At 43.3% G+C, this 71,804-nt stretch overlaps 2 protein-coding genes and 2 pseudogenes across 2 annotated transcripts; 1 reads left to right on the top strand and 3 right to left on the bottom strand.

The window, feature by feature from the left end:
• Positions 1 to 4,060: 4,060 nt before the first annotated feature.
• LOC132513735 (protein SSX1-like) lies at positions 4,061 to 16,780 on the bottom strand. Its single transcript, XM_060138292.1, has 6 exons — positions 16,762 to 16,780; positions 10,517 to 10,669; positions 9,957 to 10,071; positions 9,505 to 9,600; positions 5,042 to 5,146; positions 4,061 to 4,580 (listed from the first exon to the last, which is right to left on the bottom strand). Exons 2-5 carry the CDS (start codon positions 10,583 to 10,585, stop codon positions 5,046 to 5,048), a joined length of 381 nt encoding a protein of 126 aa, XP_059994275.1. The 5' UTR covers positions 10,586 to 10,669; positions 16,762 to 16,780; the 3' UTR covers positions 4,061 to 4,580; positions 5,042 to 5,045.
• Positions 16,781 to 21,563: 4,783 nt separating this feature from the next.
• LOC132513743 (retinol dehydrogenase 12-like) lies at positions 21,564 to 22,511 on the bottom strand (annotated as a pseudogene).
• Positions 22,512 to 31,297: 8,786 nt separating this feature from the next.
• Positions 31,298 to 34,212, bottom strand: LOC132512945 (mitochondrial outer membrane protein SLC25A46-like). Its single transcript, XM_060137026.1, has one exon. The coding sequence runs from the start codon at positions 34,120 to 34,122 to the stop codon at positions 32,866 to 32,868; it is 1,257 nt and encodes a 418-aa protein (XP_059993009.1). The 5' UTR covers positions 34,123 to 34,212; the 3' UTR covers positions 31,298 to 32,865.
• Positions 34,213 to 58,605: 24,393 nt separating this feature from the next.
• Positions 58,606 to 59,062, top strand: LOC132513599 (SUZ domain-containing protein 1-like; annotated as a pseudogene).
• The last annotated feature ends 12,742 nt before the right edge of the window (positions 59,063 to 71,804 follow it).

Here is a 71,804-nt window from a genome sequence, read left to right on the forward strand (position 1 = left end):
CCCCCAGTCAGGTCTATGCCAGGGGAGCAGGAAGCCTTCAGGTCAGCACCTTTCAGGGGACCCTGTATTAGAGGGACATCATGAGGCTTCCTTGAACCTTCCCTGCAGGACCCAGAGCAGCAAGTCACCTGGTGGACACACACTGGGACCCTGGAGAAGGACTTTCCACAGGTTGTGACTCATGGTCAAGAAAATATTTTATGGATCCTGAATAGAATTGCACATTTTATTTATTAATTTTAATAAATTTATTTATTTTTGGCTGTGTTGGGTCTTCGCTGCTGTGCGCGGGATTTCTCTAGTTGCAGCAAGCAGGGGCTACTCTTCATTGCGGTGTGCGGGCTTCTCATTGTGGTGGCTTCTCTTCTTGCAGAGCACGGGCTCTAGTTGCGTGCAGGCTTCAGTACTTGTGGTGCATAGGCTCAGTAGTTTGGCTTGCAGGCTCTAGAGCGCAGGCTCAGTAGTTGTGGCGCACGGGCTTAGTTCCTCCGAGGCATGTGGGATCTTCCCGGACCAGGGCTCGAATCCATGTCCCCTGCACTGCCAGGCGGATTCTTAACCACTGCGCCACCAAGGAAGCCCAGAATTGCACATTTTAAATGAATTAGAATGAAATAACATAGCACATCATAAAACAGAATAGAAAATATTGGAGAGTATCACATGTATAAGGGTCAGTATTGTTCTGTGAAGCATTTGTTTTAGAGTCACTTGTAAAGTGTGTTCTTTACTGTGGGTCTTGGTGAATAAAGCTCAGAACTGTTTTCTTGTGATGGACGTACTGTTCTCTCTCACATGTCCTTGCATTTTCCCAGTTCTCTACTATGAATAGGATTTTTTTTTGACTGTGCTGTGCAGCTTGTGGGATCTTAGTTCCCCAACCAGGGATTGAACCTAGGCCCTCAGCAGTGAAAGCACGGAGTCCTAACCACTGGACCATCAGGGAATTCCCAGGATTTTGCTTTAGAACCAGTTTTTAAAATTATTGAAAGAGAAACAAAACAGAGACTGGAAATTTAATAAAAAAGTCATTTTGGACCCTCATCATAAGAGCACGTGCATCCACACTGGGCCCCAGGCTTGATGCGGGGAGGAGGCTGATTGGGGGTGTCCTTGGGGGCCACATACAGGCTGACTTCTGGGGTCGGGCAAAACCATGGTCTCCCTGCATCTCAAAATTTGGATCTGTCACATGGAGGAGGAGAAGGAGGAGGAGAAGGAAGAGGAGAAGGAAGAGGAGGAGGAGGCAGAGGGGGAGGAGGGGGAGGAGGAGGAGGAGGAGGGGGAGGAGGAGGGGAAGGAGGAGGGGAGGAGGGGAAGGAGGAGGAGGAGAGGAGGAGGAGGGGAGGAGGAAGGGAGGGGGAGGAGGAGGGGAGGAGGGGAGGAGGGGGAGGAGGGGGAGGAGGGGAGGGGGAGGAGGGGGAGGAGGAGAGGAAGGGAAGAGGGGAGGGATGAAGGAAGGGAGGAAGGAAGGAAGGAAGGAAAGAGCTGTATCTACCCAGGGAACCTAAGGGAAAATGCTCCTTGTCATGACTCCAGAGTGCTTTCAAGCCATCCTTCCCTGTACCCATCTCCTGTGCAGAGGAATCCAGCTCGTGGATCCCATCTTCCTTGGGAGAAAGAAAAATCCAATCCTTCTGTATCTCTTTTGGATGTCCTCTTCCGTATTTGCACAGAGAATAAGGTACACAATGTCTACTAGCAGAATATTAAATTTGAGTAAAGAAGAACAGCACTGGGGTAAAATAGAATTTGTTTCCTCTGAGGCACAGGCAGAGTGACCTCACTGACCTGGGCAGCACCCACCTTTCCCTGCAGCGCCAGGCAGGGTGTCCTCACAGTTCTGGGGAACCTCTGACCCCAGCCAGCTGACTCCTTATGCCCTCCTTCCTGGCACCCTCTCCCGCCGATGGCTGTGATAACCCCCACTTGGTCCTGGGTCTCCCTTGCCTCTCTGCCAGCCCCTCTTCCACCTCTAGGGTTCCTTGTCTTGGAAAAATGACTCCACATTCTCCACCCTGAGATTTGGGGCAGAACTCAGAGCTCATTCAAATCTCTCCACTCCCCAAATACATACCTATCTTCCTTAGTGTCTCTGAAGTCATGGTGAGTTCCAAACTCAGCTCTTCCTGCACATGCCAGCTGTAGGTACTCTGGCAAGAAACTGGACGTCTGTCTGTGTCTCCATCTCTCATTACAATCTCTCTCTCTAGCTGTATATAACATCTATAGTATCATAATGATGATAGTGTCTGTGCTCAGAGGTTGGTTGTGGAGATAAACAGGAGAATCCATACGAGATGCTTAGTATCAGCCCAGGCACTTTGCAAACATAAGATGAACAGTAATTGTACTTTCTATGGTTATTATGGAAGGTGGGCTGAGAGGGGAAGACTCCAGCGGACCACACCTCCCTCATTCCTGCAGATGTTGTTCCTGGCCTGGGATGCAGACTCCAGGGCCTGGGACCTGTCCACACAAAGGTATGACCCTAAGTGTCAAGACATTATTATTCTTGGAGGAGTAGGTGGGGACTCAGGTAAACTGGGATGCCCTCACCATGCAGCCCCCAGGAGCTGGCTCTGCAGGGAGGGTCACCCCTGTGAGGAAGGCTGTGCCTCAGAACATGCTGGTCAGGGAGGGTTTATGTGGGTGTCCACATCTGTCCATACCCAGGGCCACGCCTCCTTTTCCACTTGTCTATCACAGTCGATGCCAACTCCCAGGTCTAGAGCTCCACAGAGTGGTGATTCTCTGAGGCTCTTCTCAGTCTCCCAGAGCAAGGTCCTCTTGGGCAGGGTCCCCCATCCCCGAGGTCTTTAGGAGACCCAGACCCAGGCCCGGCCCCAGGGCTGCTGTGTGGACAGCAACCTGTGACCCTGCAGCTATCACAGAGTGTTTGTGGGAGGGGGTAGACCCAATTCTGGCCCAGCAACCATGGCTCCAACCTGAGTCACAGTGACCAGAGTCCAAGGAGAGATTTGATTCTTGCCCTTCTCCAGGAGCCCATTATCTGCTGGCTTACGGTTCCTCCCGCCTTTGATTCAAATCTGTTGGGGTGAGGGGATGGGTCCAGTGGTGGGATGAAGGCGGAGGTAGGGGAGATGGAGGCCTCAGCAGAAGAGTGGAGACCTTCCAAGGCTGGATGAGAGCCAGGAGGCTGAGGTGATGGGCAGTGGATGGTCAAAATGGTGCAACACTGCCTCCATCTGGGGCTGGTGTTTGATGTCCCATGTAAGTCACCTTGGATCTCTGTTGGTAGCCTTAATGTCCCCCAACACACACAATGGTTTGTTCTAAAATAGACTCCTCTCTTCCCTTCCCCAGAGCCGACTGTTCCAGCTCTGTGGCCTGCAACGGTTCGTTTGGGACAGGACTATCCCATTCTCAACACTTGACCCCTATCCCAGCTCCCAAGCCCTTGGTTGTGAGATGGGCAATTTCATGCCTTTGTCCAGTGGACTTTTCCATCTGTTGCTCCCCTGAATCATGACTAAGTGGACTCTTCCATTCCTGTCCACCACGGTCCTCACAATGGACCTCTCCTTCCCTATTCCTCCATGTTCCCCAGTTGACAGTTTCATCTCTGTCTCCTCCCACATACTCCCAAGTGGATCCCAGCCCCATGACCCTGAAGATCTTAGAAAGAGCAAAGGCCAAGGTGTCCAACCACCTGCAGAATCCTGCTCCAGGACTGGGGTGTACAGCATCCATCAGAATAAAAACTAGCAACATCCCCCACTAGACTATCACCTCCACATGGGCAGGGACAGTTGTTTATCTTGCTCCCAGACATCTCTCCAGCACCTAGAATGGCCCTTATTACACAGTACAAACCCATTAGGTGTTGGATGAATGAACCCTTTGACACAGCAATTCCACTTCTTTTTTTTTTTTTTTTTAACATCTTTATTGGAGTATAATTGCAATTCCACTTCTAAGAACGTGTCCTAAAGAAACACTCACACAGGTGCACAGGGTTGTGTGCACAAGAATGGGAGCAAACAACTGGGAAAAACTTGTAAATATTTATTAATTGTCAGTGACTGATGCAGGGTAAATGAATAATGGAGGTTTGTAGCATGGAGCACATGCTGAACAGGAAACAGAGTGAGACAGACTTGTCCACGACACGCTGCTAGTGGGGAAAAGCAGGTCAGAGATGCTCATAGTTGTACCGTGTGTGTGTGTGTGTGTGTGTGTGTGTGTGTGTGTGTAAATGCAGAGAAAAACATCTGGAATCAAACACCCAGAACTGGTCTCAGTAGTTGCATCTGGAGAGAGGGAGGCTAGTGCCATTTTGTACAAAGAATACTTGACAATACTTGTTTTCCTAAGGTAGATGCATGGATACAAAGAGAGAAATACACATTAGGTATATGTCTTGCTCATCAACGCAACTCTAACATCTAGCAACATTTGGCACATAGTAAGAAAATTCATGTTTAACTTTTCACTGTTGTGAACTCTTTCTTTCACTTGCTATACAGCTGATGGCTAGGAGTTCACAGCCATGCCCATGTTCATGAAAGGCCACCAGGTTCTGCTTCTTATCATGGGCACTTGTCACATCCCTGAGGCTGAGGCATGGAAAGAGAAGGAAAATAAGTGGCGATGAGCTCCCATTGACTGAAAAATCACTACTTAACTCTGACCTGCATAGCCCTGTGCACTCCGATTCCACCTTGCCTTGTGGTCTATGTGCTCCTCCTGCTGCTCCTAAAGGCCAAACTTCTGCTCAGGCTACAGCAACTCCCTCATCTGTCCTATGAGTTTCTAGGCTAGAGGAAGGTGTGGCCTACACGCCAGTAGATGACCTGGGGTTTGGGAGCCCACAGCATCCTGGGGAGGGAAGATCTCTGGATATACAGAGCAGGGAGTAGAAAAAGCACAGGAAGCCTCCTCATTTAGCCTCAGAGCTGCATCCCAAGGGACAGGGAGAAAGGAATGATTTGGGAACAAGCAACAAGATGGGGTACAAGTACCATAAGAGAACAGTGCATTTTGCGGGGATGTGGGGATGGACTGAAAGGTCACTTACAGAGTTAGTCATCTTCTTCGGAATCACTGATCTCTTTATAGACCACCAAGTTCTTTCTTTCCCGCAGTCTGTGGGTCCAGACATTAATCTCCCTTCTCCTGTGTCCTGTGATGGAAAAGAGTTTGTAAATGGGGGTTGGGTGGGTTAGGGAGTGTTGGGCCCTGTTTTGTCAGATAAGGAAATGCCTCCTCCCTCCCAAGTGACCATAGGCCTTTTACATAGTCTTTTCCCCACACCTTCTGGCTCAGAGAGGCTGAGATACTAAACCTGCACCAATACACACCAAACGCCAGTTAGAGTTTTAGCTTCTGGCTTCTTCCATTGTCAGATTTAGATTCCCAACCTCTTTACTCACCAGAACATTTATTCCGACCTTCCTTCATTCAGCACGTATTTGTTAAGGGCATATTGTATGCCAGGCATTGAGCTGAAGGTGGGGATAAAACTCCGAGTAAGATATGTTCCCAGGTTATCACGGACGGAATAATGACCTGAGCACCTTTCATGGCATCAGGGCTTGTAGACTCAATTGAACATTTTTTTTTTGGCTGCTCTGTGCGCGGCATGCAGGATCTCCACCAGGGATGGAAACCGTGCCCCCTGCAGTGCAAGCGTGGAGTCTTAACCACAGGACTGCCAGGGAAGTTCCTTGAATTGAACACCTTTGAATAACCTGTGAACTCTGATTCTTTATTTCCGTTTTATGGACTAGGAACTGGAGCTCAGAGAATTTGCCCTGAATTACACAGCTTTCATATCGATGAAACTCAAGTCTGTGACTCTGGAAGTCAGTTTTTTTTGGTCTTGTTTTGTTTATTTATTTATTTAAAATGTTGAGCCTTCTTTTTAAATTTATTTATTTTTATTTTTGGCTGTGTTGGGTCTTTGTTTCTGTGCGAGGGCTTTCTCTAGTTGTGGCAAGCGGGGGGCCACTCTTCATCGCGGTGCACAGGCCTCTCACTGTCGTGGCCTCTCTCGTTGCGGAGCACAGGCTCCAGACGCGCAGGCTCAGTAGTTGTGGCTCACGGGCCTAGTTGCTCTGCGGCATGTGGGATCCTCCCAGACCAGGGCTCGAACCCGTGTCCCCTGCATTAGCAGGCAGACTCCCAACCACTGTGCCACCAGGGAAGCCCCGTTTTGTTTATTTTTAATTTCTGGCTGTGCCATGCAGCTTGTGGGATCTTAGTTCCCTGACCAGGGATCGAACCTGGGTCCCGGCAGTGAAAGCACCAAGTCCTAACCATTGGACCACCAGGAAATTCCCTGGAAGTCAGTTCTAATGTTTCAGCTGGAGCTGGGTGAGCTCCTCAGCCCAGCCTGGCCCCAGGCCTGTCCAGGATCCATCTCCCACACCTAGCCCATGCACTTGAACATGGCCAGGGAAGCCAGAGGAGTTGTTCCCAAAGAGTTTCCTCTTACCTGATGTTTTCTTACTCTGCTGACCAGAGGTATTTGCTTTTCCCGAGGGGCACAGCTGTTCCTGAGCCTACTCTGAGCCTGATGTTACTGGTACTAACTTCGAAGGATTTTTTTTCTTTTTGGACTTCTTGGGCATCACCTTCTAAATGTGAAGGTCACATACAAAGAGTATCAATGGCATTTCTCGAGTGCTTTAGAGCTTACAAAGTGTCTTTGTGCGCAGTACCTTAATTAAAGTTCTCAACAAGTCTGGGAGATCATTATATTACCTGTACCTAAATTACAAGAAACCTGGGAAGTTAGAAGGAAAAGGAATGGTCTACATGAAGGATGTTTCCAAGACTAGAATGCTTGTCTTCACACTCTTTCCAGACTGACACTCTCGCCAAGAGGAGTCTCCATGTGAGCAGGAGTGTGGTACATGGAAGATTTGGGGAAGCAGAGCACTCTTAACAATCCACGAGGTCTGTAAAGGTGAGGAGGGGCTTCTATAAAATATAAGGGATCGAATATAAGCTAGTAGACAGCTGCTGGGAGAGTAAATGGAACAATGTACAGAAGGGACAAAACACTGCTAGCAAATGGTGTGGGGGGATGAATATAGGGAAGGGAGAAGAAAGGAATGGTTCACGGAAATTCATGTAGACAGCCAAGAAAGTGGTGCCAGATGTGACATCCTGTCCTACCCTGGCAAGAACATTTCAATTGGAATTAAGCGAGGTGGTTCCTCTACCAATTCTACTGGTGTCAGGGTGTGTCACTGACCAACAACCTCAAGCTAACCTTCATTCAGCTCCTTTGTTTATGAAACAGTGAGCAATAACAGTATAACCAGCTCCCTCATTTATGAATCAGTGAACAATAACTGTAAAACAAGCTAAATGAAAGAACTTTCTGAGCTTACAAATGCTGTTTAAACGTGGTAATAATAAAAATGAATATTTTCTTTTATGATCCTTCTTTGAATTCTCTCCTCAACCGTGTCCACACTGGCAACGCACCCGCCAGATCCCTTTACCCTCTAAACTAGAGTTTAATCTGCAATTGTGGAAGAACTTATTCAAGAACCCTCTAAGGGTCCCCCTGGGCTGGGACTGAGGCTTCAGAGATGCCTCAGGTGCAGACAAGGCCCCTAAGGAGCTCACAGAAGGGAGGGGCCAACAGTCCAGGCGATTCCCAAGCAATGTGAAAGGGGCCCTTTGACTGAGCAGATGGGAGCTGGTACTTCCTGTTGTGAGACTGGGCATCTAAACAGAAGCATCAGCAGCATCTGCGAGTTTAGCCCTAGAGGAAACGCCTGAGCTTCAGAAACATATGAAAAGTTCACGAATTTGGAAATGGTTTGGGGCTTTGGGTTAGACTACTACCACTGCCACTGTGGTCTCAAGCAAATTATTTAACATCTCTATACCACAATACCCGCATGTTTGTTATTATTATTTAATAATAATAATATCCTCATTATTATTTGGGGATAATAATAGTAGCAATGTCATAGAGGTTTTCTTAGGGACTAAATTAATCCATGTGAATTGCCTAAAATAAGTCTGGCATCACTATGAAAACAAAAGAAGTATCAGCTATCACAACTGTTGTTAATTACTATTAAGCTCTCAATACTACATCAGGCATTGTGATAAAGAGATCAGGAAAGGGAGGCAGTGAGGGCCAGGTCATTTTCAATATTTTCCCACTTTTACCAATATTCACATCCATGGAGAGATAAACGGTCTCTGGTCCTCTGGATTTGGGAGGCAGTCACCTTCAGGTGTTTTCTCTCTCGCATGTTGGAAGCCTCCTGAGCAGGTTCATCTAAAAGAAGGTGACAGGGGCTTCCCTGGTGGCGCAGTGGTTGAGAGTCCGCCTGCTGATGCAGGGGACACGGGTTCGTGCCCCAGTCCGGGAAGATCCCACATGCCGTGGAGCAGCTGGGCCCGTGAGCCATGGCCGCTGGGCCTGCGCATCCAGAGCCTGTGCTCCGCAGTGGGAGAGGCCACAACAGTGAGAGGTCCGCGTACAGCAAAAAAAAAAAAAATTAAAAAAAAAATAACAATAAAAGAAGGCGACAAATCAGAATTTTTCTTTGTTGGTAAATATTCCCAAACTGCAGAGAGACTCCTGTAGTATCAGAATTCTGCAGCAGAGGGTTATGAGTCCACTCACTGTCAAGGAGTTACTTTGAGACAAGCCTCTGAATTATAAAGGTTTATACATTTATTTGCAGCATCAATTCATAATTTTCCTTCTGATGATTTATAAAAAGCGAACTAAACCCCATCACTGCCTCATCCTATTCACTACATATTTCTTACTTGTTTCCCCAAAGAATTAAATAGACTGGTCTTTAACCAAAAATCACTGTATACTTAAAATGGTGAATTTTATAGTATGCCTCAATGAAACTGTTAAGTGTATGATGAACCATGGATGATTTAATCCAGCGGTTCTGGGATGTTTCCAGTATAAGAACACCTCTTAAATGTCAAGAACTTTGTAGATACTCAAGCACTGGATTTTCAGTCCTCTCGCAGTAATTTTGGGAGCTTGTGGAATCTGTCCTGTTTAGCTGGAGAGTCAAAGGTCTATTGGAGACACTTTGAACATTCTGACCCTGTCTTCTTACAACTGTGCTGTCAGAGCAAAAGAGCAAGTGAACGCATCCTATCCCCTTTTTAAGTGAGTACATACACTGCTGAAATTCACAAAGATATCTAGAATCTGTCACTTTTTTAACCCTACGTTGCCTCTGCTCACTGACAAGTAGGAAAGGTCAATGTGCAGAGGACTGCTCTCTCAGACTCTCTCTCAAACTCAACACATAGAATCAGGTTCAATTAGGAGTGAGACAACTATTTGGTTTTGGTAAAAAACACAGAGAAATAGCCATATGTCATTACATAATGTTAATCACTTTCTCTCTTAAGATAGTTATCCAATACCTATGCTCTATTATTTTAGAAGTTTTGGGTAGATTTACACTTTAAATTTTCCCCATCTGGACCCCAAAGTAGACAGGCTTCAGGAGACCCTTTTCTGTCACTTACGCAGATTCCTGGGGTTCTGATCTTTAGAATCATGCCCGTTGGATTTTGTGGCTCGTTTTTTAGGACACATGAAAGTTGGTAGGGTAGTCTTGAGACCTAGAATGATGCAAAATATTTGTTTCTTAACAGGCAACCTGAGAGGAGGGTAGAATGCTGTGACACAGCACCAACAGTAAAGCTAATCAGCTGAGGGAGGGGGGTTCTGAATCAGGGCCAGTGGGAGAGAAGTGCACAGGATCCAGGACAGATCATCTCTGTGGCCACTCCCAGTCCACAGCCTTGCACAGGACATATCAGTAAAAGAGAAGAATGCCTGGAAGCTGCCCTGGGATTTCTTCCCACACAAAAGGACAAATGTGGGACACTTGCCACAGCCTAAGAAGAAGCCATGGCATGTAAAGAGGGATGGTCATTTGTTCCCAGCCTTGTCTGGACGCAGAACTTCCTGTTACCTAGATCAGTCATGATGTCATAGTTTCTCTTCATATACACATAGGTGATTTTCTCTGAGTAACCCAGATCTGCCCATTCTTTCTTAGAGAAGTATTTGGAAATATCCTTGAAAGCCTAGAAAAGAAAGAAGAATAAATCCTAGCAATGACTCAGCTAAACATGTCTGACACTCAGCCAGGAACTCTTCCTTGGCTGCAGGACCTCCATGTTAGATCTGTAAACTGGAGATAATAATCCTTCCTGGCTGATGTCATGGCTAACTGACAGAACATGGGTAACGTTGCCTAGGTTCTCACCTGGCATGCAGTAGGCGCTTAAGGCTGGTGGCATCCTCTCCTCTCACCTTCTGGAATAGACTGAGAGTCAACCAATCCAGTACAAGGTCACAGATCTTGTACCCAGGGATGCTAGGCAAGGACAGAGTGAGGGTGGGAAGCTCTGGATGTCCTCGTGACATGCTGCTCCTTGTTCCCAGTGCCTCTGACCTCCTCTCCTCAGAAATCTAGCCACCCTACACTGTCCCCTGGTCCACTCCTCTGCCCCCTCCAGATCACCTCACCTTGGAGTTTTTCTCTGATTTCTGGCTATCTTCCCTGGGGCTCTTTTCAAAGGACCTGCCTCTGTTCATGGTCCTGGGATTGGTCTGATCTCGAGGAACACATCCTGGATCTGTCCAGCCACAAGGCCAAAAGTTCTGTTGGGAGAGAAAGTGCTGAGGGAAGGCCACACTCAGTTAGTCACCTGTAATTAAGGTTCTACTTTTCTCCATCCTTGGCTTATCTGTCCCTGAGTAAGGACATGGGGGTGGGGAAATAAGATGAGAATAGGGGGCTGGAGGTCTCTGGGAGAAGGACTGATTAGGGATGACATGTTTTCTGTGGGCATGATTAAAGCAGCATTGAGTCTTTGAGGGGGGTTACCGTTGTTAGTAGTTTTCCTGGAGTTTGGCTTATCCTGAAGGAAAGATATGAAGACCCTTGTTGGGGAAGCAGTGAAGTGAATGTATAGTTTTACTGAGGGGGGATGTTTTGAGGCAAAGCGAGGGAGGTAAGTCCCGGAGATCATATGGTGTCTCTGACTGAAGGGTTTCAGTTTTCAGGCAGAGGGATGTGGGGTTTTGCTCTGTTGAAAAGAAATGAAGATCCCTAACATGAGTGAATTTAAAGGTTATTACTAAGGCCAAATCAATAAAGTCAGAAATGAAAAAGGAGAAGTTATAACCAACACCACAGAAATACAAAGGATCATAAGAAATTACTATAAAAACTATACACCAATAAAATGGACAACCTAGAAGAAACAGACAAATTCCTAGAAATGTACAATCTCCCAAGATGGAACCAGGAAGAAATAGAAAATATGAACAGACCAAATACCAGTAATGAAATTGAATTAGTAATTAAAAACTCCCAAAAGACAAAAGTCCAGGGCCAGATGGCTTCACACATGAATTCTACCAAACATTTAGAGAAGAATTAACATCTATCCTTCTCAAGCTATTCCAAAAAATTGTAGAGGAAGGAATACTTCTGAACTCATCCTATGAGGCCAGCATCACCCTGATACCAAAACTAAAAAAAGATATCACAAAAAAAGAAAATTAGAGGCCAATATCAGTGATTACTATAGATGCAAAAACGCTCAACAAAATATTAGCAAACCGAATCCAACAATACATTAAAAGGATCAAACATCATAACCAAGTGGGATTTATCCCAGGGATGCAAGGATGGTTCAATATCTGAAAATCAATCCATGTGATATACCACATTAACAAATTGAAAAATAAAAATCATAAGATCATCTCAATAGATTGATGCAGAAAAAGCTTTTAACAAAATTCAACATCCAATTATTATAAAAACTCTATACACACTTTATAAAAAAAAGTGGGTATAGAGGAAACATACCTCAACATAATAAAGGCCATATATAATAAGCCCATAGCTAACATCATACTCAACAGTGAAAAGCTAGACATTTCTCCAAAGAAGACATACAGATGGCCAAAAAGCACATGAAAAGATGCTCAACATCATTAATTATTAGAGAAATGCAAATCAAAACTACAATGAGGTATCACCTCACACAGGTCAGAATGGCCATCATCAAAAAATCTACAAACAATAAATGCTGGAGAGGGTGTGGAGAAAAGGGAATATTGGTGGAAATGTAAATTGGTACAGCTACTATGCAGAACAGTATGGAGGTTCCTTAAAAAACTAAAAATAGAGTTACCATATGATCCAGAAATCCCACTCCTGAGTATATACCTGGAGAAAACCATAATTCAAAAAGATACATGCACCCCGATGTTCATAGAAGCACTATTTACAATAGCCAAGACATGGAAGCAACCTAAATGTCCATCGACAGAGGAATGGATAAAGAAGATGTGGTACATATATACAATGGAATATTACTCAGCCATAAAAAAGAACAAAATATGACATTTGCAGCAACATGGATGGAACTAGAGATTGTCATACTGAGTGAAGTAAGTCAGACAGAGAAGGACAAATATTGTATGATATAGCTTATATGTGGAATCTAAAAAAATGGTACAAAGGAATTTATATATAAAACAGAAATAGTCACAGATGTAGAAAACAATTTTATGGTTACCAGGGATAAAGTGGGGAGGGATAAATTGGGAGACTGAGATTGACATAAACACACTACTCTATGTAAAATAGATAACTAATAAAGACCTACTATATAGCACAGGGAACTCTACTCAATACTCTGTAATGATCTATATGGGAAAATAGTCTAAAAAAAGAGTTGATATATGTATATGTATATACACATACACTTTGATGTACAGCAGAAAGTAACACAACATTGTAAATCAACTATACTCAAGAAAAGTTTAAAAAAACAGTGAAAAGCTGAAAGCATTTCCTCTAAGATCAGGATTGTGACAAGGATGCCCACTCTTGCTACTTTTATTCAACACGGTATTTGAAGTCCTAGCCACAGCAATGAGATAAGAAAAAGAAATAAAAGGAATCCAAATCAGAAAGAAAGAAGTAAAACTGTCACTATTTGCAGATGACATGATACTACACATAGAAAATCCTAAAGATGCCACCAAAATAACGACTAGAGCTCATCAATGAATTCATTAAGTTGAAGGCCACAAAATCAATATACAGAAATTTGTTGCATTTCTATACAATAAAAATGAACTATCAGTGGGGACTTCCCTGGTGGTCCAGTGGTTAAGTGTCCACCTTCCAATGCAGGGGATGTGGGTTCGATCCCTGGTCAGGGAACTAAGATCCCACATACCGCAGGGCAACTAAGCCCGGGTGCCACAACTACTGAGCCTGCGTGCCACAACAAGAGAGCCTTGTGCTGCAACTACAGAGCCCACATGCCCTGGAGCCTGTGCTCCACAACTACAGAGCCCATGGGCTCACAACTAGAGAGCCTGCACATTGCAACTACTGAGCCCGTGTGCCCTGGAGCCTGCATGCCACAACTAGAGAAGCCCATGCACTGCAACTACTGAGCCCACACGCCCCAACTAGAGAGCCGGTGCACTGCAACTACTGCGCCCACATGCTCTGGAGCCTGCACACCACAACTAGGGAGAAGCACGTGCGCTGCAACAAAGAGCCCACGTGCCACAACGAAAAATCCCACGTGCGGCAACTAAGACCCAATGCAGCCAAAAATAAATAAATAAATAAATAAAAATTTTAAAAAAACAATGAAAGAAAGAGAAATTAAGGAAATAATACCATTTACATTTGCATCAGAAAGGATAAAATACCTAGGAACAAATATAACTAAACAGGTAGAAGACTTGTACTTGGAAAACTATAAGGCACTGGTGAAAGAAACCAAAGACTACACAAACAGATGGAAAGAATCTTGTATTGGATGAATTAATATTGTTAAAATGACCATACTACCAAAGGCAATCTACAGATTTGATGCAATCCCTATCAAAATACCAATGGCATTTTTCAAAGAACTTGAACAAATTAATTAATTAATCATTTATTTATTTATTTTTGCTGCACCACATGGCATGCAGGATCTCAGTTCCCTGACCAGGGATTGAGCCTACGCCCCTGCAGTGAAAGCACAGAATCTTAACCACTGGACCACCAGGGAAGTCCTTAGAACAAATAATTAAAAATTTTTATGGAAACCCAAAAGACCCCAAATAGCCAAAATATTCTTGAGAAAGAAGAACAAAGCTGGAGGTATCACACTCCCAAATTAGTAGCTGGAGGTATCTTCAGACTATACTACAAAGCTAAAGTAATCAAAACAGTATGGTACTGGCACAAAAACAAACACATAGATCAATGGAACAGAATAGAAAGCCCAAAAATAAACCCACACACATATGGTCAATTAATCTATGACAAAGGAGATAAAAATATACAAGGGGGGAAAGACAGCCTCTTCAATAAGTGGTGCTAGGAAAATTGGAAAGCTACATGTAAAAGAATGAAATTAGAACATTTTCTCACACCATATACAAAAATAAATTCAAAATGGATTAAAGACCTAAATGTTAGACCAGAAACCATAAAACTCATAGAAGAAAACACTATGACATAAATTGTAGCAATATTTATTTGGACCTGTCTCCTACAGCAAAGGAAACAAAAACAAAAATTAAAAAATGGGATCTAGGACTTCCCTGGTGGCACAGTGGTTAAGAATCTGACTGCCAATGCAGGGGACATGGGTTCGAGCCCTGGTCCAGGAAGATCCCACATGCTGTGGAGCAACTAAGCCTGTGCACCACAGCTACTGAGCCCATGCTCTAGAGTCCATGACCACAACTACTGAGCCCGTGTGCCACAACTACTGAAGCCTGCACACCTAGAGCCCATGGTCTGCAACAAAGAGAAGCCAACACAATGAAAAGCCTTGAGGCCCTGCTCACCTCAACTAGAGAAAGCCCACATGCAGCAACGAAGACCCAAAGCAGCCAAAAATAAAAATAAATAAATAAATTTATTTAAAAAAATGGGACCTAGTTAAACTTAAAAGCCTTTGAGCAGCAAAGGAAACCACTGACAAAACAAAAAGACAACCTACTGAAAGAGAGAAAATATTTGCAAATGATATGACTGATAATGGGTTAATATCCAAATTACATAAAGAGCTTATACAACTCAATATATTAAAAAACCCAAACAACCCTATTTAAAAATGGGCAGAAGAACTGAATAGACATTTTTCTGAAGAAGACATACAGATGGCCAACAAGCCCATGTAAAGATGCTCAATATCGCTAATCATTAGAGAAATACAAATCAAAACCACAAAGAGATATTGCCTCACACCTGCCACAGTGACTACCATCAAAAAGACCACAAACAACAAACACTGGGGAGGATGTGGAGAAAAGGGTACCCTTGTACATTGTTGGTGGGAATGTAAATTGGTACAGCCACTGTGGGAAACAGTATGGAGGTACATCAAAAAACTAAAAATAGAACTACAATATGACCCAGCAATTCCACTCCTGGGCATATATCAAAAAAAAAAACCCAAAAACTTTCATTTGAAAAGACACATGCACCCCAATATGCATAGCAGCATTATTTACACAGCCAAGATATGGAAAGCAATCTAAGTGTCCATCAACAGAAAATGGATAAAGCTGTGGTATATTTAGACAATGGAATACTACTCAGCCATAAAAAAGAATAAAATTTTCTCATTGGCAACAACATGTATGGACCTGGAGTATACTATACTTAGTGAAATAAGTCAGACAGAAGAAGACAAATACTGTATGTTATCACTTATATGCAGAATTAAAAAAATAAAACAAATGAATATAACAAAAAAGAAACAGACTGATATGGAGATATCTGATATCTGATATCTCCACAGATATGGAGAACAAACTAGTGGTTACCAGTGAGGAGAGGGAAGAGGGGAGGGGAAAAACAGGGGTAGGTGATTAAGAGATAAAAACTGCTATGTAGGGCCTCCTTGGTGGGGCAGTGGTTGAGAGTCCGCCTGCCGATGCAGGGGACACGGGTGCATGCCCCAGTCCGGGAAGATCCCACATGCCGCGGAGCGGCTGGGCCCGTGAGCCATGGCCGCTGAGCCTGCGCGTCGGGAGCCTGTGCTCCGCAACGGGAGACGCCACAACAGTGAGAGGCCCGCGTAGTGCAAAAAAAAAAAAAAAAAAAAGGAGTATAATCAATTAAAATATTGAATCATTATGTTATATGCCTGAAATTAATATAATATTGTAAATCAACTATACCTTGATTTTAAAACGGCTATTACTACGTTATTTGAAAATTATTAGAGTGAAGAGAGCTGGAATTTCTGAGATTGTAGGACCACCCATCACTCAGGCTGAGAATGTAGGAAGTTTCAATGAAGCAGTCTGGCGCACCCCAAACTGATGGCATTGGGAGTCTCTGGGGGGGGGAGGGTCTTAGGCTAAGAACATTGCTTCTTTATCCCAGAGAAGGCGATAAAAGAGTCCCTTAGGCAAAGGCTATTATCTCTGGTTGAGGAAATGTAGGGGCGTCTGGCTGATTTGGGGGTTTCTGGGGCTGAGGGGTGTTTTGCTTCCCTCAGGAAGAGCAATTAGGGAGTCTCACAGACTGAAGACAGTTTTAGTTTTATGTCTGCCTGACGGGGATTACCCCAAAAGGCTTTAAGTTGTCTCTCAGTCCTAACGATCTTGAGGATGTTGGGAGGTACAGAAAATACCCAACCACATTAATTACCAGCAGGAGCTCTTGGTTTTTCTACTTGCTCCCCCCCTTAACCTGTCTAGGGTGGCCCTCAGAGAGAACTTACCTCGGAGGTGAAGCGGCAGTGAAGCATTGCTCGACAATGAGATGAAATCCCAGAATTCAACTGCCCAAGAACAATCAACTAATCAGAGCCGTTAATGAACGTGATCTGGCCAATCAGAGATCAGGAAAGTAGGTGGAGCAAGTGAGGCGGTAGTGGGATTTGTCAGTCCAGGCTCCTCGCCTTTTCGAAGTTGGCGGAGATTTCGAATTTCCTGCTTGAAGCAAGATTGCTTCCCACCAGAATTGGCCACTCGAGGTTCCGTAGGCCTGTGAGCACGCATGCTCAGATGTTACTTTTGCATTCAGCTTATATTTTTCTACCCTCTGCTGTTTAATTTTAATAAATGGTATATCTGAGGCAGGCTGCCATCTCAAATCCTTCCCATCAGTCTCCAATTTCCTCAGATATGGGGTCTTTCCTAGGGCCTCCTAGGACCTCTCTAATAACTTAAAAATTTTAAACTTAAAGAAAAAAAACCTGTTTTCGATATGTGCGTTTTCGATATGTGTGTTTTCGATATGTGCTTTTTCTGGAAGACCCGATAACCAGAAACATGCTTTATCCCTTAATACTAATATTTACAATAATAGTATCAAAAAGAATACCCATGTAATTGGGGCTTGCTGTGTCCCTCAGGGGGCCCAGAAGTCACTTTTTTCTAGGAAGTCTTTCCTACACCCACCCCCAATAGGTCCCCAATAGTGCCTCCAATAGGTCCCCAATATCCCCTGGGCTTTCCATCACAGCCCTGATCTAAGTTCCTCCTCCTTCTTAGGGCAAGGAGGACAGGGCAATGACCCATGTGCCAAGCACAAAGCCATTTATGTGCATCATCCCATTTAATTTTCACAACTGCTCCTTAAGTTAAGTACTGTTATCATCCCCTGTGTGCAGATGCTGAGACTGAGGTGCTGAGAGTTAAGCAACCTGGTCAAGGTCACAGGATCAGTAGGTAGCAGAACTGGAGTTCACCCCCGAGTTGAATTGAGTCCAAAGTCTGTGCTTTTACTTACTCTTCTATATTGCCTCAAATATTTGTTGGTTGGTTGAATGAATGAATGAATCTTAAAATTACAAAGGACCTTTAACATAATTTACTTAATCTTCTATAATCACACATAATTTTATGTGGCTGCTGTAACAAATTATCAGAAACTTTGTGGCATAAAACAATAGAAATGTATGTACGCATTATTTTTTTGGTTTTTAAAAACATCTTTATTGGAGTATAATTGCTTTACAACGTTGTGCTTATTTCTGCTGTATAACAAAGTGAGTTAGCTATATGTACGCCTATATCCCCATATCCCCTCCCTCTTGAGCCTCCCTCCCACCCTCCCTATCCCACCCCTTTAGGTGGTCACAAAGCACCGAGCTGATCTCCCTGTGCTATACGGCTGCTTCCCACTACCTATCTATTTTACATTTGGTAGTGTATGTATGTCAATGCTACTCTCTCACTTCGTCCCAGCTTACCCTTCCCCCTCCCCGTGTCCTCAAGTCCATTCTATAGCAGGTCTGCATCTTTATTCCCTTCCTGCCCCTAGGTTCTTCATGACCATTAAAAAAATTTTTTTTTAGATTCCATATATATGTGTTAGCATATGGTATTTATTTTTCTCTTTCTGACTTACTTTGCTCTGTATGACAGGCTCTAGGTCCATCCACCTCACTACAGATAACTCAATTTCATTTCTTTTTATGGCTGAGTAATATTCCATTGTATATATGTGCCACATATTTATCCATTCATCTGTTGATGGACACAGGTTGTTTCCATGTATGTATGTTTTTGAATGTTTCAGTGAAATATTCTGACCTTTATTTCTCACAGTTCTGGAGGCCAGAAGTCTGAAATTAGTTTTTCTGGGCTGAAATCAAGGAGTCAGCTGGGCTGCACTCCTTCCAGAGGCTCTAGGAAAGAATCTTCTTGTTGCCTCTTCCAGCTTCTGGTGGCTGCCAGCATTCTTTGGCTTGTGGCTGCATCATTCTAATCTCTGCCTCCATGTTTATATTGCCTTCTTCCCTGGTCTGTGCCAAATCTCCCTCTGCTTTCCCCTGATAAGGACACTTATGATACATTTAGGGCCCACCCAGATAATCCAGGATAATCTCCCTATCTCAAGATCATTAATGTAATCACATCTGCAAAGTCTTTTCTATTGTTGTTGAAAGGTAATACTCATAGGTTCCAGGAATTAGGATGTGGCTATCTTTTGGGGGGGCCTGCTATTAAGTCTCCTCTCGGGTCCCCAAGGATTCATGTCCATCCCACATGCAAAATACATGCACTCCATCCCCAAGTCCCCAAATTCTCAATCCATCACAGTATCAGCTCAAGTCTAAAATCTCATCTAAATATCATCAGCTCAAGAGTACCAAATATCATCTTCTAAAATAGATATGGGTGGTACTCTGGGTACATCCATCCTGGGGCAAAATTCCTCTTTGGACTTGGACACCAGAAAACAAATTAACTGTTCCTAAAATACAGTGGTGGGACAGGCATAGAATAGTAGCTATAGACATTATCATTTCAAATAAGAGAAATGGAAGCAAGAAGGAGTCATTGGTCCTAAGCAATTTTGAAATCTAGCAGGGAAAATTCCATTGGGTTTCAAGGCCTGGGAATAATCCTCTGTGACTTGAGGCTCTGTCCTATGGACCTACAGCTCTGCCCTCAGAGTCATTCTTCCTTTCTCTTGAAGTGTGGCATATGTTTGTAATTGAGTAGTTTTATCAGCCTTTTTGATGCCTGTAGAATTTTGGGAGTCTGGCAGTCTTTCCTTCATTTTTTCTTGCCTCTGTTTCGTTAAGTTCAATCTGTCCATGTTTCTGAAGATATAACATAAAAAATTGTGTGGGTCTCCCACGTATGTCCAGAGATTCACACCATTAGACCAGATGGTCCTCCATATATCTTTCCTAGATTATCCTAGCTCTATTCCTGGGTATGGCTGAGATGGTTGAAGAGATTCACGAGTCACACATCTAAATCTCTGCAGTACTAGCAAACACAGCCACACTCTTGACTTTCTCTCCAGAGTGCACCTTTCTGAGAATGAATCTATTAATTTAATGTCTTTTGCAATCTAGATAGACTGAGAATTCCCCAATTATCAAATCCTAGATCCCTTTTGCTTAACCATTTTTCCCTCAATTTACCTCATTCCTTTGACATTTTACTATATGCAGCAAGAATAAATCAGACCACACCTTCAACACTTTGCTTGGAAATCTCCTCAGCTAAATATCCAAGTTCATTTCTTACAAGCTCTGATTTCCACACAACTGTAGGACACAGCTCACTAAGTTTTCTGCCAGTGTAACAAGGATTGTATTTCCTTAAGTTTCTAATAACATGTTCCTCATTTGCTTCTGAGCCCTTATCAACAGCACCTTTAATGTTCATATTTCTACGATTTTGCTTATGACAATATATGTATTCTCTAAGATGATGTAGGTTTTCTCTTCCATGCTCCTCACTTCCTTCTGAGATCTCACCAGAATCACCTTCAAAGTTGTTATTTCTACTGACAGTCTTTTCAATTCAATGTAGGACATTTCTATTAAGCTTCTCAACATTCTTCTAGCTTCTACCCATTAGCCAATTCCAAAGCCACTTTCATATTTTTAGGTATTTGTTACAGCAGCATTCCACTTTTAGGTAGCAAAATCAGGTATTAGTTTCTTGTGGCTGCTGTAACAAGTGACCACAAACTTGGTGACATAAAACAATAGAGCTTTATTTTCCCACAGTCTGGAGGTCATAAACCTGAAATCAGCATCACTGGCCTAAATCAAGGGTGTCAGAAGGGCTGTACTCTATCTACAGGTTCTAGGGAGAATTCATTTTTTGCCTCTTTCAGCTTCTGATTACTCACATCATTCCTTGGCTTCAGGTGGCATTATTCCAGTCTTGAAGGCCAGCATCCTCAGATCTCTCTCTATTCCATTATCACATTGCCTTCTCCTCTGTGTATCTCTTCAAATCTCTCTCCACCTTTCTTCCTTCCTTCCTTCCTTCCCTCCCTTCCTTCCTCCCTTCCTCCCTCCCTCCCTCCCTTCATTCCTTCCACGTTCAGTTTTTATTTTCTCTAAAAATTGAGGTAAAGGGAACTCTTTAGAAAAAGAAACAATCTGCATGATTGAAAATGGAGGTCCTAACTTACACAGTGTTATATGTCAATTATATCTCAATAAGGCTGGCAATATTTTTAACCTTAAAAAAAGAACTGGAAAAAGAATATGGGAAGGTCCAGCTTCATACAGTGGCTTCAGCATGCTCAGAGGAAGGAACTAAAGTTGGCCAAGGTTAGCCAAGATTTTCCTGAGTTGTCTAGACTCAAGAGATGCGACTAGTATTCCAAAGAGAAAACAGATCAGTCAAAAGTTTGAGTCTTACAGTCCCTGAAAATATGTAACCCTGATGCTCCTGTCGCCTCAGCTGAAAATGTTCGCTGGCATTTCTGGTATTGATGAAGAAATTGCCCCCAATTTCCCAGGCTCTTCTGCCTTCCCCATGCCCACCTGGGATCTTCCCAGTCCTCCTGCCCCAAGAGAGCACTCTATTCATGAAATTATTGGAGAAGAATCCTCTGCAGTTGTGAGCATCTCATGCTGTGAGCCAGCTTCACAAGAGCGTTGGGTGTGCCAAGGTAAGGGTCAAGAGAATCAGAACAGGGCAGGGTTTGCAACAGCAGTAAACCAGAAGGAAAATCCTTCAGGATGGTCCTTCTCCTTGGTCCCCTTTCATTATGGCATGGACTTGGCCTGATAAGGCTGTGGCTCTTCCACCAGCTCTACTCCCACTGGATATCTAGAAGCTCACAGCTGACGTTCCACAGGCACTCAGCCATTTTGTTACTTCAGGCCCTTGGAGATACGCAGGTCCTCTTGCCGTCATTGAAGTACTTGGCACTCAGGGGCTCCAGGCCCTCAGTTATGGCACAGTGCAGTCTGGTCTGCGCCCCCTTCTCCCACACCAATTTGAAAAAGAGGGAGAAGAGCTGCCAGAGCAGGCACAGCAAGAAAGAGTATTGGACAAGCTCAGAGTGGACCATGCCTGGGTGCACTGCATACAGGGTGGCCCCCATCCGTTGGAGCCTCTTGGCCAGCTCCCAAGTAAAAAGTATATTGGCCATCTTGCTGTGGCAATATGCAAAGCCCCAGCTGTAGCACTTCTCACTCTCAAGGTCCTGGAAGTGAATCTTGCCAGCATGGTGAGCCACCGATGACAGGTTCACCATCTGTGCAAGAGCAGACTCTTTCAGTTGCTCCAGGAGAGAGCAAGTGAGAAGGAAGTGGCCCAGGCAGTTGATTCCCAGGTGGGTTTCAAAGCTGTTAGCTGTCTTGGAATATGGACACATCATCATTCCTGTATTGTTGATCAGAATATGGAGCTGCTTTTGCACTGCCAGAAGGCTTTCAGCAAAAGCTCGGATGGATTTGGTACTGGATAGGTCCAGTTTCCACACCAGCACCTGGGAGTTCTTTGTATTAGCTCAGATTTCACTAGCAGCAGATTCCCACTTCAGTACATCTCAGCAGGCAATGCATACTCCTCTGCGAGTGAGCTCTCTGGCCGTCTCCTTACTGATGCCCATGTTGGCTCCAGTGATCACCACTATCTTCCTGGGAAGCTGCACATTTGTTCTCCAAATCTCACCAGCAAAGAACTTCCTAATGGACAGAGCTATCACATACAGGAAAGAAAGGAGGGAGGTGAGTAGTCCTAAGATAACCAGCATCTTTTCAACTTCTTTAGTTGCTGCTGCTTTAGCAAAAGCAGCTTCGACTCCAATTCTGGCTCCAGCCCCTGGTCTGGCTCCAATTCTTGGCTGCTTCTCTCTGCTTCTCCCTCCCACTCCCTTATCTCCTCTCTCTCCTGGACTCTGGGCATCTCTTATGCATCCCTTATGAAGATACATGTAGTTGCATTTAGGACCCACCCAGATAATCCAGGATAATCTCCACATCTCAACAGCCTTAACTTAATCATATTTGCAAAGAACCATTTTCCAAGTAAGGTAACATTTACTGTGTCCAGGGACTATGACCTACTATCTTTGGGGGCCATTATTCTGCCTACTGCAAGGAGTAAGTCAGATGCCTTGTTCTGAAGTTCTGGGGTCACTGGGTTTGGAAAGGAGTGACTGGAGCTCTTTGAGGCCAAATGGGGTGGAAGACAGTGCAGCCTGGTGGGAGGGATGTGGGCTCTGTAGGCAGACAGACCTGAGTTCACTTCCCTGCCCCAACACCTGATGACTGAGTGACCTTGGGCAAGTCACTCAACCTCCCTGACTTTCCATTTCCTCTTCTGTGAAATGAGGTAATAACTGCACCTCCCTCACAAGGCTGTTGTAACTTGTGCTTGTAAAGCACTTAGCGTAGGGCTAGGCACATAGTGAGTAATCTACGAACATTGACTGTTGTTATTATTGACTGATGAACATGGTGATAATAATACCATGCATGTATTGTGCGCTTACTCTGTTTTGGGTTCACAAGAAACCCAAACGTTCCCAGGAGCATGTGATATAGATGTCACAGATGTAGATTCAAGAGGCCAGAATTTGCCTAAGGTCAGACAGTCAACAAATAGTAGAGGGAGGAATGAAGACCATGTTTGGCTAATCCTTCACCACAATGCTAGTCTCCACCCCATGAGGAGACTGTAAACCCCAGCACCTGCAGAGAGCACGTGTAAATGAGGAATACATCTACAAGTAGGAAAGCCTGTGGCCAGTTGTGTGGAGGGACTTGCCTACTGTCAGGGCTACAGACTATAGTGTGAGAAACCAGGATGGTGGAAGTCTCTGTGCTCAGCACTTTTCCAACAAGGGAACAGGAGAGACTCTGTGCTGGTGGTGGTGACAGACCCCTGTGTGAGGGCAAGGCCTGCACCAGGACCCAGGATGCTGTGGACCTTCTGACTCCAGGATGGATGAATGAAAAGGCCAGCATTATGTGGCTGTGGGAGTTTCCCATATTGTCTAGAATATTGTTCATTGAGCTGAAGATTCTTTTGCTCTATAGTATATTTCCACTTCTCTTTTAAAAGAGTAAACTTTATATTGAAGTATAACATAAAGATGGAATTTTGCACAAATCATAACTATATCACTTGAGAGAAGCGGGGGAACTCAGAATCTGAGAGTTGGTGTTAAAGATAAATCATTGCTGCCGGGTATGAGATCAGAAAAATATATCTGCCAGTTTTATATCTCAACATCTTAGACTTTCTTGCATGTATTTCTGGCATGACTGATTATACAGATTGCTGCTATCTATGACATTTTTTAAAAACAGCTTAATTGAGGTATAATTGACATACAGTAAATTGTACATATTTAAAGTATACAATTTGATAAGTTTATATTATATATAAATATATTCACCATAATCAAGTTAGTAAGCATTCATCACTCTCTCATCCCCACTTGCATACACCTAATCAAGCACTGATTTGCTCTCTGTCACTGAAGATTAATTTGCATTTTATAAGGTTTCATGTAAATAGAAACATACTCTATGTACCCCTGGTTGTCTGTCTTCCTTCACTCAGTATAATTATTTTGAGATTTATCCATGTTGTGTAGTATGGACTCCAATTTGTTTATTCAGTCACCTGTTTTTTAAAATATTTATTTATTTATTTATTTGGTTGCACCAGGTCTTAGTTGCAGCAGGCAGGCTCCTTTGTTGTGGCTCGCTGGCTCCTTAGTTGTGGCATGCGAACTCTTAGTTGCAGCATGCATGTGGGATCTGGTTCCCTGACCAGGGATCACACCCAGGCCCCCTGCATTGGGAGCATGGAGTCTTATCCACTGCACCACCAGGGAAGTCCCTCATTCACCTGTTGATAGACATTAAATTGTTTTCAGTTTTTGACTATTAGAAATAAAATTGCCATGCAAATCTTGTACAAGTCTTCATAGGGACATATATTTTCTTTTCTCCTGGGTGAAAACCTAGAAGTGGAATAGCTGTTAAACCCTCCAACTTTGTTTTTATGGTAGGTGCATTGTTAAATTTTAAAGAAACTACCAAACTGTTTTCCAAATTGGTTGTACCATTTTACGTTCCCATCAGCAGTGTATGGGCATTCCAGCTCTTCCACATCTATGCCAACACCTGCTATGGGCAGTCATTTTAATTTTAGCCATTTTAGTTAAGTGTGTAGTGGTATGTCTTTATGCTTTAAATTTGTATTCCCCTAATGACAATGGTGCTGAGCACCTTTTCATGTATTTGTCATTTGTATATCTTCTGCTCAAATCTTTTGCCCGTTTTTTATTGGGCTATTTTCATATTGATGAGTTTTGTGAGTCTTTTTTATACTTAGATACATGTTTTTGCAAAGACTTTTCCTAGACTGTGGCTTGTTTTTTGTTTTGTTTTTAACTATAACAATTTCTTGAGTACTTTATTTTATTTATTTATTTATTTTTGGCTGTGTTGGGTCTTTGTTGCTGTGCACGGGCTTTCTCTAGTTGCAGTAAGCGGGGGCTACTCTTCATTGTGGTGTGGGCTTCTCATTGCGGTGGCTTCTCTTGTCGCAGAGCATGGGCTCCAGGCACTCGGGCTTCAGTAGCCGTGGCCCGCGGGCTCCACAGCGCAGGCTCAGCAGCTGCGGCACATGGGCTTAGCTGCTCCACAGCATGTGGGATCCTCCTGGACCAGGGCTTGAACCTGTGTCCCCTGCATTGGCAGGCGGATTCTTAACCACTGCGCCACCAGGGAAGCCCTGTGTCTTGTTTTTTAATGATCTTAACTGTGTCCTTTAAAGAATGGATTTTTCAGTTTTGGTAAAATCTAATTTATCAGTTTTTTCTTTTATGAATTGTGTTTTGCTGTCAAAACAAAGAAATATTTGCCTAACAATGTCAAAATTTTTTCCTGTGATTTCTTCTAGAAGTTTTATACTGTTAGGTTATACATGTAGGTCTATGATCCATTTTGAGTTAATTTTTGAATATATTGCAGGGTATGGATCCAAGTACATTCTTTTGCAATGAATATCCAGTTGCTCCAGCACCATTTGTTGAAAAGGCTATCCTTTCTCCACCACAATGCCTTTGTACCTTAAAAAAATCAGTTGTCTATATACATGTGTGGGTTTTTGTCTCGAGTATCTACTGTGCCCTGTGGACTGGTACACTGGTACAACCAATTTGGAAAACAGTTTGGTAGTTTCTTTAAAATCTAACAATGCACTTACCATAAAAACAAAGTTGGAGGGTTTAACAGCTATTCCACTTCTAGGTTTTCACCCAGGAGAAAAGAAAATATATGTCGCTATGAAGACTTGAACGAGATTTGCATGGCAATTTTATTTCACTGCTTCCCAGAAGTGAAACTGATGTGTTAATGGGGCTGTGTAACCTTGGTCCCTACAACAGCAGCCCAAGTCAGCTGGATCCAGTACCCAGTACCCTGGAATGGTTGCAGTGACGCCCAGGCTCAGCATCCCTTCCAGGTGGATGTTGAGATTCATACTGCCTCTGGGTAGCAAAATCCAGATGCTGGTCATCAAATCCTGAATAATTCACCAGGTGTTCTTTCTCTGTCCCAGAAGTTCCCATGGCCCCATTGGCCCTTGTACCCTCATTCCTTTCAATCTGCAGAGCTGCAAAGGAAAGCAGCTTAGGCCATCTGCCAAGAAACCTGGGACACACAATTCTTCCCTTAGGCTTTTGAATCTGCTGGTGCGGCTGGTATGTCCTGGTACCTGGCTACCTGGAGGCAGGGGGTTGGACAAAATCACCTACTGGGGCATAGACAGCACAGAGAGGAGACACTTTCCGTAGCCCAGGTCCAAGGGTGTCAGATGTGGGTCCCTCACTCCTGCCCTGAGGATACCCCAGCTGCTCCTGGGCAGAGATGCAGTTTTTCTGCTTCCTTTAGTCCCTCCCAACCCCCTCCTCAGGCCTGTCCAGTGGGAGGAAGGCATCAGCCCACATTCTGATCATTTTCCTGGGGAGTGTTCTCGGTAGCTTTCGCTGGACATGTGAATTTATTCTGGAGGGGCGATAGTAGGGACTCAGTGGGACAGATGACAGGGCAAGGGCTCCTCCAGAGAGAGGCCAGCGTAGCCCAATCCCTGACTTAGATTCTTATAGATTAGCCTCCAGTTTTGCCTGTGAGTTGAGTGCACATTCCTTGGGCAGAAGACCCTCCATCCCTGCCTCACCAAGTTGCACACTCTGTCATTTTTTTTTTTTCGATACGCGGGCATCTCACTGCTGTGGCCTCTCCCATTGCAGAGCACAGGCTCCGGATGTGCAGGCTCAGCGGCCATGGCTCACGGGCCCAGCCGCTCCGCGGCATGTGGGATCTTCCCTGACCAGGGCACGAACCTGTGTCCCCTGCATCAGCAGGCGGACTCTCAACCACTGCGCCACCAGGGAAGCCCCGCACACTCTGTCTTTTATCTGCTTATCTATTTCTGACTCTTTCTCTCTCACGGCCTCTCAGATTCCTCTCTCCCTCCCTCACACTCTCCCTCTTCTTCTGTTTCTCTCTCCTCTTTACCTCTTGCCTAAAGGTGTTTGTGGCAGCATCTATAGCCAATGTCCAAACCCTAATACAATCACAAACCAGGGCAGTGACGTTGCCTTTTAGTTGTTGTCATATCTTGGGACCCCAGCAGGACCTGGACACCCTGCTGAGGTCACCAGTGTATCATTTACTTCCAGCCTCGAATGAAACAACTCACTGCAAACCACCCCTGGAGATGTGACGTCAACCACCTGGGAGGCAGCGAAGGATGAGGAACTCTCAGCATCACCTTTCCACTTTGGACGAAGCTCCTGAACTGGAAAGGGCCCATCTGCTCAGCCCTCCCCACTCCCCATGCTGCAGGGTTTTGCAATGAAGTTTTTTCTTTCCTGATATCGATAACCTTTCTGCTTTTGCAAAACCAAAAATTTTAAGTTAATTTTGCATAATTAACTAGATTTTAGAGGAGAATTTTAATTCATGTTTCTTAGAAAAATAATTTTCTGTAGCCTTTTATTTCCTATTATTGTAGCAAGTACTCTAGAGATAATAACTAAATATTGGCCACACTGGCATACAGGACAAATTTTACCTTTCATTAAACCTAAATTAAATAAAATAGTGAAACTCCTCAGTCCTTAGGCTGAATAAGCCCGCAACCAAGAGCTCAGATGAATCCTCTTAACCTTCAACACACCATATCCAGGGAATCCAGTAGGCAGGGATATTTGCAATCAGGTCTCTAGAGACATTTACTGCAGAAAGGAACTGGAGCATAGACTCACAGGGAACCCCTCTCCCAGGGCCCAACACTTCACTCTGAGCCTGCACATGAGGTAATGAATGAAATTTGTAACCCAAAGGGAGTGGGGTGGGAACGTGGTGGAAAGAAGGAGGGCATGGGGACTAGGACAGAGCAGGAAGCAATATTTCTCTGAGTATACCTTTTTGCAGAGCTTTGAGTCTTAGAATAGTCACGTTTCACAGACTCTAGAAAAAAATAAGGAAAGTAAGAAAGTGGTTGCAAAATAAATAAATTAAAATAAACTAGGATGAGAGGGGAACCCCAAATGGGATGTAAACAGAAAAAATGGAACCTAACTGTATTACAAATGAATAATATAACCACACCGAAGGGCATGGGGGAGAAAATAACTAACTTAAGTAGCTGTGGGAAACAATATTTATTTTGAAGGCTGAAAGCAAAAAGAACTGTACACAAATGTTGTACTTTAGTTAGTAAATTTGTTTTTGTTTTTGTTTTTTTAGTAAATTTGTTTTTAAACAGGGGTATATTTAGGAATTCTGAAACTACCTTATATGAAGATCTGAGCAAACAAATATATGATAGATAACAAGAGTCATGTTTTCCATTGTCAGAGAAAGGCATTTCAAATATGGGAAAGGGATAAGTTTACAATAACACTGAGGTCTTGGATTGGAATCAGAGATATAAGAATGAATCCAAGGGACAGTCTACAAAACAACCTGTCTATGTTTGACAAAAATGTCAATGTCATAAAAGATGAAGAAATGCTAGATTTCAAAAAGACTGAAAAAAAAAAGACTGAAAGATGTGACAAGTAAATGCAACACACTATCCTGGACTGGATCTGGGAACAGAAAAAAATGTTTTCTTTTGCTAGTAAGGGCATTATTGGGACTATTGGCACATTTTGAAAAAGATTTGCAGATTAGATAATAGTGTTGAATCAATGTTAATTTCCTTGCTTTGTTTTTATACTGTAGTTATACAAAATAATGTCTAGCTTTTTAGGAAAAATACACTAGTATTTAGGGACATTTACTTTCAAATGTTTCAGGAAAAAATATAATTACTATTCTTGCAACACTATCTGTAAGTCTGAAATCATTTCCAGATAAAAAGTTAAAATAAATGCAGATTATTGGACCTCAACCTTACCTACTGGATCAGAAAATCTGGGTCTAGGGCCAAAGAATATGTATGAAGGGTATTACTCACTGTGTCAAAAAATTCTTGAGAAGAGCTTTGATTTTTTTTAACATCTTTATTGGAGTATAATTGTGTTACAATGGTGTGTTAGCTTCTGCTTTATAACAAAGTGAATCAGCTATACATATACATACATCCCCATATCTCCTCCCTCTTGCGTCTCCCTCCCACCCTCCCTATCCCACCTCTCTAGGTGGTCACAAAGCACCGAGCTGATTTCCCTGTGCTATGCGGCTGCTTCCCACTACCTATCTATTTTACATTTGTTGGTGTATATATGTCCATGCCGCTCTCTCACTTCGTCCCAGCTTACACTTCCCCCTCTCCGTGTCCTCAAGTTCATTGTCTACGTCTGTGTCTTTATTCCTGTTCTGCTCCTAGGTTCTTCAGAACCGTTTTTTTATTTGTTTGTTTTTTTTAGATTCCATATATATATGTGTTAGCATACGGTATTTGTTTTTCTCTTTCTGACTTACTTCACGCTCTATGTCAGACTCTAGGTCCATCCACCTCACTACAAATAGCTCAATTTCGTTTCTTTTTATGGCTGAGTAATATTCCATTGTATATATGTGCCACATCTTCTTTATCCATTCATCTGTCAATGGACACTTAGGTTCTTCCGTGTCCTGGATATTGTAAATAGAGCTGCAATGAACATTGTGGTACATGACTCTTTTTGAATTATGGTTTTCTCAGGGTATATGCCCAGTAGTGGGATTGCTGGGTCGTATGGTAGTTCTAATTTTAGTTTTTTAAGGAACCTCCATACTGTTCTCCATAGTGTCTGTAACAATTTACATTCCCACCAGCAGTGCAAGAGGGTTCCCTTTTCTCCACACCCTCTCCAGCATTTATTGTTTCTAGATTTTTTGATGATGGCCATTCTGACCGGTGTGAGATGATATCTCATTGTAGTTTTGATTTGCATTTCTCTAATGATTAGTGATGTTGAGCATCCTTTCATGTGTTTGTTGGCAGTCTGTATATCTTCTTTGGAGAAACGTCTATTTAGGTCTTCTGCCCATTTTTGGATTGGGTTGTTTGTTATTTTGTTACTAAGCTGCATGAGCTGCTTGTAAATTTTGGAGATTAATCCTTTGTCAGTTGCTTCATTTGCAAATATTTTTTTCCATTCTCAGGGTTGCCTTTTCGTACTGTTTATGGTTACCTTTGCTGTGCAAAATCTTTTAAGTTTCATTAGGTCTCAGTTGTTTATTTTTGTTTTTATTTCCATTTCTCTAGGAGGTGGGTCAAACAGGATCTTGCTGTGACTTATGTCATAGAGTGTTCTGCCTATGTTTTCCTCTAAGAGTTTATCACGTCTGGCCTTACATTTAGGTCTTTAAACCATTTTGAGTTTATTTTTGTGTATGGTGTTAGGGAGTGTTCTAATTTCATTGTTTTACATGTAGCTGTCCAGTTTTCCTAGCACCACTTATTAAAGAGGCTGTCTTTTCTCCATTGTATATTCTTGCCTCCTTTATCAAAAATAAGGTGACCATAGGTGCGTGGGTTTATCTCTAGGCTTTCAGTCCTGTTCCATTGATTTATATTTATTTTTTTGTGTCAGTACCATACTATCTTGATTATTGTAGCTTTGTAGTATAGTCTGAAGTCTGGGAGCCTGATTCCTCCAGCTCTGTTTTTCTTTCTCAAGATTGCTTTGGTTATTCGGGGTCTTTTGTGTTTCCATACAAATTGTGAAATTTTTTGTTCTAGTTCTGTGAAAAATACCATTGGTAGTTTGATAGGGATTGCATTGAATCTGTAGATTGCTTTGGGTAGTATAGTCATTTTTACAATGTTGATTCTTCCAATCCAAGAACATGGTATATCTCTCCATCTGTTTGTATCATCTTTAATTTCTCTCATCAGTGTCTTATAGTCTTCTGCAGAGAGGTCTTTTGTCTCCATAGATAGGTTTATTCCCAGGTATTTTATTCTTTTTGTTGCAATGGTAAATGGGAGTGTTTCCTTAATTTCACTTTCAGATTTTTCATCATTAGTGTATAGGAATGTGAGATTTCTGTGCATTAGTTTTTTTTTTTTTTTTTTTTTAGAGAGAGTTGCAACAAATGTATTGTTTCACACTTTCTGGATGTCAATTTTTGGTTCCAACATTATTAATCACAAAAAGTAACCATTTCGCTGACATTTAGTAAGTAAAATAGATCTCAGTAAAACAGAACCTGCATTCTAGGTTGGACAACATCAGTGCAAAGTCATTGTACTTCAGTGTGCTAAATGGTTCCTAGTAAAACTGATCATTCACATGAAGAAATGAAACTTTAAAACATTTAATGATGGATTAATCAAATGCATATCATTTTACTATATGAAGAGCCTCACCCACCAAATTCAATTTCGGGACAGAATTTTTTTATTAAACTGATGACCAACTTTTTTGCTTATTATTTGTTGAAATTTACTTCTTTTCATCACCCATAAAAAGCAAGGACAAACTTCCTTTAAGGTTTCTATTTTTCATCAGTATTCATCCAAACAAGTTTCAATAAAAGGTGATAAGGATAAACCTGCATTTCCCTTTATGTATATCTAGTTTGGAGAATGAAACTATGAACAGAAACTAAAAGAAAATAAAAATTGAAGTCATCATTTAATGATGACTATATGGAAGGCAAGAGGCACAAATTCCCAGGTGAATTTTAATCGTGTCTCCTCTAAGTCAAGTCATTCAGAAACGAATGGCAAGTGATATTCACTTTAGTACACAATTTGTAAATGTGGAAGCAGGAATAGTTGTCATGATTATTTTATATTCTATCTCTGTTAAGAGTGGTTCTAAAAACAGTCTGATGATTCATAAGGCTAGATAAGCAAATCAAACTTTATAAACATATGACAAATTCTAAGTTGCTGGCACTGAAACGGTGGGTTTGCATATGGACAAGTAAGCTGTTTGCCTTAAATCTTTGGGGTACCTTGGCTTTTAATATTTTGTTCTGATATTCAAGCAGAAAATACATAACTGCATTTTATACAGTAAGCTGATCTAAGAGTGGGAAATTTGTAGGGATGAAGGCAATTCCAAGTTGTATGTATGCATATAAGTGGCTTTATAGAATAAATGTACAGCCATTAAAGTTATACAGGGACAGTGCAACTTAAAACCCTCAGCTCCTGTTTACAGATTGCCAGATCTAATCTTTCTTGTCCGGGTTACTGATAACATAACTTATTTGCTGAAAGGTAAACTATGACCTCCTGCTACTATACACTGTATTAAGAATGACATACCAATATCTAGAAGGTGAACTAAACATGTAATAAACATTAAAGTCATATGAAATTTTGTTTTCAGTTTGCTGACAAAATTTTGCTTCTTCCCGAGATCATTTTTAGTTCAGCATTAGTGCTACACTAGCTAGAATTTAATTCATATGAGTGTCTTTATTCAGTTTTCAAATTTGGAATACTTTGAATCCAAAATATATACCAATAACCTTTTTAAAAAGTGAAGAGTCAATATAATCAGCATGGACTTTTTCTACCAGTTTCACTTTCTAATCCATTTCCCACCAACGGTATTTCACTCTTATCCCTCATAATTTCATAACGAAGTATCCAGAGGATGTCTTTCAGACTAACCAGGAATCTAAATCTCAAACACTATTTTGAAGAAGAGTAGAGTAAATAATCTTGGTAATCTGTAAAACAGCTGCGTGCAGCGTGTACTGTATTACAACAGCACCAAACCCTTTATAAAAACCAAGCATTCCTTCTTCCTGCTTTATGGTATTGATACAGTCTCTCATTCCCTCATACTGTGTATTAATTGGAAGCACTTCATAGCCAAGGTCTGTATTGTCAATTATTGTGCGTGTTCCTTGAATGTGAAGGCGGTGCAAAACTGTTTCCAATGGGTAAAGTATAACATCAGAGCAAAGACTGGCAGCAAAGTTAGCAATAAGCTCTGGAAAATAAGCATCCAACATACTCTGCACCGGGCTAGTGCTCTCAGCTAGGTGGCTATTGTAAGTCTTTCTCTTTAGAATTAGCAGGACAATCTTCTGAATGACTGAGCTAATGATGTAATGAAGAACCCCATGCAGCACCGTAGGGAAGATCAAGGAAAGAAGCGGAAGTAGTCGTTTGCTGTGAGGCACTCCCAAGCCTATCACTCTTCCAATTCCTTCTTTAATACATTCCAAAATTCCAGTATTGTCTCGAATTATCTCACTCTGTACTGTTTCGATTAGACTTGCTGAATAAAAAGGCATTGCCACTATATAAGTTAGGGATTTCAGTAGAAGGTGTTCTCCTATTTGTTTAGGATTCCATTTATGTGAAATCTCCCTCGGTAAAGGTGTGAATTCACTGATTATTCCCTCTGCTCCAAGTGTGACTCCCTGAACAATAAATGTACTTCCCATTCCTTTCCAAAGAGCCCTTGGTCCCTGAGTTTTGTTGAAGCTGTACATAATATTGATGACTGTAAATGGAGTGAGATGATAAAGCCGAGCATGGTAATTAACCTGACATTGGCGGCGTAGAACAATGCAGGGATGGGCCAGTACATTTTCTGTAAAAAGACTTGCAAGTCCAATACCAAATCCAGCAAATCTATTCAGTTGTTCGCTGCTCTGCCCGGGCACGCTGCCGCCGCCGCCGCGGGGAAAGGGTTCCTCTGCTGGACCCTCGAGCGGGGTGGAGGGAGGGGGCACACCGTAGGGCGGGCTCTTCTCGCCCCAGTGCAGGTTGCGGCTACCCGGGATGTCTGGGGGAGTTGTCACCCAGTGGCTCAGGTCCGACGCGGAGCTGAAGGACCTTGCAGGGAAAGCGCCGCCAAAGCCCTGCTCATCCCGGGCACCACTCCGATAGCCCAAGCCATCGAATCCGTCCGGGCGCCGGGGATGCATCGCAGACGGGGCAGGATGAGAAGAGCCCACCCGGAGGCCACCACCCCTGGGGCCACGGCGACCTCGGGCCACACAGCTTTTCCTCCTCGGGAGTCTCCCTGTGCATTAGTTTTGTATCCTGCTACTTTACCAAATTCATTGATTAGCTCTAATAGGTTTCTGGTAGCATCTTTAGGATTCTATATGTATAGTATCATGCCATCTGCAAACAGTGACAGCTTTTCTTCTTCTTTCTGATTTGGATTCCTTTTATTTCTTTTTCTTCTCCGACTGCTGTAGCTAAAACTTCCAAAACGATATTGAATAATAGTGGTGAGTGTGGACAACGTTGTCTTGTTCCTGATTTAGAGGAAAAGGTTTCAATTTTTCACCATTGAAAACGTTGTTTGCTGTGGGTTTGTCATATATGGCCTTTATTATGTTGAGACAAGTTCCCTCTATGCCTACTTTCTGGAGTGTTTTTTATCATAAGTGGTGTTGAATTTTGTCAAAAGCTTTTTCTGCATCTGTTGAGATGATCATATGGTTTTTCTCCTTCAATTTGTTAATATGGTTTATCACATTGATTGATTTGCATATATTGAAGAATCCTTGCATTTCTGGGATAAACCTCACTTGATCATGGTGTATGATCCTTTTACTGTGTTGTTGGATTCTGTTTGCTAGTATTTTGTTCAGAATTTTTGCATCTATGGTCATCAGTGCTATTGGCCTATAGTTTCCTTTCTTTGTGATATCTTTGTTTGGTTTTGGTATGAGTGTGATGGTGGCCTCGTAGAATGAGTTTGGGAGTTTTCCTCCCTCTGCTGTATTTTGGAAGAGTTTGAGAAGGATAGGTGTTAGCTTTTCTCTAAATGTTTGATAGAATTCGCCTTTGAAGCCATCTGGTCCTGGGCTTTTGTTTGTTGGAAGATTTTTAATCACAGTCTCAATTTCAGTGCTTGTGACTGGTTTGTTTATATTTTCTATTTCTGCCTGGTTCAGTCTCAGAAGGTTGTGCATTTCTAAGAATGTGTCCATTTCTTCCAGGTTGTCCATTTTATTGGCATATAGCTGCTTGTAGTAATCTCTCATGATCCTTTGAATTTCTGCAGTGTCAGTTGTTACTTCTTCTTTTTCATTTCTCATTCTATTGATTTGAGTCTTCTCCCTTTTTTCTTGATGAGTTTGGCTAATGGTTTATCAATTTTGTTTATCTTCTTAAAGAACCAGCTTTTGGTTTTATTTGATCTTTGTTATTGTTTCCTTCACTTCTTTTTCATTTATTTCTGATCTGATCTTTATGATTTCTTTCCTTCTGCTAACTTTGCAGTTTTTTTGTTCTTTGTCTAATTGCTTTAGGTGTAAGGTTAGGTTGTTTATTTGAGATATTTCTTGTTTCTTGAGGTAGGATTGTATTGCTATGAACTTCCCTCTTAGAACTGCTTTTGCTGCATCCCATAGGTTTTGGGTCGTCATTGTCATTTGTTTCTGGGTATTTTTTGATTTCTTCAGTGATCTCTTGGTTATTAAGTAGTGTACTGTTTAGCCTCAATGTGTTTATGTTTTTTACAGATTGTTTTCCTGTAATTGATATCTAGCCTCATAGCGTTTCAGTTGGAAAACATACTTGATACCTTTTCAATTTTCTTAAATTTACCAAGGCTTGATTTCTGATCCACAGTATGATCTATCCTGGAGAATGTTCCATGAGCACTTGAGAAGAAAGTGTATTCTGTTGTTTTTGGATGAAATGTCCTATAAATATCAATTAAGTCCATCTTGTGTAATGTGTCATTTAAAGCTTGTGTTTCCTTGTTTATTTTGATTTTGGATGATCTGTCCATTGGTGAAAGTGGGGTGTTAAAGTCCCCTAGTATGATTGTGTTACTGTTGATTTCCCCTTTTATGGCTGTTAGCATTTGCCTTATATAATGATGTGCTCCTATGTTGGGTGCATACATATTTACAATTGTTTTATCTTCTTCTTGGATTGATCCCTTGAACATTATGTAGTGTTCTTCTTTGTCTCTTGTAATAGTCTTTATTTTAAAGTCTATTTTGTCTGATATGAGAATTGCTACTCCAGCTTTCTTTTGATTTCCATTTGCATGGAATATCTTTTTCCATCCCTTCACTTTCAGTCTGTATGTGTCTCTAGGTTTGAAGTTGGTCTCTTGTAGACAGCATATATATGGGTCTTGTTTTTGTATCCATTCAGCCAGTCTGTGTCTTTTGGTGGGAGCATTTACCCATTTACATTTAAGGTAATTATCGATATGTATGTTCCTATTCCCATTTTCTTAATTGTTTTGTGTTTGTTATTGTAGGTCTTTTCCTTCTCTTGTGTTTCCTGCCTAGAGAAGTTCCTTTAGCATTTGTTGTAAAGCTGGTTTTGTGGTACTGAATTCTCTTAGCTTTTGCTTGTCTGTAAAGGTTTTAATTTCTCCGTCTAATCTGAATGAGATCCTTGCTGGGTAGAGTAATCTTGGTTGTAGGTTTTTCTCCTTCATCACTTTAAATATGTCCTGCCACTCCCTTCTGGCTTGCAGAGTTTCTGCTGAAAGATCAACTGTTAACCTTATGGGGATTCCCTTGTGTGTTATTTGTTGTTTTTCCCTTGCTGCTTTTAATATGTTTTCTTTGTATTTAATTTTTCACAGTTTGATTAATATGTGTCTTGGTGTGTTTCTCCTTGGATTTATCCTGTATGGGACTCTCTGTGCTTCCTGGACTTGATTAACTATTTCCTTTCCCATATTAGGGAAGTTTTCAACTATAATCTCTGCAAATATTTTCTCAGTCCCTTTCTTTTTCTCTTCTTCTTCTGGGTCCCCTATAATTCGAATGTTGGTGAGTTTAATGTTGTCCCAGAGGTCTCTGAGACTGTCCTCAATTCTTTTCATTCTTTTTTCTTTATTGTGCTCTTCGGTAGTTATTTCCACTCTTTTATCGTTCGGGTCACTTATCTATTCTTCTGCCTCAGTTATTCTGCTATGGATTCCTTCTAGAGAAGTTTTAATTTCATTTATTGTGTTGTTCATCATTGTTTGTTTGCTCTTTAGTTCTTCGAGGTCCTTGTTAAACGTTTCTTGTATTTTCTCCATTCTATTTCCAAGATTTTGGATCATCTTTACTATCATTACTCTGAATTATTTTTCAGGTAGACTGCCTATTTCCTCCTCATTTATTTGGTCTGGTGGGTTTTTACCTTGCTTCTTCATCTGCTGTGTGTTTCTCTGTTTTCTCATTTTGCTTAACCTACTCTGTCTGGGGTCTCCTTTTCGCAGGCTGCAGGTTCATAGTTCCTGTTGTTTTTGGTGTCTGCCCCCAGTGGCTATAGTTGGTTCAGTGGGTTGTGCAGGCTTCCTGGTGGAGGGGACTGGTGTCTGTGTTCTGGTGGATGAGGCTGCATCTTGTCTTTCTGGTGGGCAGGACTGCATCTAGTGTTGTGTTTTGGGGTAACTGTGACCTTATTATGATTTTAGGCAGCCTCTCTGCTAATGGGTATTGTTTTGTTCCTATCTTGCTAGTTGTTTGGCATGGGGTGTCCAGCACTGTAGCTTGCTGATCGTTGAGTGGAGCTGGGTCTTAGCATTGTGATGGAGATCTTTGGGAGAGCTTTCGTTGTTTGATATTACATGGAGCTGGGAGGTCTCTGGTGAACCAATGTCCTGAACTTGGCTCTCCCACCTCAGAGGCACAGGCCTGACACCAGCCAGATCACCAAGACCCTGTCAGCCACATGGCTCAGAAGAAAAGGGAGAAAAAAAAGAAAGAAAAAAATAATAAAATAAAATAATTAAAATTTAAACAATTATTAAAAATAAAAAACATTAAAAAGTCATTAAAAACAAGAAAGAAAGAAGAGAGCAACCAAACCAACAAACAGATCCACCAATGATAACAAGTGCTAAAACCTATACTAAAAAGAAAACAAGACAAAAAAAAAAAAGGTCAGAGAGAACCCTCGGACAAATGGTAAAAGCAAAGCTATACAGACAAAATCACAAAAAGAAGCATACACATACACATTCAGAAAAAGAGAAAAAGGAAAAAAAATCTATCTATATATATATATATACAAAAAAGGAGGAAAGCAACCAAATCAATAAATAAATCTACCAATGATAATAAACTCTAAATACTAAACTAAGATAAACATAAAACCAGAAACAAATTAGATGCAGAAAGCAAACCCCAAGTCTACAGTTGCTCCCAAAGTCCACCACCTCAATTTTGGGATGATTCATTGTCTATTCAAGTATTCCAGAGATGCAGGGTACATCAAGTTGATTGTGGAGATTTAATCCTCTGCTCCTGAGGCTGCTGGGAGAAATTTCCCTTTCTCTTCTTTGTTCGCACAGCCCCTGGGGTTCAGCTTTGGATTTGGCCCCGCCTCTGCGTGTAGGTCGCCTGAGGACATCTGTAATTTGCTCAGACGGGACAGGGTTAAAGTAGCAACTGATTAGGGGTCTCTGGCTCACTCAGTCTGGAGGGAGGGAGGGGTACAGAATGCAGGGCGAGCCTGCGGAGGCAGAGGCCAGCATGACGTTGCACCAGCTTGAGGTGTGCCGTGTGTTCTCCAGGGGAAGTTGTCCCTGGATCACGGGACCCTGGCAGTGGCGGGCTGCACAGGCTTCCGGAGCGGGAGGTGTGGATAGTGACCTGTGCTTGCACACAGGCTTCTTGGTGGCTGCAACAGCAGCCTTAGCATCCCACGCCCGTCCCTGGGGCCCGTGCTGATAGCCGCGGCTCGCGCCCGTCTCTGGATCTCGTTTAGGCGGTGCTCTGAATCCCCTCTCATCGCGCACCCCGAAACAATGGTCTCTTGCCTCTTAGGCAGTTCCAGACTTTTTCCTGGACTCCCTCCCAGCTAGCTGTGGTGCACTAGCCCCCTTCAGGCTGTGTTCACGCAGCCAACCCCAGTCCTCTCCCTGGGATCCGACCTCTGAAGCCCGAGCCTCAGCTCCCAGCCCCCACCCGTCCCGGCGGGTGAACAGACAAGCCTCTCGGGCTGGTGAGTGCTGGTCGGCACCAATCCTCTGTGCGGGAATCTCTCCGCTTTGCCCTCTGCACCCCTGTTGCTGGGCTCTCCTCCGTGGCTCTGAAGCTTTCCCCCCCCGCCCCCGCCCATCCCCCATCTCTGCCAGTGAAGGGGCTTCCTAGCGTGTGGAAACTTTTCCTCCTTCACAACTCCCTCACTAAGGTGCAGGTCCCGTCCCTATTCTTTTGTCCCTATTTCTTCTTTTTTCTTTTGCCCTACCAGGTACTTGGGGAATTTCTTGCCTTTTGGGAGGTCTGAGGTCTTCTGCCAGCGTTCAGTAGGTGTTCTGTAGGAGTTGTTCCACATGTAGATGCATTTCTGATGTATTTGTGGGGAGGAAGGTGATCTCCACATCTTACTCCTCCACCATCTTGAAGGTCTCCCCCCGAGCTTTGACCTTAACTTCATGAAAATTCTTAATTTCCAGGGGTCCTGTCATAACTAGTTTCCCACATAATTGAGACAACTCTTAAAGATGTACATAGCTTTGTATTATTCTGCTTGGGCTGTCATAACAAAATACCATAGACTGGGTGGCTCAAACAACAGAAGTTTGTTTTTTCACAATTCTGGAGGCCAGAAAGTCCAAGATCAAGGTTCTGGCAGGGTTTGGCTTCTGGTGAGAGCTCTCTTCCTGGCTTGCAGATGGCTATCTCCTCTTTGCATCCTCACATGGTGTCTCACAGATGTCTCTGGTGACTCCGGCTCTTTTCTAAGGACACCAGTTCTATCAGATCAGGACTCTACCCTCATAACCTCATTTAGCCTTAATCACCTCCTTAAAGGCCCTGTGTCCAATACAGTCACATGGGGATTAGGACATCAACATGCCGGGGGGGGGGCTCAATTCAGTCCATAGCCACTACTGTATAACACTACTGAAGTCAAGACATGATTGTAGCTTTAGTCAGGACCACACAGAAGATTACGTGTCCCCTGTTGTCCACATTGAATCTGGGTCTTGGGTCAGACTTCTACCATCTATTTCCCTCAGATCTGAACCTTGGTCCTGGTCCTCTGTTAACTCTTCCTCTCAGGTCTGACTTGCACCTGGTTCTCTGTTCAATTTTCTCTCTACACAGCCTTCTGTTAATACTTCTGCCACTAATGTGCCGCTTGTCGGGACATCTAACTTAGGTCTCTGTTAAGTAACTATTTCATCATCAATTCAGTCTGGCGTGAAACCCAAACCCGAGTTCTATTTTTATTTCTTCCTTCATTAATGCCTCTTCTGATCTGTCAATCAAATCCAAGTTTCTTAACACCATTAGTTCCCCTCTCTGATCTTTATATTAAACCCAGATCACAGTTGTAGATTTTACTACCAATGCCCCTCTTTTCTGACCATGAATCTATCTGTTAAATCTTTAATCATCAGTGACCTTCAGTTTTAATCTCAAAACCAGGGCTCTGATAAGTATTCCACCATCAGTGTGCCTATGTTTTATATCTTAAACCTGGGCCTCTGTTAATGTGTCCACCATCAATGCTCCTGTAACCTTGGTCCAGAGTCTCTATTGAGATTTCTATCAATTTCCTTTGTTCTAACCTTGAACCTAGGCCTTTGAAACAATTCTGACATAACAGCTCGAGCCCCTCATTGATGCCCATCTGGTTTGAATTCAAACCTGATCTACCATCAGTTGTCTTCCCCTATTAATACACTGTGTCTGAATCAGATTTTCCACCACCATTAACCCTCTGGTTTGACCTCAGAATTAGGCATTATGGTAGATAGAATAATGGTCTCCCAAATATATCCACGTCCCAATCCTTGGAATCTGTAAATATGTTTTCTTACATGGCAATAGGGACATGGTAGATGTGATTAAGAATTTGGGGACTTCCCTGGTGGTCCAGTGGTTAAATCTCCTGGCTTCCACTGCAGGTGGCATGGTTGGAAAACTGAGATCCCTCATGCTGTGTGGTGCGGCCAAAAAAAAAAGAAAAAGAAAAAGAATCTTGAGATGGGAAGATTATTGTGGATTATCCAGATGGGTCTAATGTAATCACAAGGCTCCTCATAAGAGAGAGGGAGAGAGGGAGGAGAGTCAGAGTCAGAGAAGGAGGTGTGATGGTGGAAACAGAAGGTCACAGTCAAAGAGAGAGTTGAAGATGCTACATTGCTTGCTTTGAAGATGGAAGAAGGGGTCATTAGCCAAGGAAGCTGGAAAAAGCAAGGAAATGAATTCTCCCTAGAACTTCCAGAGGGAGTACAGCCTTGCCAACACCTTGACTTCAGCCCAGTGAAACCCACTTTGGACTTCTGACCTCCAGAACTGTAAAGTAATAAACTTGTATTGGTTTAAGCCAACACAAGTTTGTGGTCATTTGTTAGAGCAGCAATAGGAAGCAAATACAGGCATCTTTGAAATATTCCACCATTGATGCCCACCTGGTCAGTACTCAAACTATGTCCTTGTTAACTCTTCCACCATCCATGCCCTCTGTGTGATCTCAAATCCCAGCCACTGTTAGCCATTCCACCACAAGAATCCCTTATCTATGTCCTCCCAACCTGTGCCCCTGTTAACTTTTCCAACCTAAATCAATCTCTGATTTTTACCTTGAACTCAGGCAACTGTTATCTATTCCACCATTAATGGGTTCTGATCTAGATGTAGAATCTAGGCTTTTGAGGGTAGATAGTAAACAGTCCCTTGTGTCTGTGTATTGCACTTGGAGGTCTGTTCACTTTTTCACTATCAGGGCAATTTATGCATGAATCTTTTCTCAAGCCTGTTAACTCTTTCCCTATTGTTGCTCCCCAGGGTCTGTACATTGACTACAGGTCTCAGTTAAATCCTCCCCATCTATGTTCCTTTGGCGTGTATGGAAAATCAAACATCTGCTAACTCTTCCACTGTTAGTGCCTCTTCTCCTATGTGCATCAACCCCAGCCCTCAGTTAATGTTTGTATCATGAGTGTCCATTACGTGTGACCTTGAAGTCAGGTCTTTGTTAACTCTTCCACCATCATTGCCCCTTTGGTATAGGTTGTGAGTTGTGGGCCATTGTTAATTATACCACTATTAATGCTTCTCTGGTCTATTTCAGATTTGGGTCTAAGTTAACATTTCCATTTTCAAAGCCTCTCTGAATGACTTTGGAACTGGGCCACCATTCCACTATCAGAGCCCTCCTAATTTGACCTTGAAAGCAAGATTTTTGTTAAGTTTTCTCCATCCATACAACTTGGTAGAGATCTTGAATCCTAGGACATTCTTAAATACTGCACCATCAGAGATCCTCTATTTTGTAGATATAGAACCTACGCCTTTGTTAACTATTTATTCCCGTTCTGGGCTGACTTCAATCTAGCCCTTTGTTAAGTTTTCTAAAATCAGTGCCCCTTAGGTTTTACCTTGAACCTCTGACTCAACTCTTTGAGTTTTGATATGGGCTGCAAAAGGTCGCTTCTGCCCACTTTAACTGACGCGGGTAGAAAGTCCAGGCTGTGAGTGACAAGAGGGGGCGGGCCCTGACCTGAGGAAGGAGCAATAGGAGGGCAGGAGGGCGGTGACGCTAGGCTCGGAGGAGTGCGTCGGGAGTGAGGTCTGAGCCCCCAAGTGAATACAAACATGTCAAGGTACTCTTCACTTTCTCCAGACGTTTTAGAAATGAGGCTTCCACAGAACAGTCTTTCAGGTGGTGCTTCCACTCCCCGCCTCGCCCCCCGGTTCCCACCGAACACCCCAGCCAGTCGTATCGCCACGCCTTTGCTCACGCGGTGCCTCCGCTCAGGGCCTGGAATCTCCCCCCCCCCCGGGACAGTCGCGGCGCTTCCGAGCTTCACACTGCTTTCGAGCACCCTGCCTCGGAAATATCACGGGGACTCCCCGGGCTCCAAAACGCATATATCTTCTGGTTGGAATGGCAGCCCCCAGAAGCCGTGGGAGGCACTAGCCATTTCCCGGCCAGCAACCGAGTTGCTGGCGCAGAGCGAATGACGCCATTTTTGTTACTGGCAGAGCTGGGCTTGGCGGCTGGTTCTGATCTGGCGAAAGATAAGCTAATGCGCCATCCAGACCCACCGAGGAGAGCTGGAAGGCGAAGGGATTTTCGAGGGATGTTGTGCCCATTTGTGCAAGCGGGGAGCCAAGCTCCCCCAAGCCTGGGGAGCTTTTGGGTCCTGAGAGCAGAGCCAGGGTGAGGGGCCTGGCTGAGTGATGGGAGTCTGTCTGGTCAGTGATGGGGACATGTGGAAGCTCTAATGAGGGGTCCTTTGGACTGAATGATGTGAACTACAGTGATAGGGGAGTCTGGAGGATCAGGTGTGTGGGGTATGTGATGGGGAGTTTATGGGGGTGAGTGATGGGGGATCTGTGAGGTGAGCAATGCTGCCTGTAGGGTGAATGATGGGATTTCAAGGGGATGAGTAAAGGGGGTCTATAGAGTGAGTGAAGGGGGTCTGGGGTGAGTGATGGAGGGTCTGTTGGGTGAGTGATGGGGGATTTGTGAAGTGAACAATAGGAGGTCTATAGGATGAGTGACAAGGGTCCATGGAGACAGGAATGGGAATGTGAAGGGTCATGTTGGGATTCTTTGGGGTCCATGATGGGTGGCTCTTTGAGATCAACAATACATCCATGAAAACAAAAATCCCAGCCTTTTTGGTTTCAACATTCCAATGGAGGATTCAGACATTGAGGTTTTGATTTATATTCCCTGATGACTACCTTTTCATATATGTATTGATCACTTGGAGATCCTGTTTTGTGAGGTGCCTGTTCAGATCTTTTGCTCATTTTTATATTGCATTGTCTTGGTGACGTGTTTTGCAACTATCTCCTTAATTTTTGGTTTCTCTTTTCCTTATTGTGGCTTTGAATATTAAGATTTTAAGTTAAACTGTAAAGCACAATGTAAATGTAACATTTTGTTATCCTTTTTTTTTTTGGCGGTACACGGGCCTCTCACTGGTGTGGCCTCTCCCGTTGCGGAGCACAGGCTCTGGACGCGCAGGCTCAGCAGCCATGGCTCACGGGCCTAGCTGCTCTGCGGCATGTGGGATCTTCCCAGACGGGGGCACAAACCCGTGTCCCCTGCATCGGCAGGTGGACTCTCAACCACTGCGCCACCAGGGAAGCCCGAACATTTTGTTATTCTTGAGTTAAAAACCAAACAATGTTTTCTGTAGTTTAGAAGGAGAATTAATTTTTTAGGGCATCCAGAAGCAGACTGAGGGTTGCATCTCTGAAAACCGTGGTGCCACAACAGCTAGGGAGGAGTTCTCTGCTTTTCATTTTCTCACCACCTCACCTTCTAATCACTGGTTGTGTGATCTCAGACAAGTCACTTTTCCTGTCTAGGCCTCAGTATCCTCTCTAGGAAATGAGGATGATATCAGGGCCTATCCTTGAGGCTTGGGATGATAATTAAGTGAGTTAATACCTGATTATTATCCACTCCCCATGGACTTGTAGCACCGATCATGTATATATTTAATGGATCTTCCATGAACTCTATGTCAGAGCTGCTCCTGTGATACCCAAGAAAATCCCATTAAAGAAATTAAATACCAAGGAATAAGATTGTGTCAGGTAGAGTTGAGCCTTGGAGGGCCGCAAACTATTGTAATATCTTGGGGGACAGATGTTTGTTTGTTATTAAACAGTTGGGAGCATGATCTTGTGGCCTGCCTCTTCTTCACTTCACAGCTATCCTTCCATGCCATTAACTTTATTTCTATAGTAGTTTATTTCCAAACTTAGTTTATTTCTGTGGAAGTTTTCAAACTTTGAGAACTGTATAATGAAACCCCATTTTGCACATCACCCAGTCTCATCAATCATCAACTCTTGGCCAGTCTTATTTCATCTAGACCAGGAGATGGAAAACTGCAGGCAGTGGGCCAAATCTGGCATGCTTTTATACAGCCATAAGCTTAAGAATGGTTTTCACATTTTTTTAATGGTTGGAAAAAAAAAGAAGAATATTTTGTGAAATGTGAATATGATACAAAATTCAAATCATAGTGCCCATAAATGAAATATTATTGTAACACAGTCAAGGAGCATAATTGTTTTGTGTATTGTCTGTAGCTGCTCTCACCCTGCAATGGCAAAGCTGAGTAGTTGCTGCAGGAACCATAGGCTTCACAATTCTAAAATATTTGCTATCTGGCTCTTTACAGAAAAAGTTTGCCAACCCCTAACCTAGACTACGCATTCATTTCTTCCTCCCAGATTGTTTTTTTCTTTGTTTTTAATTGAGGTATAACATAAAATGCACAGATATTAAGTGTACAGCTCAATAAATTTTTACATGTCTGTTATTATTTGAAGCAAGTCCCAGACATATTGTTTTATCCATAAATACTCCATTATGTATCTGTAAACGATAAGGACTTAAAGGTCCATACCATGGGCTTCCCTGGTGGCGCAGTGGTTGAGAGTCCGCCTGCCAATGCAGGGGACACGGGTTCGTGCCCCGGTCCGGGAAGATCCCACATGTCATGGAGCGGCTGGGCTCGTGAGCCATGGCCGCTGAGCCTGCGCGTCCCAAGCCTGTGCTCCACAACGGGAGAGGCCACAACAGTGAGAGGCCCACGAACCACACACACACACACACACAAAAAAAAGGTCCATACCATTATTCAAGGTAAAATAATTAACAATAATATCTTCAGATCATTAGTGGTTAAATTCCTTAATATCAAATATCTAGTCAGGGCTCAAACTTTAATGATTATCTCAAAGATTTTTTGTCTGTTCAAATTAAGATTCCAGACAAGGTTCATACTTCAAATTTGGTTTCTGTGTCTCTTTAGTCTCTTAATCGTCTATAGTGTTACTTTTAATGGTTGCCTGCCTTTCCATCCTTTGGAGGTTCCATAACTTATTCTCTCATTTCTCAGTGATTGGGCATGTAGGTTATTTTCAATATTATGATTTTAAAGACAAAGCTGTGATGAAGGTTCCTGCAGTTAAATCTCTGCGCACATCCATGATTCTTACCATAGGACAAAGTTATAGAGATGGAATTGCTGGTCAGATGAGAAACACAAGTTATCAATGAATGAACAAACAACACATTTCATATCCAGCCATTGCAGAGTGGCTAACCCAACTTGGTCTCTGAAGACTCTTCTGTAGTAGTCTTCAGACTCTCTGAACACTCTTCCCACCCCACCCCAAGTAGCTTTCCAAAGAGGAAAAGAAAATGATTGAGTCTCAGATAGGTTGTTTGTTTCCCACTTGGTTTTCCCACAGCAAAATGGGAAAGGGCAATTAGTTGAAAATAAGAATTAGAGAAATTTAGAGGGAATAGAAGATCAAGAAGCAGGTAAAGTTTCTGTGAAGAGACAGATCATCTGGCCTTAGTTCAGATAAACTGAGCTGAACATTTTATCTGTGAGCTTCATGGCAGCCACAGTGAAAAGGGCAAACATGATCAGTTAGATGATTTGTGCTCTCCATCAAGAGAAATCAGTTCATCACTCCAGCTCCTCAGCAAGTCAAAATTTCTGGGCCTTTAGCCTAAGAAATTTTATTGTTGAGTTTTCCTAAGGGCCAGTGGTTTTCAGCTCTGTGTGGTATCATCAGTAGTTGTTCCAAAGAGGCTGTTATTAGTTAAAAATTTCTGGCAGAGCCTTGGAGTGTGAGTGGTTTCCTGGTTTTCCATGGCTCCTTTGCTGTCATCTCAGTTTGTGGGGTCATGCTCTAACTCAAGGCCATCTCCTTTGCTCTTCCATTTTTAGTCTTTATTATTTTTTTCTCCTTGAAGGGCAATGCAATGTGGGGCAAAGAATGTAAACAACATAGCAAAGTAAAACAATTAGGAAGTGGAAATATCTCTGTAATCTAACTTCTGCCTTCTTCCCTGGCATAACTAGTATTATGTAATTTGGGGATGATCCTTCCAGACTCTTTATACATTTAACCTCATCCAGGTATGTAGGTGTGCATTATAAATATGTGTGAGTGATCTTATTATTTTCATGTATTTTCCTTTACCATACACAAAAAATACACACACTGTATCTTCTGTTCTGCAACTTTCTTTTTTACCTATTGATAAAATATATCCAATACATGTAGTTTTAGTACATTTTATTACAGAAATTTCAATTTGGAACGTCTACAAAAATAGATTTTAGTGAAGCCCTTTGTACTTATCAGTCAGCTGCAAATATTATCTACTGGTGGTCAATCTTGCTTTATCTATCATTTATCTCCACACACCCTTATCATCATCATCATCATCACCATTATCACCATCATCATCACCACCATTATCACCATCATCATCACCTAGCCAGTCCCTTATTAATATTTTGTTTAGGATTTTTACTACTATGCTCATGAGACATATTGGCCTGTAATTTTCCTTTCTTGTATTGTTCTTGTCATGTTCTGGCATCACAGTTATGCTGGCCTCATATAACAATTTGGGAAGTGTTATCTGGAAGAGTTTGGGAAAATTGGTATTATTTCCCTCTTAAATGTTTGGAAGAATAAGTTATTAGGGTGTGGAATTTTCTTCGTGGGTAGGTTTAAAATTATGAATTCGATGTATTTAAAAGATATAATACCATTCAGGTTATCCATTTCTTTTTATGTCAGACTTGGTAAGTAGTGATTTTCAAGTAATTTGTCCAGTTTGTCTAAGTTAGGGGTCAGTAAACTTTTTCTGTAGATGACCAGATAGAAATATTTTTGGCTTTGTGGGCCATATGGTCTCTGTTGCAATTACTCAAATCTGCTATTGTAGGTTGAAAGCAGCTGTAGATAATATGTAAATCAATGAGGATGGCTGTTATCCAATAATATTTTATTTATGGACACTTGAAAGTTGAATTTCATATAATTTTCACATACTGCAAAATTTTCTTCTTTTTCACATTTTTTCCCCAACCATTAAAAGTGTGAAAACCATCCTAAGCTTGTGGGCCAGATTTGGCCTGTGGGCCATACTTTACTGTCCCCGGATCTGCACTGTCAAATTTCTTGTCATAAAATTGGTCATAGTATCTTTTTATTAGCCTTTTATTGTTTGTAAGATACGAGGCCCTTGTTAATGGACCTTTTTATTGTTTCTAGTTTTTTCTTTGATATATAATAGTGAGTATAATAATAAAAATATTCACAGCCACTGTTTATTGAATGCTTACTGTGTGCCAGGAACCATTATAATAAATTCTAATGGAATTAACTCATCTAATTTACCCAGGAACACTTTGTGCTAGGTACTATTATTATCCCCATTTTTCAGATGAAGAAACTGAGGCACAGCTAGTACATGTTCTAGCCAGAAATCTAAAGCAGTGAAGTCATAAATAAGGGAACAGCCTTATAAATATATCTTTGTGGGACTTCCCTGGTTACACAGTGGTTAAGAATCAGCCTGCCAATGCAGGGGACACGGGTTTGAGCCCTGGTCCAGGAAGACCCCACATGCTGCGGAGCAACTAAGCCCATGCGTCACAACTACTGAGCCTGTGCTCTAGAGCCTGCGAGCCACAACTACTGAAGCCCGCATACCTAGAGCCCGTGCTCTGCAGCAAGAGAAGCCACCGCAATGAGAAGCCTGCGCACCGCAACGAAGAGTAGCCCCTGCTCACCGCAACCAGAGAAAGCTCGCTCACAGCAACGAAGACCCAACGCAGCCATAAATAAATAAATGAATAAATTTATTAAAAATATATATCTGGGGCTTCCCTGGTGGCGCAGTGGTTGAGAGTCAGCCTGCCGATGCAGGGGACACGGGTTCGTGCCCCGGTTGGGGAGGATCCCACATGCGGCGGAGCGGCTGGGCCCATGAGCCATGGCCGCTCAGCCTGCACATCCGGAGCCTGTGCTCCGCATTGGGAGAGGCCACAGCAGTGAGAGGCCTGCGTACCGCAAAAAAAAAAAAAAAAAAAAAAAAAAAAAAAATATATATATATATATATATCTGTATATTTGTCAAGTATTTATATAGGCCAAATTCTTTTTTAAAAAATTATTTTATTTTTGCCTGCTTTGGGTCTTCATTGCTGCTCGTGGGCTTCTCATTGCGGTGGCTTCTCTTGTTGAGCACGGGCTCTAGGTGCGCGAGCTTCAGTAGTTGTGGCTTGTGGGCTCTAGAGAGCAGGCTCAGTAGTTGTGGAGCACAGGCTTAGTTTCTCCACAGCATGTGGGATCTTCCTGGACCAGGGCTCGAACCCATGCCCCGTAATTGGCAGGCGGATTCTCAAGCACTGCGCCACCAGGGAATCCCATATATGGGCCAAATTCTTAGACATGAGTGTGCTAGGTCAGAGACCAAGCATGTTTAAAATTTAAAGATTATTTCTCAAATTCTATTTTGATATTGTATAATCAGCTACTACATGTGGCTACAAATCACTTACAAGCAGGACCATTTCCCAATGTTTTCCCCACTACCAGATAGCATCAGTGTTTTTCATTCTTGCTGTTTTTATGGTTGAGCATTATATTTTATTTTCATTTGCTTTTCTTTAATGGTTAAACAAGCATCAGCATCTTTTCACATATTTATTTGCCATTTTGTGTTTCTCTGTAAATCTCCCCTTTCCTTCTTTGTCTTTTGCTTTCTAGCAGCTTTTTGTATATGAGTAATATGAACTTTGAAGTACACATTAAAATTTTTCTTTTGGATAGGTGGTGACTTATCTCTCAACCTTGTTGCCTGTCCTCACTAGAATATAAGATCTTCGAGGGAAGGTATTTTGGCCAGGTTTCTTTCCTGCTGTATCCCCAGTCCTTAGAACAGTGCCTGGTATTCAGCAGGTGCTCAGTAACTGATTGCTGAGTGGATGAATGCTTTTATCACTTAACAATATCTCTTAGAGATTGTTGCATATCATTGTACGTAGAGCTTACATGTTGCTTTTTATGGTTCCATATGGTATTTCCTTGAGGGGATTGAAGCATAATTGATTCATCCAATCCCCCATGAGGCTGTTTACATACTTTTGCTATTATAAACAGTACTATAGTACAGTATCTTCATATGTGCTGTTTTGCTCACATATATGAGTATTTATGTAGAATAATTTCTAGAAATGGAATTGCTAGTCAGAGGATATGTACATGTAAAATTTTGATGAATATTGCCAAATTAATTGCTCTTAAAATATATTATACCGGCATATACCCACAATTTGAGTGTGCTTGACATCTTCACCAACTCAGTGACGTATCAAACTCAAATCTTCAATAATATATAAAGGAAATGTGGTGTCTTGTTTTAATTTGCATTTCTCTTCATGTGAATGAAGTTGAACATCATTTTACATGTTTAGAATCCCTTTGCATTTCCTTCTCTGTGAATTGATGGTCATGTCCTTTGATGATGATTATTTTTTTAAACATCTTTATTGGAGTATAATTGCTTTACAATGTTGTGTTAGTTTCTGCTGTATAGCAAAGTGAATCAGCTGCATGTGTACATATATCCCCACATCCCCTCCCTCTTGCGTCTCCCTCCCACCCTCCCTATCCCACCCCTCTAGGTGGTCACAAAGCACCGAGCTGATCTCCCTGTGCTATGCAGTTGCTTCCGACTAGCTGTCTGTTTTACATTTGGTAGTGTATATATGTCAATGTTACTCTCTCACTTCGTCCCAGCTTACACTTCCCCCTCCCCGTGTCCTCAAGTCCATTCTCTATGTCTGCGTCTTTATTCCTGTCCTGCTCCTAGGTTCATCAGAACCATTTTTTTTTAGATTCCATATATATGTGTTAGCATACGGTATTTGTTTGTCTCTTTCTGACTTACTTCACTCTCTATGACAGACTCTAGGTCCATCCACCTCACTACAAATAGCTCAATTTGGTTTCTTTTTATAGCTGAGTAATATTCCATTGTATATATGTGCCACATCTTCTTTATCCATTCATCTGTCGATGGACACTTAGGTTGCTTCCATGTCCTGGATATTGTAAATAATGCTGCAATGAACATTGTGGTACATGTCTCTTTTTGAATTATGGTTTTCTCAGGGTATATGCCCAGTAGTGGGATTGCTGGGTCCTATGGTAGTTCTATTTTTAATTTTTTAAGGAACCTCCATACTGTTCTCCATAGTGGCTGTATCAATTTACATTCCCACCAACAGTGCAAGAGGGTCCCCTTTTCTCCACACCCTCTCCAGCATTTATTGTTTCTAGATTTTTTGATGATGGCCATTCTGACCAGTGTGAGGTGATACCTCATTGTAGTTTTGATTTGCATTTCTCTAATGATTAGTGATGTTGAGCATCCTTTCATATGTTTGTTGGCAATCTGTATATCTTCTTCGCAGAAATGTCTATTTAGGTCTTCTGCCCATTTTTGGATTGGGTTGTTTGTTTTTTTGATATTGAGCTGCATGAGGTGCTTGTATATTTTGGAGATTAATCCTTTGTCAGTTAATTTGTTTGCAAATATTTTCTCCCATTCTGAGGGTTGTCTTGTTTATGGTTTCCTTTGCTGTGCAAAACTTTTAAGTTCCATTAGGTCCCATTTGCTTATTTTTGTTTTTATTTCCATTTCTATAGGAGGTAGGTCAAAAAGGATCTTGCTGTGACTTATGTCATAGAGTGTTCTGCCTATGTTTTCCTCTAAGAGTTTTATAGTTTCTGGCCTTACATTTAGGTCTTTAATCCATTTTGAATTTATTTTTGTGTATGGTGTTAGGAATTGTTCTAATTTCATTCTTTTCCATGCAGCTATCCAGTTTTCCCAGCACCACTTATGGAAGGGGCTGTCTTTTCTCCATTGTATGTTCTTGCCTCCTTTATCAAAGATAAGGTGACCATAGGTGCGTGGGTTTATCTCTGGGCTTTCTGTCCTGTTCCGTTGATCTATATTTCTGTTTTGTGCAAGTACCACACTGTCTTGATTACTGTAGTTTGTAGTATAGTCTGAAGTCTGGGAGCCTGATTCCTCCAGTTCCATTTTTCTTTCTCAAGATTGCTTTGGCTATTTGGGGTCTTTTGTATTTCCATACAAATTGTGAAATTTTTTGTTCTAGTTCTGTGAAAAATGCCAGTGGTAATTTGATAGGGATTGCATTGAATCTGTAGATTGCTTTGGGTAGTTTAGTCATTTTCACAATGTTGATTCTTGCAATCCAAGAACATGGTATATCTCTCCATCTGTTTGTGTCACCTTTTTTTTATTGTTTAATTTTTGGCTGTGTGGGGTTTTCGTTATTTCACGTGGGCTTTCTCTAGTTGCGATGAGTGGGGGCTACTCTTCGTCACAGTGCACGGACTTCTCATTGCGGTGGCTTCTCTTGTTGCGGAGCATGGGCTCTAGGTACGCAGGCTTCAGTAGTTGTGGCATGCAGGCTCAGTAGTCGTGGCTCGTGGGCTCTAGAGCACAGGCTCAGTAGTTGTGGTGCACGGGCTTAGTTGTTCCGTGGCACGTAGGATCTGCATTGGCAGGTGGATTCTTAACCACTGTGCCACCAGGGAAGTCCTCTGTGTATCATCTTTAATTTCTTTCATCAGTGTCTTGTAGTTTTATGCATACAGGTCTTTTGTCTCTTTAGGTAGGTTTATTCCTAGGTACTTTATTCTTTTTGTTGCAGTGGTAAATGGGAGTGTATCCTTAATTTCTCTTTCAGATTCTTCATTGTTAGTGTATAGGAATGCAAGAGATTTCTGTGCATTAATTTTGTATCCCGCTACTTTACCAAATTCATTGATTAGCTCTAGGAGTTTTCTGGTAGCATCTTTAGAATTCTCTATGTGTAGTATCTTGTCATCTGCAGACAGTGACAGTTTTACTTTTTCTTTTCCGATTTGGATTCCTGATTATTCTTTTAAAAGTTAAGTTGTTGGTCTTTTTCTTCTTGCTTTGTAGAAGCTCCCTCTGTCTATTGAGGGCATTAACTCTTTTGTCCATCCTATGTGTTAGTTATCCATCTCTCCATGAAGGCAGGGACTTTTTTGTCTGCTTTGTTGCTTTACTTTCATCCACAGCACTTAAGCACTTATCAGTGGAGGATAGGAGATAGATAGATGATGGATAGATAGATAGAATATGATATATGTATAAATATATAAAATGTTAAATATAATCCTGTACATATATATATATATATATATATATATATATAACTATAGTCATATAGATATCTTCTCTCTTGATAAATGCTTAAGTGCTGTGGATAAAAGTAAAGCAAGATATACACACATTATTATATATAAAATAGATAACCGGGACTTCCCTGGTGGTGCAGTGGTTAAGAATCCACCTGCCAATGCAGAGGACACGGGTTCTATCCCTGGTCCGGGAAGATTCTACATGCCGTGGAGCAACTAAGCCCGAGCGCTACAACTACTGAGCCTGCGCTCTAGAGCCTGTAAGCCACAACTATTGAAGCCCATGTGCCACAGCTACTGAAGCGTGTGTGCCTAGAGCCTGTGCTCCGCAACAAGAGAAGCCACCACAATGAGAATCCCACACACCACAATGAAGAGTAGCCCCTGCTCACTGCAACTAGAGAAAGCCCGCGCTCAGCAGCGAAGACCCAGCGCAGCCAAAAAATAAAAAAATAATTTAAAAAAACCCAACAAGGACCTACTGTATAGCACAGGGAACTATACTCAATATCTTGTAGTAACCTATAATGGAAGAGAATGTAAAAAAGAAGAATATATTCTAATATATTTTTACATTGTAAATCAACTATATTTCAATAAAATTTTTTAAAAAAAGAAAGTAAAGCAAAATAAGGAAACAAGGAGTGGCCTGTAGGGTATGGGGTGGACAGGGAAGGCCTCAATGACAGGGTGCCATTTGAGCAGAGATGTGAAGAAATTGAGGGTGTATGTGAAGGACAGCATGTCAGGCAGAGGGAACAGGAAGTGTAAAGGCCCTGAGGCAGAGGCATACCTGAAATCATATCTCCAGTGTATTTCAAAAGTACTTCAAGGATTCACATTAAGTGGTCCCAGATTGTTGTGACCCCAGGTGCCTGAAAGAAGTGAATATAAATCCACTCTGGTGTAAGCCAGCCACCTTTCAACCCACAGATAAAATTCCAAAATATAAGAGCCAACAGTGGAAAAAAGTTATAAAACACATAAGCAAACAAGACACTATTAGCAAGATCCATAAGAAATAACAAACAGAATCTAACCCATAAAACTTCAGATATTATGGGACTTCGCTGGTGGTCCAGTGGTAACAAAAGAAGGTGTTTGCTAGGGCTGCCATAAGAAAGTACCAGGTGGCTTAAGCAAAACATTTCTGGAGGCTAGAATCCAAAATCAAGGTGTTGACAAGGTTGGTTCCCTCTGAGGGACTGTTAGGGAAGGATCTGTCCAGGCCTCTTTCCTTGGCTTGTAGATGGCTATCATCTCCCTGTGTCCTTCACATGATCTTCCCTCTGTGAATGCTTCTGTGTTTAAATTTCCCCTTTTTGTAAGGACACTAGTCGTATTGGATTAGAGCTCAATCTAGTGACCCAGTGACCTTATCTTAACTTGATTACTTCTGTAAAGTCCCTGTCTCCAAATAATATCACATTCTGGGGTACTGGGGTTAGGACTTCAACATCTGAATTTTGAGGGGAAACAATTCAACCCATAACAGAGGAATGGAACATATAAGTAGAGAGCAAGAGAATCCGAAGTGACTAAGCAGATTTTTAAAAATTGAAGTATAGTTGATTTACAATGTTGTGTTGTTTCAGGTGTACAGCAAAGTGATTCATATATATATATACGAGTATCAAGAATATATATATATATATATAAAACACGAATATATACGTATATATTCCTGTTTTCCCTTATAGGTTATTACAAAATATTGACACCTTGATTTCAGACTTCTAGCCTCCAGAACCGTGAGACAATAAATTTTTTTTGTTGTACTCATTGTTTTTTTTTCCTATTCTGTTTAATAGCTTTTTATCCACAAAAACAAGGGCAATATATACCTGTGTATAACACACTGTGCCACATCAGGTATGCTGCTGTTATTTTTTGTCCATTACAACCAGGGACTTTCTTAAGCATTCTATCATCAAGGTTTATAATGACATATAAATCAGTCTGTTGAGAACCGTAGACCACACAGTCTGATGGCCTGGTAGTGAGTAGTTCCCGGAAATTCCTTCTCAAATGGTATACTTTATAGTAGATGTATCTTGAAAAAACAAGAAGTAAAAGATACTGGCATGTAGAGTTCCATTTAGTCATCAACAATTGGTCCAATTCATCGTTATATGGTACGACCAAATGTAACCCAGAGTGATGCCACTCAGGTGGCAGGCTTCCATTCAAACTCGTCAGGTTCCAAAAGCAGGGGCAGTCTCGGCCAACATATGGCTTCACCTTTTCAAGCATCTGGTATAATTGTGCTAAGAGACCATATCATTCTCTTGCTCTGAGCTTCTCTCGAGGCACCAGTGTAATAGTGTATTTCCCTCATTGCATAAACCATTTATTCATTCCTTTTCCCTCAGCTACTATTTCTCCTTTTTCTCCACTAGTCACTGATTTTAACCCAAGCGTTTCCACTGCTGGAAGGGATATTAAGATCAGCTGCTGTGCCAGTCCAGATTGCCAACAGCAGTACCAGTCTAGTAATACACCCTCCCTAGTCTATTCCCATTCATACGGGTAGTGTTACATGGGTACAGAACTAGTGAGCTACTTTGACCAATAGGTAATAGAGCTGTATTAACTGTCAGATCCTGCTGTATTCACCCAGGTATTCATGATGGTTTCTTGGACCCTTTGTGTCCTTTTCTGCTGAAAAAATAGGAATCTACAATGGTGAGTCACACCTCCTAATTTAGTCCAGTGCTCTGGACGTTGATTTGTTGTAGCATGGTAGTAAGGAGTTACTTCTCTTTCGGCTAAGAGATGTTTCTTTGCCCTTCTGTAAGGCCTCTTCTGTTTTTCTTTGGCTCCCCTAAACTGGGGATTGTGCATGGGAGTTTCCTCAATTCCCCAAACCCATGGATTTGGTGTGGATGTTTCGTTAGCTCCCCAGTCCCTAAAGATAGCATGTGGGTGTTCACATGGCTCTTCACCCCAGAAATTGCACATAGGGGTTCCCTTGGCTCTCTGCCCTGGAGACTGCATGAAGGGTTCCCTTAGCTCTCTAATCTCGGTTTAACTATTTGCTAATCCCATGGGTAACTCATTCTGCCAGGTGTCTTCCCTCCTCTTCTTCCCTGCTTACTACATACTTTACCATTACTGCACTTACTTAGTTGAATATCTTCATAAATAGCAAAAATTTACCAAATTTTCCAAAGGCAATTTGGAACTTCAATGACCTCTTTGGGAAACTTGAGGCCTTCCCAAACTGGCTCATCCAGGACTTGCCCCTTCTCATCACTTCCACTCCTTCTTCCTCCTTTTACTACCTTTGCTCTTCCCTGCAGCTCCCTTAAGTCCTTTGATCTGTCCCCCTTCAACATCCCTGCCCGACTTTTCTCTTCCCACTCCAGCCCCTCAGCTTGAGCTTTAGGCCTCCTGACTCTACTGCGGGAATCTCAGAGGCAACCACCTGAGGCTGAAAAAGCTAACTGGAAATAGACTGGCTATTTTATCCACTCAGATGTCTTTGGAGATACCCAGATGGCTGCTGGGTACCTCTTTGGTCCCCCTCCCCATATTTATTCCACAGCCTCCATAAGATTACATATCAAGTCAAAGAAGATGGTGGGAAACTCTAAGCCCTCATATGGAACAGATAACCTCAACTTGTTCCATCAGTCAGAATAATCCTGATTAATAATATAAAGTGGGGCAAAGACAAGGGCCAAAACTCTGTTATATAAACCAGGGAGTTTTGCAGTCCTGTGTTTATGCATGACTCAACTAAAATTTTAGAATAAAAGCTATAAGATCTTCATTTGTATATGTCTGTATGTTTATGTATGTATGTATGTTATGAATATGTGATATTTTCCAACCTTCAGATGGCATTACCAAATTGTTCAAATATCCTGACATCTTTTGACATTTTGCCTTCCCCAAATCTAATCCCAATTGGTATCTTTTATACCCAAAATTGACTTTGGGGTTTCCCAGAGGGCCACTGGAAAATCACAAAGGATTTGTTCTTTCATCTTGTAAAAAAAGGTGCTAAAAATAATTAGTTTTATTTAATATTATATAAATGATTATATAAATTACATAGGAAGTGTTGTCAAAAAATACTTAGACTTCCCTAGATTAAAGTTGTTTGGGTAAAATGTTATTCATATAAATATTTCAAAAATTATATAAAGTTCCTAGAGATTTGTCATTGCGCTCACTGTCCATGATATATTTCTATTTGTGTCCTCATGCTGCTTTACCTTATGTTAGGTAGCAACAATATAATTTTGTGAATCATAATTTCAATTATTTAAAAAATATTAACTTGGTCATAATTTTACTTTTCAAAATCCAGCATATTCTAGGCTAACTGGGGATTCCAATTCCAATTGGAAATTTACATCACTCACCTTTAGAGTTTTATTAATAGATAGATATTTAGGACCTTTTCTTCAGCTCCTAAATCTCATGGTTGTAAAATAAACATGTTCTAGACACAAGAAGGAGGGGATACGGGGATATATATATATATATATATATATATATATATATATACACACACACATATATATATATACACACACATATATATATATACATACATATACATATAGCTGATTCACTTTGTTATACAGCAGAAACTAACACAACATTGTAAAGTAGTTATACTCCAATAAAGATATTAAATTATAAAAATCAGTTCAAAGGAAAAAAAAACATGTTCTTACTATCATATGTATGTTTTCTCTCTGGCTTAAAACTTTCCCTTGTAAAAGGGCTGCTGCCACTATGATTGCTAAACTTTTATCAGGACAGGTGTTCCACACATGGAGAATACCACTGGCTCTTTCAAGTGACTGAGGGGCCCATTTCACCAGTAAAGTCATCCAAGAAATCCAATGAGTTCTTCCTATATCACAAAAATTACACTGTCTATTATTCCCCACTCATCTGGAATGATAGAGCTAATGGACTATTAAAATGAAAGCTTGCTAAACTGATGGAAGAAGTCAATCTCCCATGGCCTAAGGGTTTTACCCTTATCCCTGATTGCCCTCTGGTCCTTTCCTGATGGGTTATACCAGCTGTCCCCATGTAAAATTACTGGCTAGCCCATAGAATTCTCTATTCTGTCTGGGCTCTTGAAGACTCTAACCTGGTCAATTCAGACATTCTAAAATATGGTAAGAAATTTATTCATTATTCCCAAACTTCTCTTCAACAGGTGGAAGCTGCTTTTCCTTCATTTCTCCTATGCAAACCACTATATAACCTACAAATTGGAGACTTAGTTCTCTCAAGGCAACCAGAAAACTAATCTTGATCCCTATTAAAAGGGCCCTTGAATCATCCTCTTTACATCACTAACACTGCTGCCAAACCCCGGGGGGTCAAACCCTGGATTGGTGTTTCTCAACTGAAAAGATGTTGAAATCTACTCTAAATGGAAGTCCATCCCAACTGCAGACTCTAAACTGAGGGTCTCTGAAAGCGGTGAGTAAGATGGAAGATGAGGAAGTCCCTGAGAGCTGGGAGGCGGCAGACAGTGGGGAAATCCAAATCTCCTCCAAAGTGCCCATTGGTATTCAGGACGATAGCCTTCCCATGGGACCCCTCCACAGATCCGCATCCTCAAGAAGCCCACCAGCATTGGTGTGGTCAGCAGCCCCAACTCCACCAGCAGGCCAGCCCTTCCCGTCAAGTCCCTAGTGCAGCGTGAGGCAGAGTACGCAGAGGCCTGGAAGTGGATCATGGGCAGCACCAGCCCAGAGGAGGAGCAAGAGAAACCCATCCTCGACAGGCCAGCCAGGATCTCCCAACCTGAAGACAGCAGGCAGCCCAACAATGTGATCAGACAGCTGTTGGGTCCTGATGGGTTACAAGGCTTCAAACAGCACAGATAAATGCGGGCAGGAAAGGATGCCACCGCCACTGCCTCCGTCACCACTTCTTGGGTCGTCCGCTGTGGGTCGCACTGCTGTGGCAGACAGCTGGACTTGAGCAGAGGGAACAACCTGACTTACTTGCAATGTGATTCCCTTTGCTCCGCCTACTGTGACCTTGAACCCCATGTACTGTGACCTTCCTCCCCCCACTGTGATTGGCATGTCTAGAAGGGCTGTCCCAAGTCAATGGAAAGGGAAAGGGTGGGGTTAGAGGAGGGTTGGGGGGGACCCACCAAGGACTCAGAGAGTCAGACAGTGCCACTTGGCCACTTGGGGTAAAGCCAGTGCCAGCAATAACAGTTTATCATGCTCATTAATTTGGGATTTTAAAACACAAATGAGAACTCCCATCTACCCATGCTCAAGTGCATGTTTTCATCACTTAAAAGCAAGTTCCATCTGAAAATATCCTTTTTGTTTCTTTGCTTCCTATTTTTGTTTGTTTATACAATATTTGATTTGCAAAAGTAGAAGTGCATGGGAGGGGTTTTAGCAGTTTAATGAATTTTTAATTGAGAAAGAGTAGTTTGGTAGTCTACTTAAAAATGTTTCTGGGCAATTCACTAGAAACATTAACCAATAGGATTTTGGTGAGCTTAGCTTCTGTATTCCTACTGCAGCCCAGAAAAGGGGCAGGGCTCTGTAGCCCCCAGGACAGATGAGCACCCCATGCCTATACCTCCCTCCCCCCAGCTAAGTCCCAGAGCATCTGGGTACTACCTGAAGACTGGGCTAGCTCTATAGGCTCAGAGAGCCTGGGGAGGGTGCCAACCCCTCAACTCTAGTGTATTTTGGAAGATAGGGCAAGTGAACAGACTTCCCCTTCCAAAACCTCTCAGGAGGCTTACTACTTCTAGAAGTGGGCAAGGAGTGAGGCTGCACTTTGGGGCTTTAGGAGTAAGGGCTATGAGGAACTTCCCTGGTGGTCCAGTGGTTAAGGCTCCGCACTTCCACTGCAGGGGGTGCAGGTTGGATCCCTGTTCGGGGAACTAAGATCCCACATGCCACGTGGTGTGGCCAAAAAGTAGAAAAAAAAAGTAAGGGCTGCAGGCCTTGCTCAGTATTTTGCTGTCAGCACAAGGAAAGCCAGGAGAGAGTCTTGACTCCAGGACTCCGAGCCTTCTGCTGAGTATGGTCAGAAAGTAGGTAGATCTTCCTGCTCCAGTAAGGCTTAGAACTCTCAAGGGTCTGTGGAGTGCCATCTCTGTTGATGGCATCAACTCTGTAACTCTATCCAGCACATTTCCCTTGTGAAATCACTACCTTGGGAGCAGACCATTCTCAATACATTTGGGAAGAGACAAGCTGTGCATTGCAAAGATTGGTAATGACAGACTGGTTCCCCATAGGCCTAGGCTATCCTCCAACCCGTCTTCCAGAGCAAGGGCCTGGAATGAAGGCAGTTTCCCCTCTGTCCTTGGAGCCTGGAGATTTGCTTTGGTTCTTTGAGGGGGAAGAGACTTAGGGGGCCCTGCCTAGAGCAGCTGTGTGTGTACACTCTGGCCCCTCTCGGGCTTTCTGATCTCTTCCATCGCATTGCACCTTATATCCCTCAGTCAGCCAGATGGCCTCCTCGCTCAGGAGTGGTTGGTGTGACATTTATGTAAGTCTTGGCCCACTACATCTTCCCAAAGGAGGAAAGTTCAGCTGTCAGTTGAGTCAGCAATTAGTCCACAGGCTTACAACTACATGAAGGCAGGAAATTGTCTGTGAGCAGAGCTGGAACAAAGCTTCAGTCAGTAAGAACCTGAAGGATGTTGAATGGTGCCCACAGGCTGCTCTGAGGGGAAATGACCTCCAGGAGTGGGGACGGGAGAAGGTTGCAGCTGTCTTTACAGTTCCACTGCCAAGACCAAGTTTCTGCATTCTAAATGGATAGTGTCCATCCCTCATGTAATAATGGTTTCTGGCCCAAGATGAAACTATCCTTTTCAGTTGGAGAAGGTACAGAGGTAGGCCAGGTGGGAAGGCCAGAAGTGCTGATTGCTCAGCCGTTGGGACCACCTGTTCTTGCTCCCCTTCTCTAGTGGATGCCAAGGGGAGACTGGCTGATGGGTGTCTGTGGATCAAGGATGTAGTAGGGCCTGATGCTCTCACCTCCCTCTGGCCAAAGATGGGGCTCTGCCTGCTGTGTGCCTGTCACCACCCACCAGCAGTCATATCCTGGCTTCCCAGATGGAGAGGTGGCAGGCAAAATTTTAAAAAGAAAGAAATGAAAACAGGAAGCTATGGTGTTGGGGGGAGGTGGGAGGGGAGATGGGGAAACAGTTTGGATTTTGTGTGTGTGTTTGTGGGTGTTTTTGGTTTTTGTTGTTGTTTTTATGCAGTTGTCTGTAACTTTCCTTAAGTGCTTTTTCTTTTTTTTTATTTTCACATTTTATTCAATACATATAACAATGCATATTAAAATATTAACAATAAGGAGATTTTTAATTTTTTGCTTTTATAAATCACTTTTCTTTTTAAAAATTTTTTTAAAAAAATAAGCTGTAGGCTTTGGCTTGCAAAACACCAGGGGAGTGGGGGACAGAAACCTGAGGCTGCTGCCCCTTATCTGCCTTCACAGTACTATCCCCTTCTCCCAGCTCCTCCCTGACTCTATGAGCCAGGCCTCAGACCTTCCAGCTAACTGCTTCCCATGAGCCACTACTCTGATGTCATCCTATAACCAAAGGAGCTGGGGGTCTGGGCCTGGTGACCAACCCTTTGCTACCCACTCAGTCAGGGTGCTCCCCACCTGCAGGCAGGCGGCAACACCCTATCTGCTACCATCAGCCCCTTCCAGAGCCCACTGCCCCACCCCTCCCTGTCTAGCCCAGCCATATGCAGCTCTGCCCCATCTGGGGATGCTCTGCTCAGAGATGGGCTGGCAGGGCCGCCCCAGCCTCCCTGGTAGGCAAAGACTCTGGAAACCTCTGGAGTCCTGTGTTCGGCCATGTGATCCCAGGGGTGCACATGGGCCCCTTGGGTATCTGAACAGAAGGGTATGGGAGGGAGGGCCGCACCCCTGCAGTCCCGCTCTGCTGGTCTAATGGGCAGCTGCCCACCCTACCCCACCCTGCACCGCGGGCTCCTGAGTCAGCAGATTAAGCATTTTATAAATTGCATTTTAAATACATGTTTTAAACTTGAAAAAAATAAACAGAGGGTCTCTCGAGAGCCCCCAGAAGCAGATGTTGCCACAAGGTAGACTGCTTTCCTAAGAACTTCAGACCAAGTAAGTAGATGACATCATGAGGTGGTCAGCTTCCACCCAAGATGCCAAACAAGACCCTGTAGGATTCTCTTACATACTTCCTAATCTCACCATTTTTACTGTTCTTCTTGCAGTATCATCCTTTTTCTCTATCCCCTCCAACATCATCTTTGCTATCCACGTAACTCCTCCCATTACAACTGCAGCTTTCCATAACGAGCCTTCATTTGTATTATCTCCTCTTCCCCTTCACCCAGGCTGTTCTCCCCTTTAACAATTCTGCCATCCGTGCACGGACCCCAGAATCTATAGCGTTCCTTCACTCAACTCATAGTACAGTCTCACAACCTTACTTTAGAATGCTGGTTATGTTCTCCCTCTTCTTCGGAAGCCTCCAGCTTCCCTTAAATTCCTATGCCATCTCATATTTAAGGGCATCCTTTGTGCTATCACTCAGGGTCCCTTTAGCTTTTCCCCCTAGACTTCAAAAGGAATCTCGAACCTCAATACTCTTCAAAAAGGGCCATCTATGCTTAACCAGACTGCCTTCTTTTCTCACCTTAACTACTCTATTACCTCTGATTTAAGTTTTCCAGACACTAGATGAGGCAAGAGGTCTACAAAACATGTTACAACTACAAGCTTAGGCAGAATCCAAGCCCCAGAAGGAGGCTGTGCTCTTCTTGTCTCGTCAGGTTCTTAAGAAGCCTTAGAACAAGAGGCTAAGAGACTGGGAGTAAATCTAAAAAACTTGCTGCAACAAGTCAACTATGGGCAACCTGCATGCCTAGAGCTGCTGCAGTGCGGGCCACTTAGAAGTTCACCCAACCACCTGCATCTTCTATGCTCTGCTACAGAAAATAACCATGACTGTGGATCTTACCACTAACATCTAAAACCACTAACATCATTGCCAGAGAACTACAGGAACTCCAGTGAGTGGATCTTCATAATTGTCTGGCATTGGACACCAGCCTGGCTTCTCAAGGGGAGCACTTTTGTAATGATCAGAAGCCATTGCTGTGCATGTGTTCCCTGAAACCTCTCTGATGGTTATGCCATCACCAAAAACATCCAAACATTCCAGAAAATTCTTCAGATTTCCATTGTCATCTTCACTCCACTATCTGAATACCCTTCAAGCCCAATGTCTAGGAATCTTCTCGACTTGCTCTCTCTAAACCTCAAATCTTGGTTTTACTCGCTTATTCAACCTTTAATAACTATTATTTTATTTTATTTCTGAGTATTTCTCTTGTTAAATGCCTAATTGCTAAGGCCTTCCAACAGCTGTCAGCCTAACAGCACAATCAACAGATGATACAGTAGTCAGTTCTTCAGGAACAAGAGGAACATGAAGGCCAGCACCCCCTTGAAAACTATTTGGACCTAACTCAGCTTCCCAATGACTCTTATTCCATCCCTAATAGTGCTCAAGGACAGATTTTGTCTGACTTAAACAACAAGGGGGGACCGACTAAGTGTTCACAATTACCTGTTGCTTACCCTCTGCTTTGTCTTGACCAAACTTTAGTCAGGATTCTCCCTTCCTACAGGTTCCTGAACTCTGCTTGCCCCCAAGCCTGAGCAAACACAAAAAAGTGAAATTTGCATCCCTTCTCAGCTTCTCCTGAGAATTGACTGACAACAGCAGGATACTTTCCTGTCAGACCCCACTGGCCATTTCCCCTTGCTTGTCCAACTTCTCTGAAAGATTCTGCTCATCTCTGCTTGCCTCCTCCTTACCCTGTGAAAGAAAAGCCTTTTTTCTGCTTGATTTTGAGACCCTTGTAGACCTTATGGTCATAGCATTCTCCCTATTGCAACCAGCCCTCCCCCATTACAATAGTCCCTTTCCCTCCCTTCCAATAATCCTTCTGAAAAATAGTTTCTCCTTACTAAGTCCTGATTTGTTCTTCTTTGACAACCAACATGCAACAAGATGTGTTAATAAAGGCCCAGAAATAGGTAATCTAGAGCTATGCTGTTATCTAACACCATGGCTGCTAAAGTATGGTGAGATTCAGCCAAGAGTTCCAGTCCTTGGGCAATTTATTTACTTTGTGTGGATAACTCCTAGGACATGACTGGCTGTGTTTCTTTTCATTGTTGTGTGGCGTCCTGCACATACGCTGTTCCTACTGCCCATCCGCTCACCAATTAGTGATCCTAAAGTGGTTAGTATCAGGGGAATATTTGGAAAGATTGTGGCGTTGGAGAGTTGTGGCTAGTGTGGTTGATGAGGGTAAGTCCTTGCGGGGTTCTGCTGCTGAGTAAAAATCTACTGCAATTTTGAGTCAAACCCAGTGTCCAGTGTTGGACAAGGGGAAGCTTGTAATAGGGAAAGCCCTTTACCAGGGATTCCCTTACAGGCCCACCAAGGCTCCCATTGTTGCCTATATTCTGTGTTCCTGTGAAGGCAAGTTGTGGGGCTTAGTGCAATTCCAGGTGGTGTTAATAGGAGCTTATAATGTTATAGCCAAGTAAATGTGCATGTTATCTACCTCATACTCAGCACCTGAGTCAACTCAATTGGTTATGTGCTCAGCCCATGATTGGCCACATATTTGAAGTTAGAGTTGACCCACAGAATTAGAAGGCACCTGTGAGTCACAAGCCACATCTTAGAGCCTGGCTTAGCCAGAATGGGTGTTGCTGGTAGCAGTAGAGATGGAAGGAGGAGGAGCGCTAACCTCAGTGTTGGTGTCTGTGGTCATGTTAGTAGGACTGACCAACCTGAATGGCCAGGAGCGTGCTTCCCGTGGTCCCCATCCTGACCCATGTTGTGTGTCTCCCGTGTTGTGCATGTGGCATGTTGTTTCCAGACCTTGTCAACAGTAGGGTTTAGTTCGCCAGGAGAGGGTGATCCATCAATGGGTGTGTAGTCGACACTGGTGAAGGGAGGAACTTCTCAGGTATGGAAGGGGCACAGCAACAGAATAGGGGTGAAAGTCAGAGGTCATCTGTGGGCAGCAGTAGGAGATCTGATTGTCCCGGGTATCGTCCAAATGGTGTTACCCAGTCCAGGGGTAATTAGTTCCACCTCCTGGGTATCAGGAGCTGGTCCAAGATTGTTCTATGGTGATTTAGTGGAGTATGTGGGCAGCAGATGAGGACGACTCTCTCTCCAGATAGTGGTGAGTGGTCTGCTCAGCTTACACTGGATGAGGAGCAGAAGCGTGCTGAATGTGGTCCCAGAGTTGGTGGTCCACAGCAGGTCCCTGTTGGGATCAAGGGAGAAGTGGCTGCTAGGCTCTGGAGTTTCTATGAGGGAGAAGGGAAAAAGGTGGACGTACCAGGTGGATGTTCATTTGCTGTGGGCAGCATGCAAGGCTCTCATGTCCATGAAAACTGGGAATTGGGTTGTGTCCAGTGTGGATGTGTCCACCAGGAGAGGTCACAGCGTCTCTCACAGCGTCTTCATTTGTTGTGAATTTTAATACAGTGCAGTCATGTCTTTCGTCTGCACTTTTGAACTTGATGGACCATCTTCCTCCAGGTTCTCTCAGGAGCCCTTGTTTTAAAATACCATTATGCCTTTCTGTGACATCTGCTGCTGTAGGACAATGGAGTAGGTGAAAACTCACACAATGTGATTTTGTAATGCCCGCTATTGTGTTGCTTTGCACTGGGAGCCTTGATCTGTTTGTATAACCAGCAGCACTCCCAAGGGCTGTGAGGCTCCGGTGTTAACACTTCAGTAACATTAACAGAGGTTGGGGCCCCACAAGAGCCATCAGTGGAAGGCCTGTGTGGGCACCCACCACTATTAACCATGTGCTAACATATACGTTCCTGCCGCTGCAGGGGGAGGCCCAATGAAATCAATTTGCCATCTCTGATGTGGCCCTCCTCCTCTGTAAATTGTCCCTCCAGTGAGGTAGGCCCAATGTCTAGATTTCTGGCTTCTGGTACAGCCACTAATGTTTTGTCTCCCTGCTGAGCCGACTCCTCTACTAACAATCCATTTTCATAACCCTGTGATGCCCCAAAGCCCTGACCTCTCATGTGCTCCCTGATAGAAGGGGAGGGTGGCTCCTCCCAAAGGTCTGGAGATCTCCCCCTCCTTCCAGAGCCCTAGCTGCTTTGGTGGTTCAGTTAGCTCATCAGGCTTTGAGTCGTAGAGCACTTCCTCTGTGTCTTGTTTGGTATGAGCCGAGGTATGGTGCACCCAGATGGGCAGAGTGGGAGCCAGTGTGGCAATTGGCCCCATACCTCTTTAGCCCAAATGTCTTGGCTTGTATTTTCCAGCCCTGATTTTGCCAAAGTCCTGACCAAGTAGTTAGCTCATGAACACCAACCAGGAGTCAGTAAAATATGAACATTGGGAAAATGTTTGTCAAAGGTATACTCTACTGCTAGGACTGTTATATGCGGCTCAGCCCACTGGGCACTTTGGTCTGTGCCCCGTACGGATTTGGGGGTGACAGGCTGTGGCTGTCTATTGTCTGGTCCCTTACACCTTGTGCTCACTCCATCAGTAAAGGAAGACAGTTGCTTTGCTTGTTTTGAGGGTGCTGACCATCCTCCCTCCCGTCCCCATTGAGCAAGGGGTAGAGGCATTTCTGGGGTTTGGGCAAATTAGCTTCAGTGGTAGGTATGTGGTTATTTCCTCATGGAGTTTGTGACACTCCAGTAGTTAGCTCAACCCTGTAGATAGCATTTCCATTTTAATAATGGGGCCTCTGATGCCAATCTGATTTTATGGGGAGTTTTTCTTCCATTATGTAGGGCATACGAGGAATCTCTGTCTGTGGGATAACTGGCTCTGCCCCCAAAAGGGCCTCAGTTTCCATGAGTGCCCTGTATGCTGCTAGAAATTGCCTCTCCAGTGGCAAATACGTCTGGGCTGAGGCTAGGAGCCCCTTACAGCAAAAGCCCAGGTAGAGGTTTGCGTGTCCATTTGGTCCAGAGGCCCCAGGAAGCAAATTTTGGGGTGGGAGCAGAAACTTCTAAATGTAAAGTCCTATCCTTGGGGCACTAGTGGGAGAGCTGAAGTGATAGCCTCCTTTAGTTTATCTAGTGCCTGTTGTAGCTCAGGTCCTCACTCAAAATGGAAGACTTACAGGTGACTCAATACATAGATAGGGTCTAGCAAATAGTAGACGTGAGGAACGTGTTGGCACCAGAATCCAAACTTTTCTACCAAATGTTGGGCCTCCTTGCTGATGTGGGAGGTTGGAGCACTAGGAGCTTTTATTTTATTGGGTTGGGAAGAGTTTGCCCTTCTCAGTTCTGAATGTAACCGCCCAATTTAACAGACTGGTAGGGGCCTTGTACCTTATGGAGGGAGGCAGTTGCCCATCCCCTTTCAGTGAGGTGCTCACTCAGGATTGTGACTGCCTGGCCCTCAGTGCCTTGTCATATCCTGTACTATGGCGTGTTTACTGCCCACACCAATAACGAAATGGTAACTGGTTCCCACTGGTTGGCGCCCACCAATAGAGTAAAAGCCTTGGGTTTGTTCCATGAAGTTAGCTGCTGACTGAGCCGGTCCAGTAATGGGAACAGGGATAGTCTCCAAGGGAACACCAGGAAAGAAACATCTTTTAGCAAATCTGGGCCAATTTTAATAGTTAAGTGGGTAATTTTCCTTTTAATTAATTGTCCTCTGAAGTCAGTCACCTCTTTTGGGGGGAGGGGGAGTTCCCTTTAAAGCATGAATGCTCCCTGGGATTAGGAAGGTTTGAGCACCTGTGTCCAACAGAGCCAGCCAGTGTGTTTGTGTTCTGGAGCCCAAACTACAGTTAATGTGTTACAAGGGCTATTCTCTTCCAGGTGGGGCCCTACTTCTGTAACTGCTCGATCCCTCTGTGTGGGCTGTCCTGGCCACTGGTGGAGACCAGAGGCAAGTACTGAAAATGAGGCTGCCTCTGAAAGGGAAGCCTGCCACAGCTCGTAATCTAACCCTAGTAAGTAGTACTATTGCTGCACTGATTTATCAGAGAACCTCCAATTTGGGACCCTCTTGTCCCTTAACCTGTGATGGTTAAGTTTATGTGTCAACTTGACTGGGTCACAAATGCCAAGACATTTGGTCAAACATTATTCTGGGCATGTCTGTAAGGTTCTGGATGAGATTAACATTTGAATTGGTGGGCTGAGTAAAGCAGCTCACCATCCCCAGTGTTGGCGGGTCTCATCCAATTAGCTGAAGGTCTGAATAGAACAAAAAGGTGACCCTCCCATACGTAAGAGGGAATTTCTTCCTGCCTGACTCCCTTGAGCTGGTACATTTTTTCCTGCCTTGGGACTCAAATTGAAACATTGGCTACTCCTAGACCTCAAGCCAGCAAATCTTTGGACTGGAGCTATACCATGGTCTCTCCTAGGGCTCCAGCTTGAGGACTGTAGATCTTGGGACTTGCCAGGATAACCCTGTGAGCCAATTCCTTATGAAAAAAAAACCCTCTTTTTATATATACATCCTATTGGTTCTGCTTCACTGGAAAATTCTGACTAATATATAACCTGTCTTGTTTTCTCAGAGTTCACGCTTAAGCAGAGGCCAAGCTGTAAGTTTGTTTGACTTAGGAGGGGGGAGGCTTCACTCTCGATAGTAATTTTGATTTAGGCCAGGTGGCTTAAACACTTGGATCTGAGTTTGTCTTTCAGGGGTTTCTATTAAATCCAAGGGCAGCTGTGACTTTTGAACTGTTTTTGTGTTAACCATCACTGCCAGTAAAGAGGACTTACCTTTGTCAGGAGCCCCTCTGAGAAACAACGCTGTGGACTCAGGACTCTATTCACCCTCCTCCCACTTGCCCAGTCATCCTGCTGCACACCATCTGTTACCTGATAAGCCCACTCCAGCATCCCTAGCTGATGGAGGAGATCTTTGGCCTCAGCTGGTGTTTTCCGTTGACAGTCTGCCCAGGTGATTATGAGGCCTCATGTGGGGTGGGTGGCCCTCCAAGCCATTAAAAAATCCATATCAACAAGGTATATGTGAACTAGCTGCCTCTGGGGGTCCTTCCTCCCTTCCTCACTAATTGTGCAAGATCCCTTACCAGGGGCCCATTTTTCCATCCCATTCTGTGGCCGCCAATTGTTTAATTCCAGACCCTGTTAGGTGGAATTCTCGCTCTCTGCCTGATACATTCTATACAGCCAGGCAGTCCCTTTTTCATGTGGTTCCCGAACTCTGTCCTTATGGAGGACTGGGCCTCAGGGAGAAGGGGGATGTGTCGCTTCCCCCAAGTGAGAACCTGTCCCTTTTTTTTGACCTTCCCCTCTTGTGTCTTCTGTTACTTTGTGGGTGGTCCTGGGTGGAGGGTAGATTCTCCTCACCATGACCGTACTGGCATTGTGCTGCCTGGGCCTCTAGAGGGCACCAGTCCTCTTCTCCAGGGCCCTCCCCTCCATCTGGTCTTCCAACGAGTGTAAGCTCCTACCTCCTCACCAGGCTGTGGCCTGGTGAGAAGCCACCAAGAGGAAGTTCTGGCTTGCCTCTCTCATTCAACAGGATGGCCCCCTGTTTAGGAGTCCTGGGAGAGGCAGGAAGATAACTTCCTTGTCTTTGTCACTTTAAGTAATGCTTCAGCTGCCTCAGCCCAAGAGTTGGGGTCCAGATAGCCCTCCAGGGAAGGGCTAGAATGATGCCACCTGTAACAGCAGATCCAAGTGCGACAGCATCAGAGTCAGGCTAGCTGTTTGCAAAGGTGCCTCCCCCAACTGCACTTTGGGGACTAACCTTGGCCTGATGCCTCTGCCTTATAGGCTTGTTTAGCTGCCACAGTGGTCCCCAGCGGCAAGGATGTCCTCTCGTCACAGAGTAACGCTGAATCACTGGCCATTGTCAGGGAGCTCCTCCCATTATAGCCCATTATGGGGTCAGGGGTATCCACCCCTCAGTCCAGAGGTGTGCACCCCTCCCCCTTTTCTGTTCAGGCCCACAGGTCTTACAGTGTCCACCACCTGCCTAATGGATACCCAGGTGGGCAGGCTGACTTCCTACCGCATGCAGCTGTGCCCCTCTGGCCCCCCCAAATTAGTTCCAGTGGCATGTGTTCACTCAAATACTGATGCTATCACTTGGCCAGGCTATTGAAGCACAGGAGGATACCCCCCAAAATATAGAGTGTAATACAGTACAGAGCAGTGCCACGCCAAACCGAAGCAGTGGCATTCCAAATTTTGAATCCCACTCATTTGAGGCCATCCAGGATTTTTGCTAATTGATTTTCCTGCTGACTGGGTGGCCTCCATATCTATTTCCTAATTATCTCCAGAAGTTCTCCCCTTATTGCCACTTACGGGGTTTGAGGTATTTGGGGGTTATCAAGAAAAAAATATGACCACGAGGTGGCAGGAGCACACACGAGTGTTATTGGGCTTGCAGGCTGGGAAAGTGCCTCACAGCAGGAGCCTGTATGAGGAGGAGGAGGAGGAGGAGGAGGAGGAGGAGGAGGAGGAGGGGAGGGGGAGGGGGAGGGGGAGGGGGGAGGGGAGGGGAGGGGGAGGGGAGGGGGAGGGGGAGGGGAGGGGGAGGGGAGGGGGGAGGGGAGGGGGGGGAGGGGGAGGAGGGGGGGGAGGGGGAGGGGAGGAGGGGAGGGGAGGGGAGGGGGAGGGGAGGGAGGGGAGGGGAGGGGAGGGGAGGGGAGGGGAGGGAGGGGGGAGGGCAAAGGAACTGCTGGGGGATAAGGGGTTAAGAGAGGGAGCTTTTGTGTCTAGGTGATGTCACTCAGCAGCAAGGTGGGGAGTCTCTGGGTCAGAGAGCCCTGAAGGGCAGCAGCAACATGGGTCTTTTACAGCTGGGGCTTACCTTATCTATTGCCAGCAGATGTAGGGTGAGGCTTCGTTGGGTATGCAAAGCAGGTAGGCTCTAAATGGTGAAAAATCTACTTGTTTGGGCTATTTATAAAATAATTGGATGCGTACAAATTTAAGTTGGCATCAGCAGGTTTTGAGCTATTGGGTCTCAGCCTGCAGTGAAGAAATAAACAACCTAAGGACCAATACAGAAAGGCCATCTTTGACCTATCTATATAACAGGTGAAGGCACAACCCTTCCCATTAGATCCTTAGGAATTCTGGTGGGATCTTAGTTCCCCGACCAGGGATAGAAACTGTGCTCCCTGCAGTGGAAGCACAGAGCCCTAACCACTGGACTGCCAGGGAATTCCCAGAATTCTGGCATCAAGGTTTAAAGGTAGAGTTACAGTTTCTCATTTAGGGATCATCCCTGCTTCTGGCACCTGCAGTTGTAGCCCTGGTCCCAGGGCCACTGCATCAGGTCAGAAAAAAGAAAGTTGAGGTGGTTGCAGGGAAAGATCTTCCCTGCACTCTCTGCCTCAGACCTCACAGAAAAATGGAGGAATCTATCTAGCAGGGACTCTCCCTTGGCCTGTATCATGTTAAATGTGAGCATACATTCATGAAGGGGTGTAAGCCAGTTCTTTATGCCTTTATCTCCCCCACTTTAGGTATCTACCTGTTCCGATTCTCTATCAAACGAATACTCTGAGCTATATATGCAACATGATATATTCATTTAAGATGCTATCTCT

Source organism: Lagenorhynchus albirostris, chromosome X (assembly GCF_949774975.1).
Source record: "Lagenorhynchus albirostris chromosome X, mLagAlb1.1, whole genome shotgun sequence".
NCBI lineage: Eukaryota > Metazoa > Chordata > Mammalia > Artiodactyla > Delphinidae > Lagenorhynchus > Lagenorhynchus albirostris.

Coding starts and splice junctions, on each gene's coding strand:
- LOC132513735 (XM_060138292.1), bottom strand. CDS start 10,585: ATGAACAGAGGCAGGTCCTTTGAAAAGAGCCCCAGGGAAGATAGCCAG. Junction 10,072..10,516: donor AATCAGAGAAAAACTCCAAG/GTGAGGTGATCT, acceptor TTTCTTTTCTAG/GCTTTCAAGGATATTTCCAA. Junction 5,147..9,504: donor TCAGAACCCCAGGAATCTGC/GTAAGTGACAGA, acceptor TTTCCATCACAG/GACACAGGAGAAGGGAGATT.
- LOC132512945 (XM_060137026.1), bottom strand. CDS start 34,122: ATGCATCCCCGGCGCCCGGACGGATTCGATGGCTTGGGCTATCGGAGT.